Raw genomic sequence first — 70,122 nt, 5'->3', positions numbered from 1 at the left:
GAGGCACATGGGCTACTAACAGCTTACTACACAACATACACTTAGTATTACTTTCTTAGCTACAGTATACATATCTCCCTGGCATATTACATCATTTATGCAGCAGCATACAATAAATTTTTGGACTCACCTTGTTGTGGTGTGCTCACTTGAAAAGGAAGGTGGCACGGCGGTCCTTCGTGGGCAAATCTTGTCATCAAACTTTGTCATCAAAGCCTGGCATTCTCTGGATTGATGGTGCTTTCAAAAACAAGGTCGAATCATGATGACGTCAGTGATCTTCAGGTCGTAGCTCTAGAAAGAGGCCCAAGTTCCCGACTTACAATTCGGAGTTGGATGACCATTCAAAACATATTTAGCCAGTCGGAGCTTGTTTTTCCCCGAGTTCCCAGTTGTCGTGACCTCACTGAAGTCAGATTTCCCAGTTCCGAGTTATCAGTTGTTTTGAGCGATGCAGAAGTCATGCTGGATTGAAAGAATGTCCAATGTTGAAAGTTTATCATTTTAAGCTTGTAAAAGAGACCTTTCAACCCAGAATTGGGACCACACACCCACTCGACTGAATAGCAGGCTAGTGATTGCTTTGCAATGCTTGCAGTTAGCCACTGATTCCTTCCAAACCACTCATTGATGAATTTGCGATTTCCAACTTGTTGTGTAATGTTTTATCTATAATTTCTCTTCATTATTTATCTTCATATGACAAGGATTAAAAAGGATTTGCCAGTAGATTGTCGACTTGATTCATGATGATGACTGCTTGCTAAGATTTTGAAAGTATGATGTTGACATGATCAGTCCAATCAAAGCTACTGTAGATATAATGTGATTTGATGTCATTTTATCTGTGGCCAATGACCTTGAGCCTTCTTGGATGGGCACTTCTAATGTAACTCAATGGCAGCACCCAAGGGGCTTGAATTTTTTTGCTCTACCCTTATATTTGAGTGACAGAACACTAAGCCAATCACGGCACAACTAGAGAACATTACCAACCCCTTGCTCTGTATTTTCCGCTGGCTGCCCCACCACCACAGAAAGCACTGAGCTAGGCTTAAACACCTACATTTTGGAGCTGCGTTACTCAAGAAAGCAAAAAAAGAGACCATGTTTGTATGGAGGCTTTATTAACTCAATCATTCTTTTTTTTCACATTGTTTGCAAACTGATATGTGACACGTATTAATGCCAAAGTAACATGCAAAACAGGCAAAAAAAATTACCCTTACCGTGCAAAGCTGTCATCAAGGCAAAGGGTGGCTACTTTGAAGAATCTCAAATATAAAATATATTTTGATTTGTTTAACACTTTTTTGGTTACTACATGATTCCATATGTGTTATTTCATAGTTTTGATGTCTTCACTATTATTCTACAATGTAGACAATAGTAAAAAATAAAGAAAAACCCTGGAATTAGTAGGTGTGTCCAAACTTTTGACTGGTACTGTACATCAAACACATGCTTTCAGGTGTTTGATGCCATTCCATTTGCTTTGTTCCAGCCATTATAATGAGCCATTCTCCCACCCGTAGTCTGCGCTCCAGCAGGTATATCTCACTGGTCATTCCCAAAGCCAACACCTCCTTTGGCCGCCATTCCTTCCAGTTCTCTGCTGCCAATGACTGGAACGAATTACAAAAATCTCTGAAGCTGGAGACTCTTATCTCCCTCAATAACTTTAAGCATCAGTTGTCAGAGCACCTTACCGATCACTGCACCTGTACACAGCCCATCTGAAATTAGCCCACCCAACTACCTCATCCCTATATTGTTATTTATTTTGCTCTTTTGCACCCCAGTATCTCTATTTGCACATAATCTCTTGCACATCTAGCATTCCAGTGTTAATACTATTGTAATTATTCTGCACTATAGCCTATTTATTGCCTTACCTCCATAACTTGCTACATTTGCACACACTGTATATATATTTTCTGTTGTATTTTTGACTTTATGTTTTTTTACCCCATATGTAAATCTGTGTTGTTTTTATTGCACTGCTTTGCTTTATCTTGGCCAGGTCGCAGTTGTAAATGAGAACCTGTTCTCAACTGGTTTACCTGGTTAAATAAAGGTGAAATAAATAAAATAAATACATAAAAAAGCAGCCTCCCTGCCTTAAACCATACTCTTACCCTAACCCTTAACTAACCCATACCTTAACCTTTTTAAATGGGGTGACATCATAGTTGGGACGTCCCAAGGAGACGCTTTTGACTTTCCCATAAAAAATTAGAAGTAGGTGTAGAGGTAGGTGTGTTTTCTAGTAAATGACCCGGGGCATGGGGATATTGGCAAAGGCATTACAGTATGAAGATATGCAGAAACTGCGAAATCCCCGATCACGCTTGTAGGCGATGACATTGCGACGTTGGCTAATGCCGCGTTCAAAACAACTGGGAACTCGGAAAAGTACGAGGTAAAATCATAACGTCAGCGATCTAAAGGTCGTTAAATCCAGCTCTAGAAAGAGGCCCGAGTTCAAATAGATTTTTCCCAGTCGAAGCTCGTTTTCTTTTCGAGTTCCCAGATGTTTTGAACGCACTGAAGTAGGAGATTTCCGAGTTCCGAGCTCCCAGTTGTTTTGAACGAGGTGGAATTCCGAGTTGGATGACGGTTCAAATAGATTTTCCCAGTCGAAGCTCGTTTTCTTTTCGAGTTCCCAGATGATTTGAACAAACTGAAGTCGGAGATTTCCGAGTTCCGAGCTCCCAGTTGTTTTGAACGCAGTTGGAGTAATAACATGTTCAAATGCTTAAGACATTGACTCGAATCTATGTTGTGCCTTTTAGATTTCGAGAAAATTAACAACTAAGGAATTATTTTTCACTTCTCTCATTGACTTCTCAAATCCCGGCCTGGTCTGCTTCGCAAGCGTTCCCAGAAGTCTCGCGATGTTGGGTCTCTGGGTTTAGAAACTGTGATATTGGTGCTTTCAAGACAACTGGGATCTCGGAAAACACTAGAACAGATCAATACGTCAGTGATCTCAGGTCGGAAAGTTGCAGCTCTAGAAAGATGCCCGAGTTTCCGACTTGGAATTACGAGTCGCATGACCGTTCAAAAACGATATTTCCCAGTCGGAGCTCGGTTTTTTCCGAACTCCCAGTTGTCATGAACGGACTGAAGTCGGATATGTCCGAGTTCCTAGTTGTGTTGAACGCGGCATATTATATAATTAAAAAGAGCAGATGCATCCGGGATCTGTAAACATTGAAAAAGCAGCGTAGATTATATCCTGGTTTTTCCGTTTGCTGTTCCTGCACCAGGAAAAAGTGGACAAGGGGTAAATTGTCACAAATGTTGGCTAAATTAATGTTGATTAGGCGATTTATGTTAACAGCTGTAGGCATATTAAATGTAGTCATTTGCAAGCTTCCATAGAGTTATAGTTTTGAATTTCCATTGAAATACAGAACACAGATTTACAAGTACAACTCAAATGTGGCGTGAAAAGTGTTATAATATACTGTAATCATTGACTGTTGTCAATATTGTATTGATTTATTTAAAATGTGTCAATATTGTATTGATTTATAAAAAATGTCAGTGATGCTAGTGTCAAAGTTGCGTCAATTCAAATCTGGTATTAGGAACAAAAGAGGTCAACACGACTTCTAAAATATACTAGTTATTTTAATTAATGCAAAAACCTTCAATGGTGAATATGATGTTTCGTATATACGGGCTCTTTGAAATACCTCGCAGGGCACTTCAGAGAACTAAATCCATTGTTTCAGATTGTTCTTCAAATACTCTTACAGAGAGAGTTTCCCACCTCTCTGCTGGCCAATCAGAGTAGAGACTTGAGCGTGGTTTAGACTTACTCAGCCTATCCGTTGGCGCACTGGCTGTTCCCCGCCTCTTCTGTTACCAGGCATACGTTTATCATAACAACCTGTCATAGTGAGAAGAGCCAGCTCCCCTAGACACCATTCCTACGTCCAAGGATGGTTCACAGATCACAAAGAACCAGTATAGTCTAGCATTTGGAGACACAAATCCTTATCTCATTTTACCCCCTAAAACAGCTCTTCACATCCATCACAGCTTGCCAGGTGACACAACCTACATTAGCCCAGGCAAGAATGCATTCTTTCTAAGTTAGTCATCCCATCAATTATAAAAATAATAAATCTCTCACACTAGTCTCCTTTGCGAGACCTAAGAAAATACCATTCTGTGATAGGTCCCGCTGTTTTTGATCATTTGAAATACACCTACATTTTACTCTTCAAAACTCAATTTTGTTCTTCAAAAGTTTAAAATAGCCTAATGTTGAAATGTTATTTCTAAACCAAGGTCAACCTAGAGAATGCGTAGGCTATCTGTAATGCCATAATAAACACTGACAAAATATCTGCAGCTGTATTAAAGTATCAAGCTTTCAGTGTGTAGTATGTTTTCTTCTCAGGTGTTTGTTGTCGTCAACCACCCAAATAAGGATCATAAACCATGGCCTCCTCTATCACCACTGCAAATGGAGTTGTGATCGTGACACAGGTGTTCCCCTTGGGGGAGACTGGCAAGGCTTCAGTGCCACTTCTGAATGTCACTCCCCAAATCCAGAGTGCGCCCCCTGCTATGCCACTGCCGACCACTAAAGTGTCAGAGATGACAAGGGTGTTCCTGCAGGTTCAGCCACAATCTCTCGGGGTGAGAACAGAATATTACTGTCCTTTGACTTTAGTGCTCATTCCATCCATTTGCCATTTGATTCAATCATCGGCTGTGATATTGTAGAGATCTATATTTAACGTCCTTTGAGGGCAATTTGATTTAGAAGAAAACATGTAGGCTAAACTGTGAACCTCTATTAGTTACCATTTCCCCTATTTTTACTCAATGTTCCCCGAATTACTGTTGTGTCTCAGATTGTGCAGATCATCCTTGGATTGGTGTGCATGGTGGTGAGCCTGTCTGCTCTTCTGTCCCCTACCCTGTATGACCAGGCCCCTCTCTTCATGGGAGTTGCTGTAAGTTCTGGGGCCCAAGGGGGCAAGTAATATCCTACACACTTAATGCTACACTGACACCTGCAAGTTTAGAGATGTTTCCTCAGAGTGAATCTGGCGTCATCTATGTTACACTAGTCCTATTGTAACCTAGAAAAGTAGGTGAACAAGCAGGAGAACGGACTTCAGATCAGCACTCATGATCAAAGAGCATCCCACACCCACAGGAGACAGCAGAACTTGTTTATTTATGAAGTGTAGGCCTCTACAGTAGGTGACATTGGATATGGCAGTTTATTGGACAGCACCACCTTAGCTTCATATGTCAATAGTCCAAAGTGTCTTTCTCTCCTGTGTTGTTGCTCACTCTCCAGTTTGTCCTCTCTGGATCTCTCACTGTGGCTGCCCGGAAAGGAACAGGTTTGAGTCTGGTAAGTCATTCACTACGACTGTGGTAAATAGCAGTGTGCACTTCAAGTTTGCTTCATTAGATTGATTTTGCGATTTATATCAGAAATTGCAATTGCTATTAGGAAGTAAATCAGGAGATAATTTTCTAGACCAAAACTCACAAACCAAAAATCTAACCAATTAGAACAGTTAAGAGATTTCCTATGTCCATACATTTTAAACAAAACAAACTAACATTGTCATGCAATGGTCAGATTAAAGGGACTCTGGCTGTGAATATTTTCAGTGTTCTTGTGGCCCTGGCTGGGGTTGCATATATTTGCATGCTGCTGACTGTAAAACATGAAGATGGTTTCTGCACCCCAACTGATGGAAACTATACTTCAGATTCCAACCAGAACAGGATACGGGAATGCACAACAATGGTTAGGACAATAGATGTAAGTATTTATTGAAGTGACCTGGTTCATGTAATTTTTCTGTATTTATTTGTTATACTAACTTCAGAACTCAGTAACCTTCCAAACACGAGGTTGGTGGCACCTTAATTTGGGAGAACGGGCTCGCGGTAATGGCTGGAGCAGAATAAGTGGAATGGTATCAAATACATCACACACGGTTTCTATGTGTTTTATGCCATTCCATTTGCTCCGTTCTGGCAATTATTATGAGCCGTTCTCCCCTCAGCAGCCTCCTGTGCTTCCAAACAGTTTGTTTATTAAAGGTTGCAAGGAGCTAGAGAAATACATCTTTGCAGGCTTATTTACATTTTAATATAATTACGAGATACCGTTGATATTGTTTTATCAAGATGAGAAACCTGAACAAAACTTGTAAATCCTTCTAAAGTTACAATGCAAATCATTAGCCCAACCGTTGATACATATTCCTCTTGTTTTACCTCTGTGCATCAGAAAGTCTTGAATGGGGTAAAGGGCCTACTGCTGGTCCTGACGGTGATGGAGCTCTGTGTGGCTCTCACTGTCTGCGTCTTCTCTGGGAAAGCCATTCACCTCCGTGGGCACTACAGCCTGAGCAATGGCCGTGGCCGGGGGATGGTAAGATTGAGAACGCTGCATTCATTGCTTACATCAACAGGTTAACAGTATGTGTAACAGGCAGAGAGTGCAGCAGCTGTACATTAAAAAAGTACAGTATTACAGTAACTCAAACATGTAATGCTGTGGGGCATGAACCATTTTGCCTCTTTAACAGAACATTGCTACAATCCCAAACTTTCCCCGAACACTTGTTGCTTCTTGACTCCCCCTCTTGTAAACTCCTAGGTACCAGCAATAACTGAATAGCTCCACCTAGTCCTCTGGTAGGCTAGGTGGAGTTTACACCATATTGCGTAGTCACACCAATCCTTTAAAATATCCAGAATCGTGAAGGGTATATGGGTCATGTTGAATGGTCAGTTTGAGATTATGCCAGTCTGTGCTAGTTCCTCACTTCATCCTCCTTCTCCTGCACCTTGTCATTGCATCTAGGTGGTGGTAGAGACTGGTACTGACCCCGTCAGAGCCAGCCAGGCCTCCCTGAGCGACAGTGATGTGGCTTTACTGGGCAGTGCTGAAAACTCTGACAACCCGGCTCCACTGTACTCTCCTTGAGGCAGAACCATGCCATACACCTCACCCTACTTCTTACAACACGTATTGCATTGTAGTATACCCTATGTACTCATGTGTGGCTCTTATTTGAATTCGTTATTTCACAATTGCTTACCTAAACTGTGCATGAAGATTATCATTAGAAAGTGTGACGCCATTGCGAATGTGTCAGATGTTTTGTCATCAATGTGAACAGTCATGTGTCATGATGGGTTTTGTCTTGATGAATGCATTAATCTGTAGTGCTTCCTAATTTATCTAGTAGTACTATTATTCTTCATTTCTTTGCTATTTCATATTACTGGAGAGTTGATTATCTTGATTTCTGACAGTGTATCATTCTTCTTTCATTCAATAAATTGAATATTTCCTCTTCAAGTGTTATTGTGTCTATATTGGTAGAAGTTTACACAGATCACTGTAACCTTAAAGCTATTTCCATCTGGTTCCAACTGTTTAATGCTTTTCTGGAGGTGAAATGCCAACCTGACATCGCATGCACTCAAATCACCCATTAATCTTTTGCGTTATTAATTGAAGTGCAACTGATGAGATAATGCATGTTGTTGAGTGGCGCTCTACTAAAAGCTGGGGCTCTGTAGGCAAAATATTAATGAATGACATGAGGGCAATTTCATCCATCCATCTCTGACTTAATAGCCTCACCCTCGACAGATCAGTAGGAGGAGTCGACTAGTGGTCTTGCATTGGGCGAGTTTGTTTTGCATGGCCCGGTGCCCCGGTGGGTGGAGATTTGTCTTTGGGACCAATGGAATGGTCAAAAATGAGCAAACCCCGCTCACCTGGGGGACCGGGCCATGCAAAACAAATTTGCCCATTGTTTCTCCAGTGATGTGCAGTCAGGACAGGCAGTGCATTCTACAAACCACTACCCTTTGCTGGGTGTGTTACTGGAAAAATAAAGCTGCCTATCCCATTCATTTTAACAGAAGGCAAAGGTAATTCATCTGAAATTGTATCATTATTATAAAATGTTGCTTGAGAGTAGATCAATATAGCAGCACATTACTCAAATACAGATGAAAGATTAGAGATGATTGTTGTCCAGGCTCTGTCGTAGCCGGCCGCGACAGGGAGACCCATGGGGCGGCGCACAATTGGCCCAGCGTCGTCCAGGGTAGGGGAGGGAATGGCCGGCAGGGATGTAGCTCAGTTGGTAGAGCATGTCGTTTGCAAAGGCAGGGTTGTGGGTTCGATTCCCATGGTGGGCCAGTATGAAAAAAATTATTTACAAAAAATAATGTATGCACTCACTAACTAACTAACTGTAAGTCGCTCTGGATAAGAGCGTCTGCTAAATGACTAAAATGTAAATGTTGTTGTTTTCCTTATGAGTAGCTAATAGGGCTCGCGGTTCTGCAGGAACACGTTGGGGGGGCTTTTTAAAGATGCATCCACCTGTACGCAGCTGGTCAGAGAGAGAAAATAGACAGTAGATCAGTAAAGGGGTTTATGCTTTGGACCTTTGTTTAGCTTCTTGTGATAGATCATGTAATAGTTTAGTTTATTAGGATCACCATTAACTATTGCACATGCAGCAGCTACTCTTCCTGGGGTCCACATAAAACGTACAAATGCATGACAAAATATAGAACAGTAATAGACAAATACATGACAAAATACAGAACAGTAATAGACAAGAACAACATAAGATATTACATTACATTTAAATTTAAATCAGAGTTATAACATATATAATTATAGTTATGATAAATATGAGACTAACGAACTGATCTGATTTAAATGTAGGTGTTCAGTAGAGTGTTCAGTGATGAGTGACTGAGTGAGCGTGTGTGTGTCAGTAAGGGTCCACTGAAGAAGACAGAGGAAGAGAGGCTTGCCCACCTTGCAGTTGTCACAACAGGTGCCATCGGAGGAACACTGGGCCCCAGGAACTTTCCGAATGCACTGTATGTCCAAGCATACACCATACAAACAGGACAAATACCCCTGCAAAGAGGATCACCACTTCTCCAATTACTACGGAGACACTGTGGTAGGTATTTTCTTCAATACCCCTGAATTCAAGCAAAGACCAGATGTAGATTGGCTCTGTGTTGCTGCATCTGTTAACATGACCATGACGCTGGTGTGGTGTGTAAATGTCTCCTCTGTTGTGTGTCTCTGCATGGCTTCCTTCCTGTGAAGCTCCTGATCAACTGTATGCTGGGCATTCTGATTGGTTTCTTGGTGCTGGAGATGCTGATCAGTGTGGTGGTTATTCCGTGCACCATTGGTGCCGACAGCCCAGAGGTAAGAACCATCTCCTCACAACCTACTTTTGGCCTGCGTTTACACAGGCTGCCCAATTTTGATCTTTTTTATCACTAATTGGTCTTTTGACCAATCAGATCTGAAAAAGATCTGATGTGATTGGTCAAAAGACCAATTAGTGGAACAAATATCAGAATTGGGCTGCCTGTCTAAAGGCAGCCTTGATGTCACTTTCTGATTTGGCGACTAGATTCACTCAGACTAGATATGTCCCTCTCCTCCCTGCTCAGGTCCCTCAGGAAGAGACTGAGTCCCCTCTGTGTGTTCCCAGTAGCACTGGGAACACACATTGTGCCCCCCTGGCCCTCATGGTGATGTCAGCGGAAAGTCGTATTTGTGCCGTGGGTAGGCTATCATGCGACATTAGATCTTACATAGATACACCTTACATTATTGGTATCAGTAGATTTGAACTGTTTAGTTGTGTTTTTCCTAATTGTTATTTTAGGCGGTGTTTTATTTTACTGAAGCATCTTCAAAATAGTATTGGTCTTTGGTGCCACCTACTGGATCAATAATACATCGAAAGGGGCGGCACATGGGTGCAACCACAATCAGAGAGGAAGAGGCGAAGCTTGAGGTTTCACTCTCGCCAAAATCTGTCCAAAATAAGGCCAATGCGTTTCTATGGGTTTATTTTGGACACAAGCGTGTCGCCTGCCTTCCCGTCTTTGGGACAACGACTCCCATTGTTAGGGCGGAGACATGAGCATCTCGTCATTATATACAGATCTCTGCCACAGTGCCACGTGTTTGGTGGATGGGGAGCTCTTATGTCAGAAAGTTATGAGGTAGATAATGGTACCCCCCAGGGAAATGTGATTAGTCCTTTGTTGTTCTCCATTATAATTGATTATGTATTCTCTCAGGGGAGAACAGATTTTGGGAGGTCTTTGTTTGCGGATGACTGGGCAATGTGGAAGAGAGGGAGAAATATTCCCCATACAGTCGGGAGAGTTCAAGAAGCGATCAGAGAAGTTGAACAGTGGTCCTCAGGTGGGGCTTCAAGTTCTCAGTTGAGAAAACACAGACTGTGTTTTTTACTAGAAGGGAGGTTGGGGAGGAAATATGCCTGAAGCTGTACGGGAGGAATCTGGAGAGGGTGGGAGTGTTTAGGTTCCTGGGATCTGGTCTGACACTCGAATGACATGGGCGGAACATATTAACAGACTAGTTATGTGATGCGTTGCCTGTCAGGAATGGCATGGGGGGGCAGATAGAATGGCATTGAAAACGTTATATATAGCGCTATTAAGGTCATCATTAGACTATGGCAGTGTAGTATATGGATCAGCAGCTCCGACATCTTTAAAAAAGCTCGATGTAATCCAGGCTCAAGCTCTAATATGTTGTGGAGCAGTTGGGACCTCCCCGGTGGCAGCACTGTAGGTAGAGTTGGAAGACATGCCTTAAAGTTAAGACAACAGCTAGCCATGACATATTGGGTAAATCTTCAAGGACATAAGGTTACACATCCTACAAAAAAATGTGATCCTAGAGTACTGGGAGCATGAACAAGATATGAATGCAAGTTTTGGGTGGATAGGTCATGGTATGGCGAGAGAGATGGGACTGTTTGGGAAGGAGTTCAGCCCCTCTGTGGTCCTTCCTGCTATCCCACCTTGGTTGCTCCCTCAGACAATGATAGACATATGGTTGCTTGAGAGGGTAAGAGCTGGTGAGGAAGGAGTAGATCCAGTAAATATTGTAAGTTAACATTTAAGAAGTCAGTACTCAGTGTCTTGAATATATTCACTGGTGGATCTAAGGACTCGAAAACAGGGAGGACAGGTGCAGCTTTTATTGTTCTTGAGTTCAGGGTGGCAGTGACAAAAAGAGCAATGGATAATTTATCTGTATACACAATGGAGTTGCTGGCCATGCTCATGGCTGCAGAGTGGGTGGAGGAGGTGAGGCCAGATAGAGCAGATGACTAACCTGACTCATGTGCTGCACTGATGAGCTTAAATTCATTTGTGTCACGGAGCAGACAAGATGTATTGTATAAGATTTTGCAGTGCCTGTTTAGGGTGAGACAGATGGGGGTAGTTGTGAGGTTCTTCTGGGTACCAACTCCTGTGAGAGTAGAGGGGAATGAGGAAGTGGATGTTCTTGCCAAGCAGTCTCTCAAACATCCTAGTATTGAAATGGAATTGTCAATCAGTAAAGCACAAACCAATGGGTTAATAAGAACAGTGGTCAAAAACAAATGGCAGGAGTTGTGGGAAAGGGAAGACTCCTGTATAAGATACAGGAAAATGTGTCGGCAGGGAGGTCCTCAGGTCGAGAGAGAAGGGAGGGAAGTGTAATCACAAGGCTGAGACTGGGACACACAAAGCTCAACAGTACATTAAAATTTGTCGGAAAACATCTGACTGGGAGGTGTGATCACTGTCAGGAGGAGATGGAGACAGTGGAAAATGGGTTATTTCAGTGCCAGCAATATGGGAGGGATTGTTATCAGATTTAAGGATAAAAATATAATATATGCTATTTAGCAGATACTTTTATCCAAAGTGACTTTGTCATGCGTGCATACATTTGACGTATGAGTGGTCCAGGGAATCAAACAAACTACTCAGGCGTTACAAGCGCAATGCTCTACCAACTGAGCTACAATGGTGTTGAAGGGCCAAGCTTAAATTAATTGCTGAGAAAATCTTCTGGGGATGTAGTATTTAATTATGTATTTAGTTTCCTTAAAGGAAAACTCCACCCAAAAACTATCATTTGGTATATGTTTCATTATTCCATTGTTGATATAGTCCCAAAATGTTTACATTGACAGCATTCTTACAGAAATACAGGCCGTTTGATGCATTTTGCATAATATGATGATGCTGCCATTTCCATCATATGATTCATAAAGCATCATACCAGCTGTATTTCTGTAATGTGAAGTTAAACTGTATATCTTGAAAACTTTATTGCTGACATGCAACACATATTGAGTCTATATCAACAATGGACTAATGAAAAAATACCAAAAGATAGTTTTTGGGTGGAATTTTCAGGAGACGAGAATAATGGGTAGGAAGAATAATGGGTAGGATATAGTTTTTAGACCTTCCTTTTCTCTGGTCCACACTCCAGTACAGTTTGTTGCGGTAAAGCACATTAAAGTTGGTTGCCAACCGCCATAAATAAACCGAAGAAGAAGAAGAGCAACATGTGATTTCAATGTAGCCAATGAATGTAGGTAGGTAGGTAGCTATATGTACATTTGTGTTTGTATTCCTTGGACTTGACAGCTAGCCATACAAGCTAAGAAAATAGGTGGGCAGTAAACGATTTTGTTGCAAGAACCATCGACCTAGCGAACAAGGCAGGAGCCCACACTGGATAGATAGATGGATAGCTAGTTAGTAGAAAATGCAGCTTGGAAATTAATCATAATGACAGTAAGCTATATAGCTAGCTTAGTTATCAAAATACTTAAGTGAACTGCAGTGGGATGTCAATTGCGCTACTCATTTGAACAAATGTGTAATGTGGTAATATTAGCCAGCTAGCTAACGTGCATTGCCATTCTTATATTGCTATCAGAATTCTGATTTGGTATCGCTCGCTGGATTCTCTTACAAATTTTGTAAATCAGGCTAGCTAACGTTGCTAGCTATTTGTCAGGTGCATTAAACTACTGTATCTATCAATAAGGAGAATAATTGACAACCATGGAAAAAGTCACGAAAATACTGGTTCATCTGTCGAAGAATAATGTCGCACCGCAATGTGCCCGTTTTGTGCAGGTCAGTTGTGCATGTGCTATGTTTTTGTTAGTTGTCACTTCAACACTAGCCAAATGCCAATGTCAAGTGGAATTTATGAAAACGAGGTGCGCGTGGGTGCTTTGGCAGTGTTTGTTTTTACTGTAGGACCATTTTAAAGGGGTAGTTCACCCAAATTACAATAATACTGTACATATACACTACATGACCATAAGTATGTGGACAACTGCTCGTCGAACATCTCATTCCAAAATCATGGGCATTAATATGGAGTTGGACCCCCCTTTGCTGCTATAACAGCCTCCATTCTTCTGGGAAGGCTTTCAACTAGCTGTTGGAACATTGCTGTGGGGACTTGCTTCCATTCAGCCACAAGAGCATTACTGAGGTCGGGCACTGATATTGGGCGATTAGGCCTGGCTCGCAGTCGGCGTTCCAATTCATCCCAAAGGTGTTCGATGGGGTTGAGGTCAGGGCTCTGTGCTGGCCGTCAAGTTCTTCCACACCAATCTCTACAAACCGTTTCTGTATGGACCTCGCTTTGTGCACAGGGCATTGTCATGCTGAAAGAGGAAAGGGCCTTCCCCAAACTGTTTCGTTTAGAATGTCATTGTATACTGTAGTGTTAAGATTTCCCTTTACTGGGACTAAGGGGCCTAGCCCGAACCATGAAAAACATCCCCAGACCATTATCCCTCCTCTACCAAATTTTACAGTTGGCACTATGCATTGGGGCAGGTAGCGTTCTGGCATCCGCCAAACCCAGATTCGTCCTTCGGACTGCCAGATGGTGAAGCGTGATTCATCACTCCAGAGAATGCATTTCCACTGCTCCTGAGTCAAATGGCGGCAAACTTTACAGCACTCGAGCCGATGCTTGGCATTGCGCATGGTGATCTTAGGCTTATGTGCGGCTGCTCGGTCATGGAAACCCATTTCATGAAGCTCCCGACTAACAGTTCTTCTGACGTTTGGAACTCGATAGTGAGTGTTGCAACTGAGGACAAGCAATTTTTAAGCACTTCAGCACTCGGCGGTCCCGTTCTGTGACCTTGTGTGGCCTACCACTTCTCGGCTGAGCCGTTGTTGCTCCTAGACGTTTCCACTTCACAATACAGCACTTATAGTTGACCAGGGCAGCTCTAGCAGGACAGAAATGTGACAAACTGACTTGTTGGAAAGTGACATCCTATGACGGTGTCACATTTAAAGTCACTGAGCTCTTCAGTAAGGCCATTCTACTGCCAATGTTTGTCTATAGAGATTGCATGGCTGTGTGCTCGATTTTATACACCTGTCAGCAATGGGTGCGGCTGAAATAGCCGAATCCACTAATTTGAAGGGGTGTCCACATACTTTTGTATATATAGTGTATATTTCCTTAATCTATGGGCCAGAGATTGCCATCCATAATTTGAATTTGTATATTGATAACCAAAAAACAATGACTGAATGGACCCATAGCAGGCCTAGTACTTTCCCCTCCAAAATACATTGAAATCAAGTAATTTAGCTAAGTGGTTAGCCTTTATTCTTCTAGTTGCTGACACTTCAAAGGTTGTTATGAGGTGAATTATGCAACAGTTAAAAAACTTCTTTTTTTTACCACTTAATTTTCTGTTAGAGCATAACAGGTCATTTTACAGAGACTCTTGATGATGAGGTGGAGGTGAAGTGTTCTTTGGAGAACAATCGCTTTATACTGTGCGACTGCGAGAAGGGGAGAGGAATTCCCCTAAAGGTAATGGCTCAATGAAACACATTCAATTTAATAAACTGATAGGTTTAATTGTTTTATCAATTGTGGTCACATTTCCATACCTCAGACAGTTGTTGTTTTGTGTATCCCATAGAAATAATTGTTGGTTGACTGAAAAAGTGTAATGGAAAATGTTTGAGTTTATTTGGTTGATATGTTTTTTTCTCAGAGGGCATCCTTTTGCCCCTTCAAGTATCTGTCTGTCGCAGAGGCAGCTGCAATCCCATTGGACGTTCAGAGCCGCGGAGTGGACGTGGGGGTTGCTATTCTTCTGCAGTCAGCCAATCAGAAGGTGTTGTTAACTCGACGGTCGTCCAGTCTTCGCATTTTCCCAAATGTGTGGGTTCCACCAGGTATGGCATCATTCTGCGGAAGTAACCTTTCAAAATGAAATGGCATTCCATAGGAAGACATATTGGGTAACCCAATTGACCTTACTGATGTTTCCTGATATTGAAACCTTTTTTATTTCAGGTGGCCATGTGGAACTGGATGAGAGGGTAACGTTTCTAGATGCTATAGCTATTAAACAGTGGAAGATAAATTAGATTATTCCCCATAAGTGTCTTTGCCTGTGGTTTCAACCCCCTCATGGTCTCTGGGGTCAATTCCCTTTTAGCTCAATCAAGCTTGGTGTGTGTGTTTGCCTCATATCTCTCTTGTTTGTCAGCTCCTGGATGCGGGGCTGAGGGAGCTGAGGGAGGAGACAGGACTGAAGCTGGACCCTGGAGACGTCTCAGCTCAGCTGCTGGGGCTCTGGGAGGTGTGGAAACCACTGTCACTACACATCACATTTCTAGCCCCAGGGAATAGTTTGTTAAATAATAATAATATGTAAATGCATTAGAAAAAACCTACTGGCCACAATTCCATACACATTTGATAAATTCTGATTTGTCTGACAGTCCTGTTTGCTCATGTTGGCTCAAATGTTTGTTCATTTTGTCTCTTCACAGTCAGTTTTCCCGCCCATGCTGAGCAGAGGGATGCCACAGAGGCACCATGTGGTCACCTACATGCTCCTAAACACCTCCCTCACACACCAGCAGCTCCAGGTGTCTGCCTGCCTGTCTGCCTGCCTGTCTGCCTGCCTGTCTGTCTGTCTGTCTGTCTGCCTGCCTGTCTGGTGTTATCATTAAAGGAACACAAATCAAAGAGAATGCCTCTGACTCACTAAAGACTATCTTTGTTCCAGGCCTCTCTGCACCCCGAACCCGCTGAGGTCAGTGGTTGTCTGTGGGTGGATGCCTCGCTGGTCAAGGCCATCGTGTCCGCCGTGGACGGAGAGGAGGGTTCTGGAACACCGCAGGAGGGCCTAGCTTCAACCATAAGGTACATCACATCCACAAAGTAATGTACTCAAAACATAAACAGACAGAAAAAATAGATTATATACTGTACCATTGACAAGTATTTCCTCTGACATTAATTATTTAATTGGTTTCCTCGTAACAATGTTGGCATTTTGTTTCTGTGGTGTTGGTTCTCCAGTGTATCGGAGGTCTCTCCGGAAGGTGGGCTCAGTGAGTCAGTTCTGCCATTATCTGTTTTGTGTAACCGGGCCACGGCTAGCGGAGAGGATGTGGAGCGGGTCAGCACTGGTACCAAATACGCCCTGGAGCTCTGGCTTAAGAACTTGGAGGGACAGGGGACCCGGTGTTAACTGTCTTCACTAAACCCGGACGTCTAGCCCTGTGATGAAGTGACTTCCTGGAGGATGACATCGCTTCCTGGAGTTTGCCTTAACCGGTGAAGGTCACCTAAAGTGAACTATCATCTTTTTAAAAAATCTTGTACGGATTAACCAATAATGAACTTTGGGTGAACTATCCCTTTAATATCAACAGCAACACCTACAAGTCTTATCTGGCTGTTTGAGGGCTTTGCATGAGCTATCAATTGTGTTGTGTGTAAAAACAGTTTTTATTGCAAGGATGTTGTTAGTGATGAAATGTGATGGAACAAAGTGGATTTACACTGCAGATGCTTTTATGATCATTATATTCCATTTGCGCCTTCAAGCCACAAGATGGCAATGCATAGCCTACACAGTGATTTCACATATGGAAACGAGCGCGAAACAATCAGAATTCTGATTTAAGTTTACATAATTATCTTGACTTGTAAATAAGAATGTGTTCTTAACTGACTCTCCTGGTTAAATAAAGGTAAAATAAAAAATACATTCTAAATGTACTTTTTTTTTTGTACTATACTCAGACAGAAGTTAGGTGTCAAGTTAGTTAGGTCTTCATTGTAAAGTTGAACACATAAATATTGTGTTGTACTTTCAACTGAAGATATTCAATATTTGTTTGCAGTGATTCAGTAATTAACATTTAAAGACTACTATTTTATATGTCATAAGTGGAACGTGTGTGTGTGGGTGGGTGTGTGTGTGTGTCATATAACGAAACCAATTTTCTCACCCACACCCAGATTAATATATGTACATTATGGCAACCTCACCCATGGATAAGATAATGGCAATTTTTTTATCTGCCATTTTCAATTAGAAATCTTGAACGTTAAATGGGGGAGGGTAATAATGGTTTTCTACAGTAACTAAGTGACTACAACATCAACTAGTCAGAATCTGCCATAAAATTATTGGAAGGGATTGATTTCTCTAATTCATCATAAGTCATTACATTTTAATGTCACTGGGAATAACAACAAGAGTTGGAGCACAATCTTCAGATCCTGAACTATCCCATTTTTCCCGAACTGTCCTGGCTTTTACCATGCAGAGGTAATCAATGGGACCTGTTGTTAGTATTAGGAGCACCACACCCTCTGTGCCAATAGTAGTGGGCACTGGGCATTCTAGTGGGCAAGTATGTGGCAGGGCATTCAAGGTATAATCAAGTCTTGATGCCACATTTCCTTGCCAGCATATTGTCTGTATTGGTGATGTCATGATATTACTGTATAGGTTATATTTTCTAGATTTGTCTTATCGTCATAGTGTGTCACTTGTCGGATTTGTTTATAAGTTACATGAGTGACTCAATGACTTATTCATTACCACTAATGTATTTGTGTCTGCAGACCTTCATATGTGGATTTTACCTTTTGCCATAGACAATTGACAGACAACATTTGTCATATTGGCCCAAATGCAAAGACATTGACTTATCCTCTTGATGGTATTATTAGAATAGGTTGTTTCCGTTGGCGAAAGAAGCCTTGCACGGATGCAAGGGTGTATGGTTCTATCAGTATGTACATATACATGCTTGAATAATGTTTGGTTACACTGTTAGCAAAGGACTTAAGATTGCATTCTGTCTTCGCCCTTTTGGTCTTTTTGGTTGATTGCTTTTCAAGCCCAGCCAACCGATAAATCATATAATCTCTGAGGTCATAATCAAACAATTACCTCAATGTGTCAAAAACAATAAGAACTGATCTTATTTGTTTTGGTTGAAAGTTTCTCTCTGATTGATTATCTTCCTGCTTAACAGTATTAGTAACAGCAACCACTGTGATGTTTTCCTGGAAAAATACACAATGCATCTGTAGAAAGACATACCTAATACAGACTACATAGGTAGGGGATATTGAGACGAAGGGACATACAGTGCATTCGGAAAGTATAGAAATGTATGCACATTTATTAAAAATAAAAAACAGAAATACATTATTTACATAAGTATTCAGACCCTTTGCTGTGAGACTCGAAACTGAGCTCAGGTGCATCTTGTTTCCATTGATCATCCTTGAGATGTTTCTACAACTTGATTGGAGTCGACCTGGGGTAAATTCAATTGATTGGACATGATTTGGAAAGGCACACACCTGTCTATATAAGTTCCCACAGTTGACAGTGCATGTCAGAGCAAAAACCAAGCCATGAGGTCGAAGGAATTGTCTGTAGAGCTCTGAGACAGGATTGTGTAGAGGCACAGATCTGGGGAAGGGTACCAAAACATTTCTGCAGCATTGAAGGTCCCCAAGAACACAGTGGCCTCCATCATTCTTAAATGGAAGAAGTTTGGAACCACCAAGACTCTTCCTAGAGCTGGCCGCCCGGCCGAACTAAGTAATCAGGGGAGAAGGGCCTTGGTCAGGGAGGTGATCAAGAACCCGATGTTCACTCTGACAGAGCTCCAGAGTTCCTCTGTTGGGATGGGAGAACCTTCCAGAAGGTCAACCATCTCTGCAGCACTCCACCAATCAGGCCTTTATGGTAGAGTGGCCAGATGGAAGCCACACCTCAGTAAAAGGCACATGACAGCCCGCTTGGAGTTTGCCAAAAGGCATCTAAAGGACTCAGACCATGAGAAACAAGATTCTCTGGTCTGAAGAAACCAAGATTGAACTCTTTGGCCTGAATGCCAAAAGTCACATCTGGAGGAAACCTGGCACCATCCCTACGGTGAAGCATGGTGGTGGCAGAATCATGCTGTGGGGATGTTTTTCAGTGGCAGGGACTGGGAGACTAGTCATGATCGAGGGAAAGATGAAATTACAGAGAGCTCCTTGATGAAAACCTGCTCCAGAGCGCTCAGGACCTCAGACTGGGGCGAAGGTTCCCCTTCCAACAGGACAACGACCCTAAGCACACAGCCAAGACAACGCAGGAGTGGCTTCGGTACAAGTCTCTGAATGTCCTTGAGTGGCCAAGCCAGAGCACGGACTTGAACCCAATCAAACATCTCTAGAGAGACCTGAAAATAGCTGTGCAGCGACGCTCCCCATCCAACCTGTCAGAGATTGAGAAGATCTGCAGAGAACAATGGGTGAAAGTCCCCAAATACAGGTGTGCCAAGCTTGTAGCATCATACCCAAGAAGATTCGAGGCTGTAATCACTGCCAAAGGTGCTTCAACAAAGTAAAGGGTCTGAATACTTATGCAAATGTAATATTTCAGTTTATTTTTATACATTTGCAAAAATGTCTAAACCTGTTTTTGCTTTGTCATTTTGGGGTATTGTGTGTACAATTTAATCCATTTTAGAATAAGGCTGTAACGTAACAATATGGAGAAAGTCAAGGGGTCTGAATACACTCCGAATGCACTGTATATTTTGGATAAGAATGCTGTTTGTACTGCACACCTTGAAAAATTATAAGTCTTCAATTCTCAATGTCACTTGGTAGCTGGTTATCATGAAAGTTATGTATCTGTAACCAGGACATCCATACATATACTGTATGTCAACTTTTTATGTTAAACCCAGGCCATTGGCCCAAATATCAGAAAAAGGTGTTGCCTTTTTAATGCACACTGACTCGCATATAACATGGACAAAGTTCGAGTAATTCTTAATTTTATGGAGTCTGACTCATTTCTTAATTGAATACAATACCTTATTCTTTATCAGACCGTCACACCCGGCCTAACTGTAAAGCACGTTATCTAGATATCTATTTACTTGTTCCTTTCACACAAAGAATAAAAGAAGGAAAAGCCAGGGGATGAGGGCATGCTTAGATACAAACAGAGGCATGTCTGTTCTGCCCTAGCTTCAGTTCTCCTGATGAACAGAATCATCCAACTCTTTTACAAAGCAAACCAATACTGCCCATAAAAATGTAACTGAAACTTTATGTATTATTTACAAATATTTATTCCAAAAAGTATTTAATTTTTTAAAATGAAAATCTTAAAGTTACAATGCATGGTCACTTCAAATGTTTACAGATAGTTGAATCTCACAGATTTGATTAATAATTGTGGATTTATTTAATCAGATTGTCAAATATACATAACATTGGTGTTTTACTCATTGGGTTGGGTTTGTGGAATAGTTTACTTTTTGGCATGCTAGCATCCTATCTCTAAAATGTTTTATCCAGCGGTAGAATGAGGGAATTAGATTCAGATCTCTCAGCCCAAGTCAAAAGGTTTGATTTACTGTCTTTGAAAACAATTAACTTCTTGTTAACTGTACCTGATTGGGTATTGTCCTTAGGTGCACCCCTACTCATTCTTCTTAAATGTTAATTGCAGGATACATATGTTGACCCCATTTACTGATCTCGGATCAGCTTTCTTTTGTACAAAGGTTAAGCTTGCCTTTAGCAAAGACTGAAAAATACAACTAAACCCATTACCGCAATGAAGACAAAATGGCCAGCCTGGCCTCAGAGCCATTCGAAACATACTTTATGTACTTCTGGCACCTCAAGACACATGATACTTACCAATGGCTTAGTTACTTTAGACAGAAACGAAAGTAGGGCGGTTGGTCGGGGAGGAGTAACATTTCATACTTAAGGAAAGGGTGCAATTTTACGTACAGAATAATAAGAAATTATCTGAGACCAGGTTGGGGAGGATAGGTGGGCGTAATCTGCAACCGTCTAGCAATCCAAAAATTGGGTGTTGTAGTTCCGTCGGGAACAGCTGTAGAGTTTTAGAAAACCCTTCCCCTAACCCTTATTCTAAATGTAATTCAATTCACCTAACCTTTGTCGTTTTAGTTCTAATCTTTTAGGTAAATTATCCTAACCTTTGTCGTTAGTTCCTCTAAACCAGGGTTCTTCAATTCCGGTCCTGGAGGGCCGAAACACTTCTGTTTTTTATTTCTACCTGGTAGTTAATTGCACTCACCTGGTGTCCCAGGTCTGAATTAGCCCCTGATTAGAAGGAGAGGATGAAAAACAGAGGTGTTTCGGCCCTCCAGGACCGGAATTGAAGAACCCTGCTCTAAACCAATGTAAATTCTCCGTAACTCTCCGTTACAGCACAACATGCAACCTGGTCTCAAATAAAGTCGTATAATACTATACGTCCTTCAATTCGTAAACCGTTTCCTACCAGCTAAAATGTATTATACTATACAACCTATAATTCATATGATATGGTATGACCGCTATTCCATTCATAATGTAACCTAACATAATGTAATATATCATACTAAATAAGGTGTCACAGATGTACATTCATAATAATACGAATTGACCTGAGACCACATTGCAGCGACTGACTAACATTGACCCAAAATTAATAGTCCCAAAGCCTAGATGCTGCTTGTAGATCAAGCTGTCTAGCAGGCTAGTTGGAGTTTCCACCATATTGCACCAAGGGTTAGAGCTACTTTACAGAGTATATAAAACCATATGAAGATGTGTACTGTAAAAACCAGCGGTGGCTGCTGAGGGGAGGATGGCTCATAATAATTGGAAACCATGTGTTTGATACCATTCCATTGACTCCATTCCAGCCATTATTATGAGCCGTCCTCCCATTAGCAGCCTCCACTGGTAAAAACATTAGGAATAAAATAACATTAGGACAAAATAAATGCAGGTTGAAATTACAATCAGTGAGCCAACACCATGATCTTCATTCAGATACTTCAGAGATAATTGGACCATTTGTACAGAATTGTCATTGCTCCCATTACTTCTAAAAGCCATTTCAGATGGTCTTCTTACCCAATTGACTGGAGCTTCTGGAGGAAAGAGAAGTAGGGAAGGGAATATTTTTTTTTCTTCATAAAAATAGCTAATTACTTCAACAATGAAAGATACACAGTATCTTCAACATTTCATGAGTGATGTGTTTTCTTAGAAAGTTACTTCAATGTTTTTGGTCAATATGTATGTTAACACATCTCTACACACCTATATCTACAATAATCAGTAGTCTACCTATTCAAATCTCACATTGAACCCCATCCCCCTGATGTATGGAATGAAAGAAAGCATTCAGGGGAGATTGTCTCCTGGAATTGAAAACATGAAAATACACTTCCTCTTTTGTCTACTTGACAGTACCACTGAAGTACATAAACATACAAAAGAGTGTGTCACCTACTGTACCTGTGTGTCAGAACCTCTTAGTTGTTAGCTCACTTGTTCACCACATACATCCCTGTTTGGTTTTTCAATGGTTCATCCATTTCGTCCTGTATCAGAGAAAATATCAGCTCATCAAAGGTGTAAAACTGTCTGTAAAGACGATACAGCACACAATATAATTTATCAGGCAAAACTTAATTTTGCATTCTGTTTTTGACCTGTTGTATAGAACTGCAATGTTTCCCTATCTTGCAGATGTTCATCTGTTCTAAAGCCTTAGTTAACTAAGCCTGAAAGACATCCACTCTGCTTAACTGCAACAATAAATCAAACCGGTGATTAATACATTAAAAGTGCTTTGGGAGGAGAAGGTTATGTAAAGAGAACAGAGTGGTTGTGGATTACAATGTGTCTGTTTGCTGCTCTGTTGCCATAGAGACAGGTGACAGAGGGGCACTCTTTTCATTATGTTATAGTCAGTCTCTGAGCAAATGTTGGCAGACTAGTATGGAACGACCATGCTCAATAAATTGATCAAGGAGAGTTGGAGGCTCTGAACAAATAGTCCTCCAATGTCTTCCACTGTTCCCTTTACAAAACAACATAACAAACATGCTCAAAGCACTGCTAGCAGCAACACAGAATTAAAAAAGATATCTATGTAAATGTAACACAATTATATGAAGTGCATAAACACAAATACACAACAATATCCTTATTCAGTAGATTGAATATAGCAATATAAGCTAACTCAAACTGTACATTTCCAAAGCTAAACAAATATCTATGACGTTACATATCAACGCTAGAAAAAACCTGAATAGTCTCATTAGTACAGTCAATGGTCTCTTTGTTTGGTGTTAAGGGAGAGATCTCTCTCTCTGTCGTTGGTAGATCCCATGGCATTTGTACTTAGCATCCCTTTCATAGCTCAATCAAATTTTTTATGTCCACAATATACACTGCCTTTTTTCAAACAAATAAAGGCGTGGCCAGTCATTCAAAGTGACATTGATGAGTAAAATGCCCTATACAGGAAGGTCCTTGGATGATAACTCTGGTGTCATCCCTCATATGTACCCAAGGCAGGATTAAAGCTATACATTTACAGCTCACAGATGATTGCGTTTAATTGGTTGTCTGGTCAACCAAGAACATCTGCTTATGTGGGGGTTTGATTTCGGAGATAAGCAACTTGGTGCATCAATTAATATATGTGGCTTGGGGGGAGGAGTATGGCTTGGGACCCTTCTCTCGAAGCTACAGGGGTAGTTAGGCTAAGAGGGTAGAGGGGAAGGCTAGTGTTTCCCACGCCTCAGGTTTCCCTGGTCAAAGCCAGAAGGGCACAAAGAGACGTTTATCTAACACTGAGGCAGAGCGGCCAGTCTTAGTAACCATAGCCAACCTGCTGGATACAGAATCTGTGCCTGTGTGTGTGTCTATCTGGCCTCTCTACTAAGACATAGGACTTACATTAGGCTTGCCGTTGGGCACGTCGAAGCGGCTGTGTGTGGAGTACATTTGGATGTTTGCCCCGTGGTTGATCTGGTCATATGGGCTGAAGCTTCCGTATCTCTGCCTACAGCACAACCACACTAGCTGAAGGTCAAGAAAATACAAGAATCATAGTACTTCTAAAATGGCCTCCTTAGCATGATGATATGATACTGTAACTGTTATAGCAGGGTTGTGACTGTTTCTGAGAAAATTGAGGTCTACAATGCATTTAGGGAGAAACAGTGTGCATGCGTGTGTCCGTGTGTGTTTGTACTCACCAGCAGTATTAGGAGAATAAGGAGGATTAACAAGATCAGGGCAGCCAGTACCAATAGAGCGATCCCCCATCCTGGGACCCCATCCCCGCCCCCAGCAACTACAGCTGCAGCATTCTCGGTGGTCTTATGACTGGTCGTTTGTCCCGTGGCAGCCTGATGCGTGCTTGTTGCTCTCTCAGTAGGGGCAACTTGGGGGTTAGATTGGCCCGAGGTAGTTGTTGATAGAGAGGCTTTACGAAAGACAGTTGTGCTACTGGCCTGGGGAGGATTTTTAGGCGTAATAGGGGTGGTTGTATTGCTAATTGTATTGTTATGGTCTCCAGGAATAGGGGTGGTTATATGGCTAATTGTTATGTTATGGTCCCCAGGATTATGGGTGGTTACGTTGCTAATTGTAATGTTGTGGTCTTCAGCACCAGGGGTGGTTTTGTTGCTAATTGTAATGTTATGGTCTTCAGGATTAGGGGTGGTTACGTTGCTAATTGTAATGTTGTGGTCTTCAGGACCAGGGGTGGTTATGTTGCTAATTGTAATGTTATGGTCTTCAGGAATAGGGGTGGTTATGTTGCTAATTGTTATGTTATGGTCCCCAGGATTAGGGGTGGTTACGTTGCTAATTGTAATGTTGTGGTCTTCAGGACCAGGGGTGGTTTTGTTGCTAATTGTAATGTTATGGTCTTCAGGATTAGGGGTGGTTACGTTGATAATTGTAATGTTGTGGTCTTCAGGACCAGGGGTGGTTATGTTGCTAATTGTAATGTTATGGTCTTCAGGAATAGGGGTGGTTATGTTGCTAATTGTTATGTTATGGTCCCCAGGATTAGGGGTGGTTACGTTGCTAATTGTAATGTTGTGGTCTTCAGGACCAGGGGTGGTTTTGTTGCTAATTGTAATGTTATGGTCTTCAGGATTAGGGGTGGTTACGTTGATAATTGTAATGTTGTGGTCTTCAGGACCAGGGGTGGTTATGTTGCTAATTGTAATGTTATGGTCTTCGGGAATAGGGGTGGTTATGTTGCTAATTGTTATGTTATGGTCCCCAGGATTAGGGGTGTTTATGTTGCTAATTATAATGTTATGGTCTTCAGGAATAGGGGTGGTTATGTTGCTAATTGTAATGTTATGGTCTTCAGGAATAGGGGTGGTTATGTTGCTAATTGTAATGTTATGGTCTTCAGGAATAGGGGTGCTTATGTTGCTCATTGTAATGTTATGGTCAGGACTAGTGGTGGTGGTTGTAAGGGTATGACTACTTGTGATACTAACTGTTGCAAGACTGGTGATGATGCCAGAAGAAGTCATTGCTGTAGATGTAGTTGCATCCCCGACCCTTCCTGAACGGCTAGCCGTACTAACTAAGGCAGCTGTAGTAGTCGTCGCTGCAGATGGTGGTGAGGAAGTTACGGTTGCTGTGGTACGTGCTACATGAGGTAGTATGGCTTTTATTGGAAGTTGATCTGAGGGATAAAGAACATATTTGTGATTCCTGCTTTATTTTACTAATAACAGTTTCTTAAGCTATTTACAATACAGGTTATTTGTAACATACAAATGAATCAGGTTGCTACACAACAGAAGTAGAGAAGGTTGCCATCTTCTTTACCTTCAGTATAGGCGAGGTCCAGGTCAAGGGTTTTGGATTTATTTGATCGGATATGAGTGGAAAATAGATCTTTAACCAAACTTGCATTGATCATTAATGTAGTCCCAAACATTAATGTTGAGTTTGCAATGACAGATCCATTACTGCAAGAGTGGGAGCAGTAGTCAAAAATAATGCTAATGTATAATTGTCAATATCCTTAAGAATGCTATTTTTTAAAATGGCTGCATTTTAAATTCAACATTAGAGCTCACCTGAAGATTATATCAAATACACCCATATATTTGTCAGGGTCTGGCAAAGTGCTGTAGACGTCATCCATCTGAAAAAGAAAGACACAGCAATCAGAGGAGCACTTTAATATTATCCTACAGGCCTACAAAGCATGGCTTCACACCTTTACTTGTTTGAATATTGAGGATATTGTAACAGGTTGTAAGGGAGGTGTCTATAGTATCCTTGTCTATGGTGTAGTGGAGTGGGACAACTGGAGTGTGAGCTAGTAGTGATGGCTCGGTTTTGTTGTTTACTGTTAAAATAGTTCTCACTTCTAGGTGTTGGAGAGCTGATGATGTTGGTGACATAGAAATAGAATGAATAGAACATGCTTGGGAACATCTAACCCTGGCAATTTGACTGGTAAACTCATACGTACACTCGCAATGGTTGCCTGGTATAGATGCGGTAAAGAGGTCAATAGAACTTGACCAAAACAATGGAAATGACATGGAAATGTGTTGGGGAAAGATGCTGTGGTGGAAAGATCCTGAAGCTCACCAGCAAAAATGTGCCTACATATAGGCTATTGTTTATGTGTGTATTATGCTTGTATAGATGTCAACCCCAATACATTTTCATGTCATCATCACCAATCAACTGCATTACATTACTTTGACTACCACCACCGATTGTATGCTAGCTATGCTACCGGTTTATACGAACGGGAGTTAGCACTTACTGTAGCAGTCACTTCTTCTAAGCCTGAATGTGACTACTTCTAAATGTTATGCAGCGAAAACAGCCAAATGTATCAAAATCAGACTTTAGTAACCACATTGTGGGCCTGTTACAATACATCAATCATGCCGTATTTGACGAATATCCACTTTGTTAGATCATATTTGTTGAATGTGCGCCCGTTCTATTAATTATTTTATATGGTGGGTGACTTGTCTTAGCAAGCATGATGTATCTCCAGGGCAAATAGTTATTTTGGGAGTATAGACTGAGTGATGAGTTGAAGATCTATGGACTGACTTGAGCAGTAAAAACCCACAGACTCTTACCATCTGCTCCACCTGTTTCCTCAGCTGTTTGTACTCCTTAGAGTTTTGATTATTGAGTGACTCAGTGTAATTCCGGTTGGTGATTCTGACGCATAAGTAGTAGGCGGACAGCGGAGCTGGGGTGGTCTTATCACTGCTGCTGGGTGTTGCCCTCCGTAAATGGGTAACAGGCACAACATCAGCAAAGAAAAGGAGTGCTGTACAGGAGAAGGGGAAACAAGCCAAAATTCGGAAATGAGCAGAAATACTGATACACACCCATCTAATGAATTACTGCCATTACCCTTAGAGACTGACTGATTGAAGTGCCAATTACAGCCAATAAAGGTATCCTTGTACTGTGGAAATGATTATCTGTAGACAGACACTTTGAGTTGAAAGGGGGGTCACCATCTGTGATCTCTGTAGTACCCAGACAAAACAATAATCTTCAATCACTACAATAATGCATTATTTAGACTAATTTCTTCCAAAACAAAGTTTTCGAATGTGTTTTCTCAGTGCGGGAAATAAGTTGTTTTGTCTAATATTTGATTGAGTGGGGTCGATTGTAAATCCATAATACTATTCTGCTACTGCACTACATAACGCTGAATACATTTTTATACATTATGACACACTATGACATATTATGACAAATTATGATAGATGTTTTGCTATCTTGAGCAAAACGCCAGATTTAAAAATCTTCTCAATGGGGGTTTTAACTCCAGTATATTGGCATCACTTGAGTCACCTGAGGAAGCAACTTAAAGTATAATAGGCCAAAATGTCCTCAAGAAGGCTCCAGAGCAGCCGGGGACAAGAGAATCATGAAAAAGTGGTATTCTGGTTGTGTGCTGATAAGGTTTGACTCTCTGTAAACCACAAAGTATGATTTACTTAGATACAGGTAACTGACAAAATAAAGGAAACCCCAACATAAAGTGTCTTACAGTTTTTCTCAGTCGCTTTGGTGCATTTCTTAGATCAAAAGTGCAATTCTTGATACTACTTGTACAAATTCCAAATCATCTAGTCACTTGTGCACATCATTAAAGCAATTTCTTATTCCTTTGAACAAATTGCAATTGCTTTTGTACATATTGCAATTGATAATGTACAAGTGTCAGCTTTTTTCCACATTTTCAATTGCTCATGTCATGTTGATCAAAATATAGTAGATGGTTCTCTGTTGAATAGTCTTACCCCTCAAAACATCTAGGCATTAGTTCCTTGCATAAGCCATTACATGCAAAATTGTTGAACTATTTGTCATAAACTGTCAAGCATAGTTTTACACATTTCTATTAGACCTTTTGTACAAAAACGTAAATTGCTGAATCGTGCAGGTGAAATTAACCCTCACTCATGGAATGAGGAATGTAAAGTGTAAAGTGTTAGTTCAACCAACAATCAACCAGTTGTCTAAATTGCTCAAAGGTGCATCTCGTGAACAATCAATTGGCAAGCATATATAGACAGACCACAACACAGAGTTGCAATTTTCCAATAATGGATGGACCAGGAAACGAACAGGGTCAACAGCCAAGAGGAGGAAGAAGAGGAGCAAGGATGCGTGGTGGAAGGCAAAACAGAGGAAGAGGCAGAAGAGGACATAGGCGCATATCTGATGACATAAGGGCCACTATTGTAGACCATGTTGTCAATCATGGCCTTACAATGGCTGAGGCGGGTCGAAGGGTGCAGCCGAATATTGGGAGATCAACCGTGTCCTCAATAGTACAAACGTTTCGAAGAGAGAACAGGTATGTCCACCAATGTACAGTGCACTGTTACTGTATATAAGCAGTATACTGTATACTTCCTACAATGCTTCATATTACAGTAGTCCACTTGTATTTCACAGCATACAGAAATATACTCTATACAGATACATACTGCACCTTACATGCACCCACCTGTATGTTTTACAGTAAAATGTGTGTTCGCATAGTTTTTGTCTATGTGAAAGTGTGCGATGCATCACTGCATTTTTCCACACATAGGACTGCAAGATTACCTCAAACCGGTGGCAGAGGACGCCTTTTCACACCTCAACAGGAGGAGGCTATTTGCACCATGGTCCGAGCAAACAATGCCATGAGACTCAGGGAAATACAAAGGACCATTATAGAAGACAACGATGTCTTTGAAAACATCCATACGGTTAGCATCTCAACCATCGACAGGGTGCTGCATAGAAACCAGATGAGTATGAAACAGCTGTACCGTGTACCATTCCAAAGGAATGAGGACAGAGTTAAGGAGCTACGGTACCAGTATGTACAGGTAAAACATATATCTATGTAACTACTTTACAGCAACATTTTATAGTGTTACATAGTACAGTAAGCATAAACTGCACACATTTCCATTGCTGTGGAAGGAACATGCAATATATGTACATTTTATGTCACTCTTCCTTACCAAAACAAATTCAACTGTGTGTTCTGGGATATAGCGTATAATGGAGTTGGAATCAAGTGAACCCTCTCACAACTTTGTATACGTGGATGAGGCTGGCTTCAACCTGACCAAATGCAGAAGGCGGGGTCGGAATATCATCGGTCACAGAGCTACTGTGGATTTGCCAGGCCAACGGGAGGAAATATCACCATGTGTGCTGCTATTTCGGAGCATGGTGTCCTAACCCATATCCCCCTTTTAGGGCCATACAACACCCAGCATCTACTCAACTTTTTAGAGACTCTCTACAGGGCTCTCATCCCTGATGATGAGAGGGGTCTGTTTAGAGATGATTTGCCAAAGTATGTGGTCATTTGTGATAATGTGAGTTTCCATCGATCAAACATCATAAGGCAATGGTTTGTGACCCACCCGAGGATGCTCATAGAATTCCCTCCCACCTTATTCACCATTCCCTTAACCCAATTGAGGAGTTATTTTCAGCATGGAGGTGGAAGGTGTACGATCGTCAGCCACACACACAGATGACCCTGCTGGCTGCAATGGATGCAGCATGTGAGGACACCACAGTAGACGCCTGCAGAGGATGGATAAGGCATTCCAAAAGATTCTTTCCACGTTGCATTGGAAGGAAAATATCCGGTGTGATGTGGATGAGAATATGTGGGCTGACAGACAGGAACGTCTGGATGTGTAGAGACAGCACTAGAACAGTGCTGTGGGCAAAGTTGTGCCTTAGGGGTGGTTTCCTGTGTTTCTTTCTAATTTAGTTTTTTTTCCTTTGTGCCCCTTTGGGTTGTCCAGTCTCTTTCAATCAATAACCCACATACAGTAATATGTAAATAGTACTGTTGAAATTGATATATGCCATAGAAGTGCAGCCTTGTGCATTTTCAATACAGTAACTGTCATCCAAACTGTAGCCTAAGTTTACATCAGGTAATACTGTCAAAGTACACAGTTCCATTGACAACATGCCTAAACATTTTGACAACCTTGTTCGTGAACAATGACTCAATGACTTATCATTCTGATGACACTGACATGATCATTGGCATGAATATTTACTTTTGAGAGATGTACTAAGGATTTTTAGTGACTGACTAGCTTTAGAAACATATCTATTGTATATTGCAGTTTGTACAAATTGTTCTGAGAAATGCACTTATTATTTTGCACATGTTAGGGATGATGTGAAAAATGCACCAAAGCGACTGAGAAAAACTGTAATAGGGTGTTGGGCCACCACGAGCCAGAACAGCTTCAATGCACCTTGGCATAGATTCTACAAGTGTCTATAACTCTAATGGAGGGATGCGACACCATTCTCAGTTTACAATCATAGCCTGAATAAAAGCAGGCTTCGGGTAATGCATGAGAAGCCATCATTTTTCAGACCTGTTTACCATATGTTTAGGGGTCCTGTTGATCGTCACATTAACAATTGAATCCCCATCTGACCCCCACATCTAAGAAGTGTAGGTTACAGTACAACACAGTCCAATGCATCCCATACAACAGTGGTTCCAAACCTTTTTCGGTTACTGTATCATCAACAGAATTTTGCTCTGCCCGGAGTACCCCTGAAGTACCCCCTCATGTGCATTTTACCAGTAGGCATATGGTCTCATGAGTCTTCTCAAGTACCCCCTGTGGATAGGCTGAGCACCTCCAGGGGTCCTAGTACCCCTGGTTGGGAATCACTGCCCTACAACAGAAGTCTCCAAAGAAATGTAATGTGTAAATGTGTTATAGGCTATATATTTTAATATAATAATAATAATAATAATATGCCATTTAGCAGACGCTTTTATCCAAAGCGACTTACAGTCATGCGTGCATACATTTTTTGTGTATGGGTGATCCTGGGGATCGAACCCACTACCTTGGCGTTACAAGCGCCGTGCTCTACCAGCTGAGCTACAGAGGACTACAATATTCAATAAATGATCAATAATCAATAAATGAAGATGCATGGAAGAGTGGATAGATAGATAGATAAGATTAGATAGATAGATAGATAGATAGATAGATAGATAGATAGATAGATAGATAGATAGATAGATAGATAGATAGATAGATAGATAGATAGATAGATAGATAGATAGATAGATAGATAGATAGATAGATAGATAGATAGATAGATAGATAGATAGATAGATAGATAGATGTTTTCTGTCATACCTGAAACAGCCAAAGTAAGAATAATCCCAAATTTGATTGGTATTTTCTCCATGATGTATCAAACAGGTACACTAACGTTTTTAAAAGAAAAGCCAAATACACACAGTGGAAGTTAGCCTGGTTGCTTACTTCATGATAAACTATTTCTGTCTGAAAGAAAAAGTTATTTTATCACCCAGATAACTGTGCAGGTAGGACAGGTGTATGGCGGGGGGCGGACCCTGGATTATATGGGTGTGCGTGCTGGAAGAGAACGCAAAGATAGACATTCGTGGTGTATGACGCCACCTCGTGGCCAGAAGGATTTGCTGTCGGAGTATCAGTATCACCTTGGAGTTGTAAATCTTTGAGAAGCAAGGCACAAAAAAGGCATGAGGCAAAATCAACAGCCTGACCCAGCCACTGTTTAGTAAACTGAGGGAAACTACTCTCAAATTCATAGATGGAGCAATGGCAAGGACTGACAGCCAATGAGGTCGACAAAATGTTTACAAATACTAAAATAACAACAAAAACATAAACCAACCTTTGATTTTGATATACGATAGGATTAGTCTTGAGACAGTTGTATTAAAATAATTTATATCTTTCCAGAATAAATGGGTGTGTATCATTCATTGAAATGGCTAGTGAGCAACAGGAAACCCTTACAAAAAAAGATTGCCATTTTGAAACTGCAGTAAAAGTGCAGTAACTGCAGTCGACTGTGGTATTTGGATGCAGTAATTGCAGAATAACTGCAGTGTACTCAGTGGTGGAAAAAGTACCCAAACGTCATACATGAATAAAAGTAAAGATACCTTAATAGGAAATGACTCAAGTAAAAGTGAAAGTCACCAAGTACTATTTGAGTAAAAGTCTAAAAGTATTTGGTTTTAAATATACTTAAGCATCAAAAGTAAATGTAAATGCAAATTCCTTATATTAAGCAAACCAGATGGCACAATTGTTCATGTTTTTATTTATTTATGGATAGCCAGGGGCACACTCCAACACTCAGACATCATTCAGAAACAAAGCATTTGTGTTTAGTGAGTCGCCAGATCAGAGGAAGTAGAGACGACCAAGGATGTTCCCTTGATAAGTGCGTGTATTGGACCATTACTGCCCTGCTAAGCATTCAAAATGTAACGAGTACTTTTGGGTGTCAGGGAAAATGTATGGAGTAAAAAAATACATAATTTTCTTTAGGAATGTAATGAAGTAAAAGTAAAAGTTGTCAAAAATATAAATGGTAAAGTAAAGTACAGATACCACAAAAAACTACTTAAGTAGTACTTTAAAGTATTTTTACTTAAGTACTTTACACCACTGCAAAATTACTGCAGTAAAAAAAACGGTGTTATTTTGGACCCAGTATTTGCAGCATACTACAGTTATAATGCACTCTAACAGCAGTTATACTGCAGTGTACTGCAGTTATACTGCACTCTGACAGCAATCTTTTTTCAGAAGGAAATATTAGATTGTGCACGTCATTCACAACTTCCCTCATCAGCATGTGTGGGACCCTTGTCATCTGCTCGGAAAACGGATGACTTTGCGGTATCTGAATTAAGGACATGCAGTGGTTAGCCTACTTACAATTTTATTTTTCCAGAAACACAAGCGAGAATGCATTTGAAGCAACTACGCCAAGTAAACTACCTAGTTAGGCTTGCCTACAAGTGCATGATTGTTAGATAGCAGCAATTATACTTTTTCTCCCTGACAACAGTACACAAAGACACATTGTGACACACCTCTCTTTCTCCCCATCCCCCTCAATTCCACCCCATCCCCAAACTCGCTCTCTCTCTTGCACACACTCTCTCTCTCCTATAGCTGAGACAGATATAAAGACCAGGAAACAAGATGTGATGGAGTTGGTGACGTATAGTTTGGTGTACTGAGAGGTCAGGGTATCGTAAAATTGAGGACAGGGAGGTGAATTGTAATACAAACACTGCCAAGTGGATTAACCTTCTTTGTACTTCTTGGCACATTTGCCACTCATGCTGTTCCGCCACCCTATTTCACAACAACATTGATGTAAGTGTAATGCCGCTGCAATGCTGTGAGGCTTTGAAAGTGAACATGGATTGTTAAGTGTTTTCACTTGTGTGAATGAAATTCCAATGATTTCAAAAAAAGAAAAGTGTGTGTGTTTTTAAGATACTCCAGGCTGCAGAACAACAACATTGTTCATGCATCACTTTGAAGCACATTCTAAGCCATGTGATGACTTGAGTCAGTGCTGCTCTCGTTGTCTGTAATGATGGAGGAGTGGTGTGAGTTGGTGACCTATTTCGGTGCATAGATTTCCGCACTGTTTGGCAATCTCAGCAGTTTGACTCTTGATGTGTGCACTACAACTCCACCATCATTACTGAGTGACAACACCTCAGCCTAAAGATGTCTTCAAGTTGGATGCAGGTGACATTTCTCCTTGCACACTTGATTGTTGGTAAGATTTTTGAAACTGACAACATCTAATGTTGTTGTATATGACTGTACATTAAATATCAAGTTGCAGATGATTTAGTCTCTATAGTCAGACGTTTTACTATGTGTATGCTCTCCCACAGCAGGAGCGGTGGTGTACCAGTACCCAGGGTCACTAACAGTGGCAGAGGGTACCAATGTGACATTTCACTGTGACATCAGTGAAATGGGAGGGGAATGCTCTTATATCGTATGGGTGCAAGTGGGACCTATGAGAAAGCTCACACTCTGGCCTCGAAAAACCTACAGTGTCCACACCAACACAGCCTGCCTCCTGGACATCATCAACGCCAACAGGACAAGTGTGGGCACCTTCTACTGTGCCCTGCTTAACGGTGCCATGCTGAACATGGGCAATGGGAGTGTGCTGGAAGTCTCTGGTAAGATCAGACGCTTTTTATGGTTTATATTAGCGTTAATCTTTTCTAGTCCTGGGAGGTATACATTAATAAAAAACAGAAAGGAAAACAGCGCACACTGCTGCTCATGCTCCCAGGTGATATTTATTTATAACAATGTTTAGACCCTTAGGTTTTCATCAGGCAACCTAAGGGTCGCAACGTTGTTCTAAATAAATATTACCTGGGAGCATAAGCAGCTGTGTGCAGAGTTTTCCTTTCTGTTTTCATGAATTTGCCTACAACTCCAGCACCTGCAGAAAGTACCTGGATGTGCCTATGTTCTTCAGCTTAGGTATACATTGGTAGTCATGCCATGTCATGTCCTCTGTCCTCTCTCTTCCAGACCCTGTCACCTCTGACGCTGCTCTGGAGGTCCTGGTGCCCGTGGACTGGCAGGAGGCCCCCTCATCCCCAGTCCCACTCATGTGCCTGGTGTCTGGGCTGGATCCCAGTCAGGCCAGGGTGTACTGGGAGGTGGGGGGGAAGGTTCAGTCCTCAGAGCGTTTACCTGAGGTTCTGTCAGAGAAACCAGCCAGTGTCAGAGTCCAGCTCTCTGTACCTGGCCATACCTGGGCTGAAGGTGAAGAGATCACCTGTGTTATGGAGAGCACCAGTGGGGTGAAGATGAACAAGACAGTCAGCAGGATGGGTAAGAGAGATCACCCCAGGGTTCTGGGTTACATTTGTTTAGAAGGTCTGTCTGCACAAGTTTAGAACAATGTAAAACTCTTATGTGCCAAAACAAATTGTGTCTTCTTAGGAATGGAGAGGTCCAGACAGGGAATGTTTCTGGCCATCTCTTTGGGCGGCATGTGTATCCTTCTTTCTATTGTGGTGATTATCATCACCTTGTATGTCTGCAGACTGAGACACAACCCTCGTAAGTACTGTTTGTATTTGATTAGTTATTCATGATTGATAACTTTACTGCATCTATAGCAGCAGTATATTATATAGGCTATCAATAGTATCTTTAACATATTGTATCATAATTTTTCCAAAGGAAATAAAATATTTCAACCCTGTGAGCACAACCAGGATGGTGCACAGGTAAAATAACTTTTGATAAATGTTTGTGTATTATACTATTATAAGTATTATTTTTGTGTGATTATACTATTACTACGTTTTCTACTATTACTATTTGTAATAATGATGATGATGGTGTTTTCTTGTCATTCAGGGTCTGACTGAGGTGCAGTATGCCAGTTTGAAGTTTGGAGCTGGTCGTGGGAGACCCTTACCTAGAGCCACAGCTAAAAACAGACAATATAAGTAGGCTAAAGCTGCCCTTGTAACACCTTACATGTGAATTCACTTTTCTACAAAACCATAAAAGAAGTGCTTATTCAGTCAGGGTCATCGGTTTGTCAAAATGCTTCTGTGCTTGCTTGCTTATGTTTTCTGACCTACTTATTTGAGTCAATGATTTAAGGATTTTTGCTTTTAGAATAAGGAACTTATGTTGTCAGATTGTGTAGTCATTTTACAAGCTTTGTGATTAAAAACAATTCAATCTTGTTGAAATAATAGCCAAATGTAAATTACATTAAAGATAAATACAAGTTTCATTTATGGAGTAAACTAGTTTCTCTGGTTGTATGCTGATGAGATTTTTGTGATAATAGTCAGCTATAAAAATGAGTCACAGATGGAATCTGTTTTGTCTTCAGCATAAATAGTACATCCTGTTTGTTTCACATAATGCTCAGCACATAGAACAGCACAGGTCCATTTGATGGTAAGCATTTTTGTCCAAATGCTCTGCCTCCTAGTATTTCAAAATGTCTCACAAGTTAGGTGCGTTCTATAACTTAAATGATTAAGCATCTTTCATCTCTGTAATGTTGCAACTCAAACCCACAGATTTACATCATTTTAGCAGATGCTCATATCCAAACACAGATGGTGTTTGACCTTAAGGTATTTGAAAGTGGAAATAATTTATGTATTACCTATACCGTATTTATATTCTGTATTATTAGTTTATGGTTCCCATTCACACTGGCTGTAAATCAATACTTGTATTGTAGGCTGTGCCAGTTTCCTTCACTTGACACTTCATCATGTTGCAGTCACTGTCCACAAGAGGGTAGTAAAGAGGTGTAACTTAGTTTCTGTTTAAATTTTCCCTGAGTAAGCAGAGGCCAACCCTCCAGGTGCCCTAGCAGCCCATAAACCAGACACCTGGAGATATTGATTACCATTGTAAAACAGTGGAGTTTTAGAGTTTTAGAAACTGACTGTTATATAGCCTGCTCTAAAATACTTTATCTAAGTCCCCCTTTTCTCTTCAAAAGGTCAACCAGCTGCTTTCACTTTAGACTTTCTTAAAGTAAATCATGTCAGATTGAGGGGTATGCAGTTGTGCTGTCTACAAAAAAAGTGTTGACACTGAGCATATAATGAGACTGTTTGATAATCAGTGTATAGGATCAGGGGAGGAACATTTTGGGGAAATGTGGAGGGGGGTTGACATTTCTCAATGTGTGCAGGGACTAGATGTGGAACCATTGTAAGGAAGGAAGGAAGGAGTGGTGGTCTTTTGGCTCCTGTCCCCCTGTCCAGAAAGGAATGAGTGAACTCCTTTTCTCCTGCTTGGCTTGATGATGTCATGGCTTGTGCATGTCTGTCTGGCACGGGCTCTGCCAGCTGCTGAGCTGAGTTTGTTGCAAAACAGACACAGCATTATTTCCATGTTTAAGAGCTCCGTCGGGTGGGTTAAAACATTGCCTTTAGGTGGATCATTCTACCCTATCTTCTCCTTCTATCAATGCTTACATTGCAGGTAGACCTGTTGTCGTTAATCTTTAGTGAGTGAAAGAAAGTAAAACAGAAGCATTTGATATAGATTATACAGTAGTTTCATTCATATTTTATATTCTGCCTATGGATGGACAGGTTGAGTTAAAAGTTATTGTTACAGTACCATTCTTAAGAGCAAATAGAGGTATGAATTATCCCTTGTGTGAGCACCTTTTTTTTCTGTCATTTTCCACAGATGTGAAAAGTACAAAAGCCTCTTTAACGGTGAAAGTGAAATATACCAGCATTAATCTTCATCAAACACATTAAAAAGCCATGTATTGGTTTAGAAGAAAAAGTACACTATCCTTATTCAGAACATCTGCTAAATCTATTCTGACAAAGACACTGGAAACATTTTCCAGGTCAATGTCCTGCTCCAAATGTTTGGAAAAGACAGTTTGGTGAGTTGACCACAGTTTGTTGGACCAATTTGACCACTGTTTTTAGAATTTTTACAACATTCTTGCACCACAAAAACATAGGGGAAGCACATACATTGAATTCTATTTCTAATGGCAAATGTTGTTCAAAGTTCCATTGTAATAGACCGAATGTTGTTAATCATACATTATTTAGATATCAAAGGACTCTATCAATGGACCGAGGTGGCTAGCTTCAAAAACCTCTAGACAGAACGATCTTGAAGTCTGAACAAGAAACGTAGACGTTGTCAGTGGCAACGAGAGGTATCACTTCCGAGTGAAAAGGTCGTTCAATTCATTAAAGATGGCTGCCTCCACGCAGATGGCTACCTCTGAGCTGTACTGCTGGGAAGGCGATTGGGGTTTACCTTCTGTCGACACAGAGTGTTTAATTGTATTGGTAAGATATCAATTATGATTTAATTCCAGCAATAACAACATTTCAAGATAGCACAGCTTGGCTGCCTTCATATTCAGTTGCAAGCTAATGTCAATGCTGATGGCGTTGGCTTGGACATCACATCCCTCACTGACATGGCTATCTATTAGTTGTCTAACGTTAGCTATTTGCATTGAACATTTCACCGTAACTACCGGTAGTGTATTTACATGATAGTTAACGTTACATGGGCTGGTACCATGTAATTACAGTGCAAGGTGAACATTGTTACATTAGTATCTACAGCTAGCTAGCTGGCTAACTTATACCCCTTTCAGACACTTTTTGAAAGGTTATCAATTGTCTCTATCGACCCGTAACTGTAGTGGCGTCCTATGTAAGAAAATGGCATTAGCTAACTTAGCTAGCTAACGGAAGCTAACTAGTAACAACAGCAGCATGCACTGGCAATTTGCAAATAAATCTCACAAGAATGTAGATAATTTAATGTACCTAGCTAGCTAAATCAATGCACACTGCAAACAAGCAGGTCTAGGTTAACAGCTGTAACTACAGTAAACTTTCACTCTACCTGCCTGTGTGCGTCTCAGTGAAGGCTCCTCAGAGGAGGAAGAGGAAGACCATCCTACTCAGTGAATTTCAAAAAAATACAATTAGTGAAACATTAAAGTTAATTTTTTTATATAAAACTATACTAAATATATTCATATGTCACCAAATAACTGATTAAAACAGTGTTTTGCAATGAAGTTCTACAGTAGCTTTAACAGCACACTCTAGGATAGCACCATGGTGTATCAGGAGGACAGCTATTTTCCATCCTCCTCTGGGTACATTGACTTCAATACAAAACCTAGGAGGCTCATGGTTCTCACCCCCTTTCATAGACTTACACAGTAATTATGATGACTTCCGGAGGACGTTCTCCAACCTATCAGACCTCTTGCAGCATGAACTGACATGTTGTCCATCCAATCAAAGGATCAGAGAATTCATCTAGTACTGAAAGCATGAGCTACAGCTAGCTAGCACTGCAGTGTATAAAGTTTGGTGAGTAGTTGACTCAGAAAGACAATAGTTGAACCGTTTTGAACAAATTAATTTCTTCAAAAATGAAGGAGAAGCAGCAGAGTTAGCGAGAAAGAGGGAGCTAGCTATATTTCATTTTAGTTAGTTTACCTTTCACTTACTTAGCTAGCTAGCTAATGCAGCTAATTTAGCCTACTCAACAACCTGACTCAAACAGAGAGGAATGCTATTTTTATGTTAGCTAGCTAGCTAAGGCTATCCAACACTCCAACTCTTCCAAGTCAAGGTAAGCTTTCGGTTTTATTAATTTAGTGCCACCGGGGCCCGCCGGTGTAACTGCTAAACTGCTTGCTGTTCATTGTACTGTGTGATTGTACACATGGATTGGATTGTGGGTTTACTAACACATTAGTTCTAGTAGCAATGTTGACTATGACGTTAACTAATATGTTGACAACGATGTAGGCTGTGTAGGGGTTAGCGTTAGCGATTATGGTATGACAGTTTGGCTTGGAGAGTTTTTTTTTGCCTGGTCACAGACAGCTATGGTGTTGTGCACTTGAGTCCACAAGTGAAGGGAAAAGGAGAGCGGAGGAGACCACGTAGATGCGAGAAGGAATTATTCAACGAGCAAAGTGATGATGCTGTATGGGGCTGCTATGAAAGTGAACTGTGTTTGCGGGTGATCAGGGGTGTATTCATTCTGCCGATTTCTGTTGCAAAATGTTTCTTAAACGGAAGCAAACAGAACGAAACGGGGATGAACCTACCTGAATTTATCCAATAGAAACTGTTTGGACTAATGATTACACCCCAGATCAGCTAGATACAGGCAAGAGTGTGCCAGACAGTATTGAATGTGTCACTGTCTCTCACCTTGAGTACTCCAATTTGTCTCTCGGCCTGTGCACCTACGTTATAAACTCTCATTTGTAGTCTAGGTTGTAGCGGCGGCAGGTAGCTTAGTGGTTAAGAGCGTTGTGCCAGTAACCGAAAGGTCGCTGGTTCTAATCCCCGAGCCGACTAGGTGAAAAAATCTGTCGGTGCCCTTGAGCAAGGCACTTAACCCTAATTGCGCCTGTGAGTCGCTCTGGATAAGAGCGTCTGCTAAATGACTAAAATGTAAAATGTAGCAACGATGGGTATAGGGCACATTTTTGTATCATGTAGTAGCCTAAACCTATCGATGTTACATTGAGCTGGGTGAATGGAGTAGGAATGAGACATCCAATACACTGTAATAGAAATGGCCATGCTCATAAAAATACAAAAAGTCCTCCCTAATCCTAAACTGCACCGACCACCACTGGTGTGAGTGTGTGTGTTTTTGGTTTTACTATCCTTGTGGGGACCAGAAGTCCTCACAAGGATAGTAAAACAAGGAAAATTCGGACAAGTGGGGACATTTCGCCGGTCACCACAAGGAAAAAGGCTATTTTAGTCTTAGGGGCTAGGTTTAGGGTTAGTGTTACAATTAGGGTTTGGGGTTAGGATTAGGTTAAGGGAAAATAGGATTTTGAATGGGAATCAATTGTTTGGTCCCCACAAGGATAGTAGAACAAATGTGTGTGTGTTGCCATACAATATTCTGCAACACAGCTATAATAGGCCTAGATTCAGAAACAATGGCATTAAAGCAGCTAGCTGCATGTTGTGACACCCAAAGAATCCTAATAATTATTAGCATCTGGACTGGAGAGTTTATGACCTGTCATCTTGTAGGCTATCCTTAACTACTGGTGCCAAATGTTTGAACGTATGTTTACCTGTCAATCGCTGCACTGCATCAGAGGCAACTGTAAATGGCTTTAGCTCCCCCCTCAGTTTCTTTCAGGAAATTCCTGGTATGTCCATCATGGTACAGTTCTCATGGTACCCATGTATACATACCCCAAAGATTGTGTTGTACGTATCTGACTGGAAGCAGTGTTTTTGATTTAGCATACCTCTAATGTTCCATTTGGTTGTCTCTGAATACATGGCCACCCAAAACGTCTAATGTATTACTGTAAACCACAATATTTCCATTGTGCATGTTCAGTTAAATGACAGATTTGTTCACAAGCCACATATGACAGCTTATATTACCTTGCAGCCTTGAGTAATCCAGACTTGAGTATCATAAGCTACCTTTTCCTCCCTGGAAAATTTTCAGACATGAAACCATTTTTAAACATGTATATCTTGGACCCACACCTTACTGGAGGGAACAAGATGTAAAATGTGGGACTGGAAAGTGACTTTCCTCCCCTGCTACTTTTTTGGTGGTTGGAAAATGCACATCTTGCTTGCTTTTAATTTGTGTCTCAGTGTGGTCTCTAAAACCACAAATTGACTACTGAACTGGAGGCATGTTACTGACACATCATACTCTTGGACAAAATCTTGTCTGGAAATGAGCAATTTCATTCAGAGTTTTCCAGGATGCCCCCCTGGGTTTTCACTGCAATCGGGTAGATTTATGTGTGTGATGATGTCACATTCACAGACCTCATTCTTTCCATTCAGTGAACTGGCACCATGTCACTGCATTTAGGCTAGACGTCTGTACATTCCACCTATTAGGTCATTGCAAAAGTGAATTAGAGAACCCTCCAGAATTTTCTTAAAAAATATATATATTTGATTTATTAAAAAATATATGCATTAGCATATCTACTTAATGGTTACTGCTGGATTAGCCTATGTTTAAAGCATACGTTATTGCCAATGTCTAGTCTAATTATCATAGTAAGCCTAGTTAATTAGAACATCATGTAAGAGATTGATGTTTAGTCAGTAACAGACTGAAGCTGAGACTCAGACTTTTCACTTTAAAATGAATGTCAAACAAAAACCAATGATTTCAAAGTTAAACAAACCATACAACTCTATGCACAAGGACTACTTTTAACAATTTACATAGACAATTTTACAAAAACACATTTACTTGAAGAACAGTGCCGATGCAAAGTTTGGTATACATTTTAAAGTGAATAATCAGCATCAATCTTTTACTGTGGAATTGCCCGTAGCCTAACCCTAGTCTAGTCTAGTGATACCCTAGTGATGCTAAGATACCCTTCCACTGGTAGTCTGTTATTTATTTTAAAAAATCAGTAGTAGCCTACCATTTGTCTTTCTACTACAGGCAAGTGGCATTCATACATATCCAGAAGAGGAGTGTCTGTCTTTACATTCCTCAGATGAGAAGTGTGTTGCCCTGTTTTATTAAGCAATGCTGGAAAAAATGATCTTGGCAGTGCAATATAGGCTAGCACTCAAATACGAGCACCTGTTTGTAGTCTCTCATGCAGAAGAGAGGACGGTGTGAATTTTGAAGCCTGGTTTATAGTTTAATTTGGTGTTTTTCATATAGCCATTTTACCTAGGCCTAAAGTATAGTGTATATACAGTACCTGTCAAAAGTTTGGACACACCTACTCATTCCAGGGTCTTTCTTTATTTTTACTATTTCTACATTGTAGAATAATAGTGAAGATATCTAAACTATGAAATAACACAAATGGAATCATGTAGTAACCAAAAAAGTGTTAAAAAATCCAAATATATTTTATATTTGAGATTCTTCAAAGTAGCCACCCTTTTTGCCTTTGACAGCTTTGCACACTCTTGGCATTCTCTCAACCAGCTTCATGAGGTAGTCACCTTGAATGCATTTCAATTAACAGGTGTGCCTTTTTAAAAGTTAATTTGTGGAATTTCTTTCCTTCTTAATGCGTTTGAGCCAATCAGTTGTGTTGTGAGAAGGTAGGGTTGGTATACAGAAGATAGCCCTATTTGGTAAAAGACCATGTGCATATTATGGCAAGAACAGCTCAAATAAGCAAAGAGAAACGACAGTCCATCATTACTTTAAGACATGAAGGTCAGTCAATACGGAAAATGTCAAGAACTTTGAAAGTTTCTTCATGTGCAGTCGCAAAAAACATCAAACGCTATGATGAAACTGGCTCTCATGAGGACCGCCACAGGAAAGGAAGACCCAGAGTTACCTCTGCTGCAGAGGATAAGTTCATTAGAGTTAACAGCCTCAGAAATTGCAGCCCAAATAAATGTTTCACAGAGTTCAAGTAACAGACACATCTCAACATCAACTGTTCAGAGGAGAATGTGTGAATCAGGCCTTCATGGTCGAATTTCTGCAAAGAAACCACTACCAAGAAACACAAGCAATGGACATTAGACTGGTGGAAATCTGTCCTTTGGTCTGATGAGTCCAAATTTGAGATTTTTGGTTCCAACCGCCGTGTCTTTGTGAGACGCAGAGTAGGTGAACGGATGATCTCCGCATGTGTGGTTCCCACTGTGAAGCATGACGGAGGAGATGCGATGGTGTGGGGGTGCTTTGCTGGTGACACTGTCTGTGATTTTATTTAGAATTCAAGGCACACTTAAACAGCATGGCTACCACAGCATTCTGTAGTGATACGCCATCCCATCTGGTTTGGGCTTAGTGGGACTATCATTTGTTTTTCAACAGGAGAATGACCCCACACACTTCCAGGCTGTGTAAGGGCTATTTGACCAAGAAGGAGAGTGATGGAGTGCTGCATCAGATGACCTGGCCTCCACAATCACCTGACCTCAACCCAATTGAGATGGTTTGGGATGAGTTGGACCGCAGAGTGAAGGAGAAGCAGCCAACAAGTGCTCAGCATATATGGGAACTATTTCAAGACTGTTGGAAAAGCATTCCAGGTGAAGCTGGTTGAGAGAATGCCAAGAGTGTGCAAAGCTGTCATCAAGGCAAAGGGTGGCTACTTTGAAGAATCTAACATATATTTTGATTTGTTTAACACTTTTTGGGTTACTACATGATTCCATATGTGTTATTTCATAGTTTTGATGACTTCACTATTATTCTACAATGTAGAAAATAGTAAAAATAAAGATAAACCCTTGAATGAGTAAGTGTGTCCAAACTTTTGACTGGTACTGTATGTGTGTGATTCTGTACTCACATATCCAAAGTCCTGTGCCCCTCTCTGTGCTTCCCACAGTTGTGTCAAGTTGGCTGGATGTCCTTTGGGTTGTGGACCATTCTTGATACACATTGGAAACTGTTGAGCGTTAAAACCCATCAGCGTTGCAGTTCTTGACACATTCAAACTGCACCTACTACCATACCCTGTTCAAAGGCACTTAAATATTTTGTCTTGCCCATTCTCCCCCTGAATGGCACACATACACAATCCATGTCTCAAGGCTTAAAAATCGTTCTTTAACTCATCTACACTGATTGAATTGGATTTAACAGTTGACATCAATAACGGATTATAGCTTTCACCTGGTCAGTCTGTTATGGAAAGAGCAGGTGTTCTGTGTGTTTGTTATGTTATGCAGGATGCACAGTAATTCATTCTATCTAGGCCTACACCAATGCTACGTATCTGTATAGGCCTACTGTTATATTAAGTATGTATTTTTAGACCTGTAGGGTAGGTATGAATATATGAATGATTTATTTTCAGTCTAGCTAGTCTTCGGTTTACAACCAAAGATACAAAATTGAGGAGGAAATTCCTAATAAAGCCATGATGTCAGCCTTTGATTTGTTTAATGAAATTTTTTCCAACTGGTTGGTTGACTTTGGCTAACAGTGAAGAAAACCTCAGCTTTTCTCCATTCCTCCCTCCTAACTTTCACTGGCTATTCCATTATTGAAGATCTAGTTCTGCCTTCTTGAATTAGTTTTTCTTTCAATCTGAAGTGAGATTTGTCATTCACAGTGGAGCACCATGCCCAATGTTGATACTATTGCTGTACATTGTACACCCTAAATAAGCTACGGTTGTGTACTGTACTTGACTTAATACAAATGTCTGCTTGTGATTGTGATATGATCAGTTTGTCATTGTTGTGGGCAGACCCTAAATTACATGATTATCTTTCTTCTCTGAGGTAAAAGGTATTGAATGACTATCTAAATTCTTGTGTTATCGGTTTTGATGATTGTAGGATACGTTAAAGCAATAAGGCCATTCTTAATGTCCTGGGGCCAGCTGAAAGTGGGGTTTGTGAGTACTTGCGGACAATGTGGAAGGAATTTCCTCTTCTTTTCCATGACATAACATCCCGTTACGCCTGTCTGCAAGCACAGTCAGGTTGATCTGTTCAACTTTGCCAAACCACATTTATTGGAATGTCATTTTATGTATGTCTATCAATCAGCCAGACACAATCATAAATGCTGCTGTCCACATTTGCCTAGTCAATATACAGTGCAATGTGTCTTTAGGCTACTTTGTATCAAGTCTGCTGCAATACTACAATTGCTTTGAGATCCAGTGAAAGGCATATTAATGCAGTCGATTACTGTTTGCTTATTTCATTAAGCGATATGATTTCCCTTGTGAGTGCAGGACACAGTAAGCGGAAATGCAGGACCATACGTTCCATGAATAGTGACCAGGGCCTAGATTCACAAAACCTTCTTAAGAAGACATTTCTTCTTAACTGCCATTTTTTTCCTTAACTATAGACTTATGAAGAAGGTTAAGCAAAGTTGCTATTCCTCAAAAAGGTTATTGGAAATGTTATTGAGCTATTTCTTTTGTTTCTCTTTAAGCAAAAAGTTCAGAAGAAATGTGATTCTTGAAAATAAAGTTATTGGATTTGTTCTTAATTCCAAGATAGCTAAACCCTTGTCCTAAACTCTGGGCAGTGCGAGAATAAGCTCATGAAAGCAATTGAACATGTTTAATTCACTCACAAACTTCATCTGAAAGTTTCAGTATTGATTATTTTAAACCCAAGAACATGTTTTAGAACAGTAATTCCAGTACGAAGTATGCTAACATGATTGCCATTGCTAGCTAGATAGCTAGCTAAATTGGTTGCCTAGCAACACACATCTTAAGAAGATTCATAAGATATTTGAGAAGTTCGTAAAAAAAAATCATTAAATCTTAAGATATTGTTGAGGAATTGTTCTTATGAACGATCTTATGAACTTATTTATTTTCTTACAAATTTTCTTACGTTTTTGTATAAGAAGTGTTTTGTGAATCTGGGCCCTGGTCTTAGTTTGCAAATGTAGGCTAGTTTAGACAGCTATTCCGTTTCTATTAGGCCTATTGAAGTTTCTCCTTCGCAAGCCTTTTTACTCTGGTCTTTTACTGCTTTCCTTCTACTTTGCCCCTCCCCTTATAGGCTACTTATCTCTTCAGGAACAGTTTGTTCCATCACAACTGGCACTGCTACCCACGACTCCCCTTCCCTTTCCCTCATGGTACTCACACTGCATGCTCCAGGATTCTTTCTCTGCCTGCCAGCTGACAGGGCAGGCTCCACATCCTTTCTTCCATAACCACCATCCGAACAGTCTGACGCAAGAAATGCCCCTCTCCCATTGATAAAAATAAGTATTGTGTAGTCTACATGGTTACATCTACAGGTATTTATGTCCGTCCACATTGATTAGGGCCAGGTTTTTACAAATAATTAATTTTCTATTTTGCACCTGCGCAAAGTTTTTTCCCCCCATCCTTTTCAGAAGTCTCAATGTCTCATTCGTAGTGTCAACCTTTAATTCCATCCTTTTTGTTGTTCCGGGTGTTTTATCCCCTCAGGGAAAAAACAGGTGCAGACATTGCTGTGGTGCTAAAGGTTATGGAGTATAGCCTGGTGTCTGCAGTGTCGAGAGTTAGGCAGCCTATCCCACAGTCATGTTGTTTATATGCTTGCTGTTTGTTTTTACACCCTGTGTATTAGGTCATTAGAGTCTGCCTTAATTGAGGTGTTCATGCCTCCCTCCCGCTCCCTTTATGTTATTTTGGGCCCAGCTCAGATGCTTCCTGGGGGATTTGGCCTGTTTCTTATCGAAGGCTGTGGAAACTAAGGTATGTCTGGCTCAAAAAAAATGTCCTCAGCGTTAACCTGTTAATTATCTCTGTTTACTCCAGGCTTATGCAAAGTTTGCAGGCGCACCCCTCAAACTTCACAAGATCGGCAACCCCTGGAGAAGTCCCACTGGTAAGATGTCTTGTCTTTCCTTTTTAGGTCCTTTTGTATTTTTTTGTCTCAACTTGAGAAACATGGCTGCATTCATTTACTTCAGAACTAGGCATATTCTCCTATAATCAAAGGGAACACAGGGAGACATGGATTGGAAGGAAAATGTGCTCTCTATAAAATGGGCAGAAAATAGCTGTAGTTATATAACATCCCTTTCTTTTCACTTTGTTCTTGTTTTTATTCCTCTCTTTGACTATATTATTTCTCCATCTGTATAGTATGCTTTTCTTGATTCTTACTTTCCAGACTTAATGTCTTCCTTCTCTTCACCAATGGCTCTCACCTCTGTCTTCTCTCTCTATCCCACTCTCCTGTTCTCTCTCCATCGGTCTGTAATGGTCAAATTAACAGTGGCTGTTAATGAGTGGTGTTGTGAGATGCCTGTCTTTATGATGCGTTTTCCCTTTGCTAGGCTCCCTGCCTGCCCTGAAGACCAGCGAGAATGGGAACCTCTCTCGGCCCAGTGACATCATCATCCACCTCAGGAAACAGGTGACAGAGAGACCGCCTGCTCATGTACAGCACAGTCCTTTGCTTGGTCTGAAAGAGCTGCTCCATGCTCTGTTCCACACTTGCTTAAAGTGAATTATGGCCCCTGAACTCAACTACTGGTGGATTCTCTTGTCACAACAGTTTCTATGACCCAATTTCCCATTGAGAAAAGCAATGTTTCCTATGATATTTCCTCCCATCCCCCAAGCTCAATTAAATGCACACTTCAGCTTATGCCCAGATGGAACCCATTAGCCAAGATACTAACTGCCCCCTGACTGTGGTAGGTGGGTTGTGAGCTACTGCAGTAGGGATGTTAGAAACCACAATGCAAAGCAGATTGATAAGTGCTGTGGTGGTGGCAATGTGAGCGACCAGGGGGGAAAGCCTGGTGAGATCATCCCAAAGGACTAGACAGTAAAGGGGTAAGGATGGTGGGGTTTCCAGACAACCCTCCCAAAGTCAGTCCAAAACTGCTTATTTTACTCTCCGGAGGGAGGGAGGGAGGGAGAGAGGGAGAGAGAACCTCTCTTAGATTTCCAGTCATGTTGAGTTCTTCTTGACCCTAGCATGCACCATTTCAGACTGACTGCCCTGCAGTCATGAGGTTAGATGGCAAGCACTTGACCCAGAACACCTAGACTGCCAGGAGTCCCATAAAGGCCTCCACTTAGAGGTAGCTTTTCCGTTTTTTGAATGGGTTTCTGGAGAACATGGAAAGTGCTAATGGTGTAATCGGGCCAAGGCTGCTCATGGTATTGTTCCAGAAGGGCTTTAAAAACTACTTAGAATACCTAACGACAGCGAGACTGGTTTAAAATATTGTGGTAAAATAGTGAGTTGTGATATGATCCTATCTTTCAGAAATACAATGCTGACTTCGACCTGTCTGCCAAAGAGGGAGCAGACACTCTGGCCTTCATCTCACTCCTGGAGGAAAAACTGATGCCAGCTCTGGTGAGGATCACTCAATTACTCAGAGAGAACAAGACAGACAGGGAGGGGGCTGAAGGGAGGGAGAGAGAGAGTGTGTGTGTGGAGAGAATGAGTGAGGAGGTTGTAGAAGACATTTCTGCAAGAATGAGATGACGTGGAAGATGTCACTAGTTGTGCACTAGTGACTGGGTGGTGCCACATCACTCTGATTATCGCAAAATGTTATTCTAATTTGCTTAATTTATTTTATTTTGTCACATAACCGCTTACTGCGTTTTTGTCCTACTTAATCTCGCTTCTCTCTGTCTCACTAGAAAGATTGTAGTTAATTATACCTGGTGCCATTGTGTCCTATAAAGAAATACCTCAAACATTGTTTCCTGTGCCAGCAGGACAGTGTCAACATGGAACAACATGTGGCTTCCTGCAGCACTTTGAAGTGGGATAAACAGCCACTGTGCGCTCAAGCATTGTACATCAATGCCAAAATGTGTTGCTCAACTGCTGTATTTTGTGTCTGTTTGAAATCATCTGAATATCCTAAGGATTCTAATTCATAGTAAATACTATGTCATTACCTCCAGCTTGTAGAAGTCCTTTTGCATCTCTTTCACACTTTGGTGCTTCTCTCTCTTTCTGGTCTAGGTCTATACTCGGTGGATTGACCCTAAGAACTATGTGGAGGTGACTCGGCGCTGGCACGCGGAGCATGCCCCATTCCCCCTGAACTTCTTCCTGCCAGGCAGCATGCAGCGCCAGCAGCTGGGGAGGCTGAGGCTGGTCAGGGGAGACGAAGAGTTGACAGCAGGGGAGGAGGTGGAGAAGGAGGTGAGTGAAGGGGGAGAAGGAGGAGGTAGGGTAGGTACACCCAAAGGCAACTATTGTTTTAATAGTCTTTCTAATCTTTCCAAATAACATTTTATTATGGGGCCCTTTGCAACCAGTCTAGTGGGGGAGGGGATACTGTATTGGTACCATATAATTTATATTGTTTATAGCTAAACTTCGTAACGCTTTGATGATTTAAAAAAATTGGTATGAAGGAAAATCTTATAATTGGATTTAATTAACTGGAAATGCCTACATATATTGTTGAGAAAGCATTTTTGTTTACGTTGACTGAGGACCAGAGACCACTGTTTTTTTGTGTGTATTTTTTATCACTCCGCAAAAATACCAAAATATGTGGTTGGCGCTCATGCAGTCATGCACTGAGGAAGGAATCCATGCTGAAACTCCTGTGCACAGTAAAAACCAATAAACAATTTTCTAAATGAGTGCCAACCGCATGTTTTGGTTTGGAGTTCTTGTCCAGTTCGGTCTTGTACAACATGCATTTAAATATACCACCGCCGTTAGCAAGTTAGACTACTACTTTTCATTAAAAACACCTAGAAATGGCCATAGAATTCCAGGTGTGTGAATTGGGATAGGTTATATAAAATAAAATAAATTGTGAATAGTGCCATTGGGGGTTTTACGCTGTGAGGAAACCATGTGTTGAGAGAGGTGTGAACATTGGACATGCCTCCATAGCTGAGCTGACGCATGCTTCAGTCATTGTTGCTCCCTGTGATGATGTAATTGTTTATAGGGTTGCCATGGGAACTCAACTTGTTTCCCAAAGGTTGGTCCTGGGCAGAGCCATATCTAAATCCACGGCTCTGGTCTAGGGTACCTTTTTTCAGTCTTCAGTCTGTAATGGTTAAAGACCTGAATATGGATGGGGAAAGCTGACTCTAGACCAGTGTTTTGGAATAGCCTCTTGCAGAAATTCATTAAGGAATATATCATAACTCGAAATGGTGGAAATGTGAGAATTTGGCCTGAGGTCAGTTTACAGTCTGTCAACACCTTTCTCTCTCCAGCTGTACCGCGATGCTATGGAGTGTATGGACCTTCTCTCTCAGAGGCTGGGCTCAAACAAGTTCTTCTTTGGAGACTCGTAAGTCCACACAGAGAGGTTCTACCTCAAGACATTCAACTGGGAATTCAGCACCTCAACTTAATTCACTTGCATGGCATCCATATGTATCTCTAACTACATGACGCTGTTCCCTCCAGACCTTCATCTCTGGACGCCTTTGTCTTTGGCTACTTGGTGCCCATCCTGAAGATGAAACTGCCCAATGGAAGACTCCAGCAGCACCTCAAGTCACTGGACAACCTGAGCCACTTCTGCTCCAACATCCTGGGGCTCTACTTCCCCAGCGAGGGACGAGGTGTGGGAACACATAACATACTGTACATGCAGTATGATAATATCTCAAATCTATTAAATAACTTGCTAATGTTGTTAACTTTTTAATTCCATGTCTCACACTTTCTCTTGTTTATCTTTTGTGTAGATGGTTTCAGTCGTAAGGTGTCCTCCCAGCCTGAAGGGGGTGACGCTGACAACGAGCCTGGTAAGAGGCGCAAGCAACTGCTGTCGGTCCTGGTGGCCCTGGGCGCCATGTTGAGCTACGCCCTCCTCACCGGCATTGTGGCTATTCAACACGTCCAGCAGGAGACGCTAGACCACCGTCCCCCAGGCCTCAGGTCACTCTCCTCCCACGAGGAAGAGGAGGAGGATGAGGGCTGAGGATGGGGAGGAGGAGACGGCCGCAATTCAAAACTGATCTTCTGCCTCTATTCCTAATTCTTCGTTGACACTCCCTCAGAAGTCTGGAATGACTGGATAGGTGTTAACCAATATGGCAGAAACTCCAGTTAGCCTTATAGGCTAGGTGGAACGTTTACTCTACTGCTGATGCCTCAACAATCCCTTCAGATCCTGGAGGAGGAGTCAACACGAAGAAGGGGCAAGGGGTTGGTGTTTGATTGGGCCAAAGCCATAGAGTACGATGAAGAGGAGGAGGAGCATTGTGGAAATATACATTAAGATGCTTCAACGATGCACCAAGAGTGCGCCGATGTCTTACTTGGAGAAGAATGTTTGGACGTTTTCTCTGCTTTGATCCAAATCATGCCATTGCTTTTCTCAAATTTCTGTTGCTTTATCTTATTCAAATGATTATACTTTAGTATGTAAGTTGTATTATTGAGGGAACAAATCCCAGATAGCATTTGTGAAATTGGAATTGTTACTGGATTGTTAGTAGCATTAGCACATTCTTTCTGAACACTTGCCAAAATAACCACCATCTACACCACAGTAGACAGTGTGTGAGGTCTCTAGATGTTTAGAAATAATAATAATTTCAACAGAGCACTTGAACATAAGGCTGAGAACTGTTTTATAATTTTTCACCTACCATGAATTTGAGGGCCAGGCCTGCAATTTGGGGCATTTAAATGTTTCAGGACCGCTTCAAAATATTGTGGAAATTGCCCTCCCCAGGGAAGTTCAATAAATCACTTTAATGTTCCAATACATCTGCTCGCTGTGTAAAGGCTTCCCCTGCTTTAGGATGATAGTTGATCTCTTCAGCCATACGGGGTTACATTATTGTCTAATTCAGAGTTGCAAGAAGCTCATTGACTTTGTATTTTTCAATTTCTTAAAGGTAGCCTGTTGGAGAGTAAAATAATTTATGGTATGTACATTTGTAATGCAATTGTTAGTGGAGTTAAACTTATTCAATCTTGTTTTGAGGGCAGAACTAATGTTACACACAGGTTGCCATACACCTTAACCCTAAACTTAATCCAACCCCTGAACCTGCCTAACCTTAACCAATTGGGATTACTTGCCTAAATTTAACCAAACACATTTGTTTCTGCCCTCGAGGCAAAGCTGCCCTCAGAACCAGATACAATAAATATATGCCAAAATGAGGATGTGGGCTATAAAGATGAGGATGGTCCCATATTGAGGGGGGAACACCTGTAGCGTGAATAAATAGCATACATTTTTTATAGTGTGAATAGGAGTTGAAAAAGCAAACTGTAAATATATTAATGTAGGCTTCATTTTCATGGTTGAATAAATGGATCACATAAATACTTTAAAATTGTGTGGAGGAGATATGTTATTTTGTGTAGTAACTATTGTAATACACTGAACTTTGGATAGGCCTATCTGGGACAGGGGTACTTGTGCTTGGAAAGATGAAAGAGCATGCTGCAACACATGGATACATATTTCAGCCTGGTCTCATAGACTAAATGTAACAGAAAATCCAGGACACCCAAGTTACACTGAACCAAAATATAAACACAACATTCAAAAATGTTACTGAGATACAGTTCATATAAGGAAATCAGTCCGTTGAAATCAATTCAGTAGGCCCTAATCAATGGATTTCACATGAGTGGGAATACAGATATGCATCTGTTGATCACAGATACCTTAAAGAAAAGGTAGGGGCATGGATCAGAAAACCAGTCAGTATCTGGTGTGACCACCATTTGCCTCATGCAGCGCAACACATCTCCTTCGCATAGAGTTCATCAGGCTGTTGATTGTGGCCTTTGGAATGTTGTCCCACTCCTCTTCAATGGCTGAGCGAAGTTACTGGATATTGGCGGGAACTGGAACACGCTGTCGTACACGTCGATCCAGAGCATCCCAAACATGCTCAATGGGTGACGTCTGCTGAGTATGCAGGCCACGGAAGAACTGGGACATTTTCAGCTGCAAGGAATGGTGCACAGATCATTGCGACATTTATTGCCATCGATAAAATGCAGGTGAAGAAGCCGGATATGGAGGTCCTGGGCTGGCCTGGTTACACGTGGTCTGTGGTTGTGAGGCCGGTTGGATGTACTGCCAAATTCTCTAAAATTAAATTGGAGGCGGCTTATGGTAGAGAAATTAACATTAAATTCTCTGGCAACAATTCTGGTGGACATTCCTGCAGTCAGCATGCTAATTGCACGCTCCCTTAACTTTTAGCATTTTAGCAACTTTTCAACTACTTACAACTTTTTAGCTACTTTGTTAGCTAAGCCTTCCCCTAACCTGAACCCTATTAGCTAACCCTAACCCTTTAACCTTAATCCTAACCCCTAGGCTAGCTAGCGTTAGCCAGCTAACTAGCATTAGCCACCTACCTAATGTTAGCCACAACAAATTGGAATTCATAACATATCATACATTTTGCTAATTCTTAACATAATGTACATTTTGCAAATTCGTAGCATATTGTACGTTTTCTAAATCGTAACATATCATACGAATTGTAGTTCATAACATATCATACAAAATGGATGATGGACATCCACAAATTAATACATACCATAGGAAATGTAACATATCATACTAAATGAGTTTCTCAGATTTACATACAGAATAATACGAAATGCTCTGAGACCAGGTTGCATATTTGGATATTACTGTAGTTTAGTCAGAAGATTATTAAGAAATAGACACGGCAAATGACCGATAAGGATGGATAAACATTTCCATATTTTTTCTTGAAGGAGATACAGTGACTGGAACTGGGCACCTGGCCTTGTAGTTCCTGGCATCCACCCTCCTTGTTGCCCCAATAACTTGTTTCATTCGAACCTGGTCCCCGCAGACCAACATCTGCGCATGACGCCATCGGCAAGGAATCCCGCATTGGCTCCTGTTGACGCAGGGTTTTTGTTTTGTTTAGCGTGTGCGTGCGTGGCGTGGCAAGCGCGTCTCTTTCCGAATTGGAATTTTTGAGATCCACCAGTTTCTTTCCCCTTATGCGCTTTGGAGCAATCACCGAGCTGCACCCCGATTAAAATAAACTCCCTCTGCTTTCAATGGAATCTCTAGGGGCTGAGTTTAATGACCTTGAAAAATGATCTGGGAAAGAATTCCTGTTTTAAGAGTAGGGAAAAAAACGCTTGTACATGATCACCCTCATTTTCCATGAATCAGAAAAAAACGCAACACTGCATTTGCGCAATCTGCAGCAATGAACAGAGGTCAGAAATTCGGCTGAATTTAGTTTGGTAAAATAGTGCTAAAACGGTGAGTCAAAACATATTCAACTCGACCAGGATAAGACGCAATACATTCACTCATATTTTCCTCTCAGGAAAACCAATATGAAAAACCGGACACTGGAATCCAAAACCATACATACTACAGGCTTGTTGGAAAGGTAGCAATCCAGAAATGTGGCAACAATGAGTGGGTCTATATTTTGCATAGGCCTATCCAGTTGTCATCATGGTCCAATAAAGAAAATGTATGAGAAATATATTTTCTCCATCACATGCTGTTAAACCCAAGTTGCCCCGACAACTCAAAAGTAATCAAACAAAAACATTTCACAAGCTGAGGGATAGGAAAATAAGGGGGAGGGCTGGAGACTTGAGGAGAGAAGTTTTATGCATGTGGAAGTTTTACTCATATAGCCTTTTTATCCGAAAGCGAAATGGCCATCTTACAAAGATTCAAAATATTTATTGAATGTAGTCATTTCTGTAGCCTTATTCTGTTAACACTGATATTAAAAATAGATCTGTGTGCTTTGTACACATCCAGTAATACACTTGGTAATGGCATGCTCTCCAGTGCACATTTAAACTGAAAAAATATATAAACGCAAAATGCAACAATTTCAAAGATTTTACTGAGTTACAGTTCATATAAGGAAATACGTCAATTTAAATAAATTCATTAGGCCCTGATCTATGGATTTCACATGACTGGGAATACAGATATGCATCTGTTGGTCACAGATACCTTTACAAAAAGGTAGGAGTGTGGATCAGAAAACCAGTCAGTATCTGGTGTGACCACCATTTGCCTCATGCAGCGCGACACATCTCCTTCACATTGATCAGGCTGTTGATTGTGGCCTGTGGAATGTTGTCCCACTTGCTGGATATTGGCGGGAACTTGAACACGCTGTTGTACACATCGATTCAGAGCATCCCAAACATGCTCAGTGGGTGACATGTCTGGTGAGTATGCAGACCATGGAAAAACTGGGACATTTTCAGCTTCCAGGAATTGTGTACAGATCCTTGCGACATGGGGCCGTGCATTATCATGCTAAAACGTGAAGTGATGGCGGAGGATGAAGGGTACGACAATGGGCCTCAGGTATCTATGTGCCTTCAAATTGCCATTGATAAAATGCAATTGTGTTCATTGTCTGTAGCTTATGCCTGCTTATACCATAACCCCAACAACATCATGGGGCACTCTGTTCACAACGTTGACTCTGTTCACAACGTCAGCAAACCGCTTGCCCACACGACGCCATACACGTAGTCTGCGGTTGTGTGGCCGCTTGGATGTACTGCCAAATTCTGTAAAACCCGCTTATGTTAGAGAAATTAACATTCAGTTCTCTGGCAATAGGTCTGGTGGATATTTCTGCAGTCATCATGCCAATTGCACGCTCCCTCAAAACTTGAGACATCTGTGGCATTGTGTTGTGAGACAAAACTGCACCTTTTATTGTTCCCAGCACAAGGTGCACCTGTGTAATGATCCTGCTGTTTAATCAGCTTCTTGATATGCCACACCTGTCAGGTGGATGGATTATCTTGGCAAAGAAGAAATGCTCACTAACAGGGATGTAAAGAAATTTGTGCACCAAAAATGTGAGAGAAATACACTTTTTGTGTGAATGTAAAATTTTGGGGATCTTTTAATTCAGCTCAGGAAACCATTATTTTGAAGTAAACTTGGAGTCACGCTTTGATATGGTGTGTGGTCCTCCCACTAGGATTTGCGAAACTGTGCAGTTTAACAATTAGTCATTTAGCAGACACTCTTATCCAGAGCGATTTACAGGAGCAATTAGGGTTCAGTGCCTTCCTCAAGGGCACATCGACAGATTTTTCACCTAGTCGGCTCGGGGATTAGAACCAGCGACCTTTCGGTTACTGGCACAACGCTCTTAACCACTAAGCTACCTGCCGCCGCCCATTTATTAGGTAGGCTACAGATGAAATAAATTATGATGAACTTCACAGGGTGGTGAAAGTGTGTGGTGATCTTGATGCTCCTTTTCAATAAATGTAAAGTGTATTATTCTGTTGACATGATGATCGAAGCTTGACTGCCATTAGTGAAATAAATATATTCTCGCTCTTATCCATAATAATCTCATCATGTATTTGTATTTATATTGGATCCCTATTAGATTATACACCTACACACCTACACACCTACACACCTCAGGTTGCCTCTGCTCCCTGCCAGTAGCCATCCCCAGACACACACACTCTGACAAGTTGACGTCTCGTCACTAAATTAATCCAGACCTCAATTTGCTGCTGCAGCGTAAACCTGTTTATAAATTATAAATTTTTCTTTCAGTCCCCACAAAAAACGCAACCAAGTGCCAATGCAAGGCCCTCACTCTGTCACTCAGAAACGTATTCCAGTTTCTGCCTGCCAGCTGAAAATCTTTACCAGTGTGTGTGTGTGTGTGTGTAGGCTACCTGAAAATCTTTACCAGTGTGTGTGTGTGTGGGCTACCTGCCCATCCCCCTCTGAAGCATAGGCTACTGTAGCCTACTGACGTTACAAGTGTGATTCAGAAATTAGGGAGAGATTTTTAATTACAGAAGAATGGATTAATTTTTTCAATGCAAGTTAAGGATACTCTAGTTATCACGTTCCACATTGGATTTATTAACTACCAAATTTTTTTTTCTTTATTCTGGTGCCCCTCTGCACACACAATTCTGTTAGCCACCTGGCTAGCTCTGGTTCAACGTTAAGCCAACTCTCGGAAGAACAAAGACATTCAAAGTTCCTTCATAGAAGCCGCTCCTCCGTAGGTATAATTCTACGGGCCTAATTCAGATAATTCATGACATAACAAAATGACCAGCGCTTCAATCCAAGCCTCCTCCTCGGCTCCTCCACCCTCTCTCGCTCTCTCCCCATTTGCAAAATGTCAATTGCATCTCCCGCCCTACACTTGTCTGTCCATCGCGCATGTAAACAACCAAAGATTGCCCTGATTGCACTGATTGGTGAAGTAATTTAATGTCGAGCTAAATGAAAAAATTAAGGATTTCAGAGGTTTGTGTTGTATTTTGGGGGGTATTTAATAGGGATCCCCATTAGCTGCTGCCAATGCAGCAGCTACTCTTCCTGGGGTCCAGCAAAATTAAGGCAGTTATACAATTTAAAAAACATTACTATATATTTCACAACAGATTTCACAACACATTAAGTGTGTGCCCTCAGACCACTACTCTACTACCACATATCTACAACACAAAATCCATGTGTACGTGTGTGTATAGTGTGTATGTTATCGTGTGTGTATGCATGTTTGTGTTGCTTCACAGTCCCCGCTGTTCCATAAGGTGTATTTTTATTTGTTTTTTAAATCTAATTCTACTTGATGTGGAATAGAGTTCCATGTAGTCATGGCTCTATGTAGTACTGTGCGCCTCCATAGTTTGTTCTGGACTTTGGGACTGTGAAGAGACCTCTTGTGGCACCTCTTGAGTCCCCTGTAGCTCAGTTGGTAGAGCATGGCGCTTGCAACGCCAGGGTTGTGGGTTCGTTTCCCACGGGGAGACAGTATGAAAACGTATGCACTCACTAACTGTAAGTTGCTCTGGAGCGTCTGCTAAATTACTTAAATGTAATGTCGTGTGCATGGGCACACACTTAATGTGTTGTGGAGTGTGCATGGGTGTCCAAGCTGTGCACCAGTAGTTCAAACAGACAGCTTGGTGCATTCAACATGTCAATACCTCTCACAAGTAGTGATGAAATCAATCTCTCCTCCACTTTGAGCCAGGAGAGATTGACATGCATATTATTAATGTTAGCTCTCTGTGTACATCCAAGGGCCAGACGTGCTGCCCTGTTCTGAGCCAATTGCAATTTTCCTAAGTCCCTTTTTGTGGCACCTGACCACACGACTGAACAGTAGTCCAGGTGCGACAAAACTAGGGCCTGTAGGACCTGCCTTGTTGATAGTGCTGTTAAGAAGGCAGAGCAGTGCTTTGTTATGGACAGACTTCTCCCCATCTTAGCTACTGTTGTATCAATATGTTTTGACCATGACAGTTTATAATCCAGGGTTACTCCAAGCAGTTTAGTCACATCAACTTGCTCAATATCCACACTATTTATTACAAGATTAAGTTGAGGTTTAGGGTTTACTGAATGATTTGTCCCAAATACAATGCTTTTAGTTTTAGAAATATTTAGGACTAACTTATTCCTTGCCACCCACTCTGAAACTAACTGCAGCTCTTTGTTAAGTGTTGCAGTCATTTCAGTCGCTGTAGTAGCTGACGTGTATAGTGTTGAGTCATCCGCATACATAGACACACTGGCTTTACCCAAAGCATGTCGTTAGTAAAGATTGAAAAAAGTAAGGGGCCTAGACAGCTGCCCTGGGGAATTCCTGATTCTACCTGGATTATGTTGGAGAGGCTTCCATTAAAGAACATCCTCTGTGTTGTGTTAGACAGGTAACTCTTTATCCATAATATAGCAAGGGGTGTAAAGCCATAACTCATACGTTTTTCCAGCAGCAGACTATGATCGATAATGTAAAAAGCCGCACTGAAGTCTAACAAAACAGCCCCCACAATCTATTTATCATCAACTTCTCTCAGCCAATCATCAGTAATTTGTGTAAGTGCTGTGCTTGTTGAATGTCCTTCCCTATAAGCATGCTGAATGTCTGTTGTCAATTTGTTTACTGTAAAATAGCATTGTATCTGGTCAAACACAATTTTTTTAAAAATTGGTCAGCTATTTGAGCCAGTAAAGGGGGCTTTACTATTCTTAGGTAGCGGAATAACTTTTGCTTCCCTCCAGGCCTGGGGGCACACACTTTCTAGTAGGCTTAAATTGAAAATATGGCAAATAGGAGTGGCAATATTGTCCGCTATTATCCTCAGTAATTTTCTATCCAAGTTGTCAGAACCCGGTGGCTTGTCATTGTTGATAAACCCCCCCAAAAAAATCACCTCTTCCACACTCACTTTACGGATTTCAAAATTACAACACTTGTCTTTCATAATTTGGTCAGATATACTTGGATGTGTAGTGTCAGCATTTGTTGCTGGCATGTCACGCCTAAATTTGCTAATCATGCCAATGAAAAAAATTATTAAAGTAGTTGGCAATATCAGTCGGTTTTGTGATGAATGAGCCATCTGATTCAATGAATGATGGAGCTGAGTTTGCCTTTTTCCCCAAAATGTCATTTAAGGTGCTCCAAAGCTATCCAGACCTCAATACTATCATTCTTTATGTCATTTATCTTTGTTTCATAGTGTAGTTTCTTCTTCTTTTTATTCAGTTTAGTCACATGATTTCTCAATTTGCAATATGTTTGCCAATCGGTTGTGCAGCCAGACTTATTTGCCATTCCTTTTGCCTCATCCCTCTCAACCATATATGTTTTCAATTCCTCATCAATCCACTGGGATTTAACAGTTTTTACAGTCATTTTCTTAATGGGTGCATGCTTATTAGTAACTGTAATAAGCAATTTCACAAATGTGTCAAGTGCAGCATCTGTTTGCGGACCAACAAATATTTTTTACATCAACAACATAGGAATCACCAGAAAACTTATTGTATGACCTCTTATACACTATATTAGGCCCAGCCTTTGGAACTTTGGTTTTCCTTGATATGGCTACTATATTGTGATTACTACATCCGATGGATCTGGATACTGCTTTCAAGCACATATCTGCAGCATTAGTAAAGATGTGATCAATACATGTTGATGATTTCATTCCTGTGCTGTTTGTAACTACCCTGGTTGGTTGACTGATAACCTGAACCAGGTTGCAGGCACTGGTTACAGTTTGAAGCTTTTTCTTGAATGGGCAGCTTGATGAAAGCCAGTTAATATTTAAATCACCCAGAAAATATACCTCTCTGTTGATATCACATATATTATCAAGCATTTCACACATGTTATCCAGATACTGACTGTTAGCACTTGGTGGTCTATAGCAGCTTCCCACAAGAATGGGCTTTAGGTGTGGCAGATGAACCTGTAGCCATATTACTTCAACAGTATTTAACATGAGATCCTCTCTAAGCTTTACAGGAATGGGGTTCTGATTATAAACAGCAACACCTCCACCATTGGCATTTCTGTATTTTCTGTAAATGTTATAACCTTGTATTGCTACCACTGTATCATCAAAGGTATTATCTGAGTTTCAGAGATAGTCAGAATATGAACGTCATCTGTTACTAGCAAATTATTGATTTCATGAACCTTGTTTCTTAAGCTACATATGTTAACGTGGGCTATTTTGAGCACTTTTCTGGGATGCTTACTTTTTTTCATTGCTTTACTGGGAAGCTTAGCAGAAGTAGATATGCTCATGTTATTTATGTTAGTGCAGAGTGAGCTGTGCAGAGTGAGCTGGACACAGTGGACTTCCTACTTATCAACAAAAGTGACACCCATTGAGCTGCAATAATCACGTAGCCAGTTGTGAAGAGAAATAATCCTGCTAAAGCGTTCAATGCCACGGTTCAGAGAGGGCACAGGGCCAGATATGATGTGTATTTTATTAGTGTCTAGCAGAGAGTCAATCAGCTCTTTAAAATCCAGTTTCAACTGTTCAGAGCTGGCCTTCATAATGTAATTAAAACCCACATGGACTACGATAGAATCGATTTCCATGTCCTGACGTAGTACATTCGGGATCACCTTAGTAATGTCATTTACTCGAGCTCCGGCATAGGACATTGTAGACTCAGGCTTTGCAGAGCCTACCCCCATCACTGTATCTGCGAGCTGTTGGCTAGAGCGCACTGTGGGAAGACCAGAGTAGGCTATACACATTTGCTATTTAATGCAAAAGTTTTTGTGACAAACTATTGGTAGAGTTGAAAATGTGATGGAAACACATTGAACTTTAGATTTGGCCTAGAATCGAATATAACCACTCTATGGAAAGATTAAGGAGGTAGTTAAGGAGTGTCCAAAAAAACAAAAATATTTCCTGAGCTTTCGTATATCTCCTAGATATAGGACAGACACTTCAAAACCTTATTCCTTATGATTTATTTTTTGACAATATTTTTTGCCATTTATGAATGTGTTATTGAATGCTTTTCTATGGGCTATAGTAGTAAAGGCCAAATTAAATTTTATCAACAAAAAATATATATGTATATTTTTGATAGGCTACCTAAAGGGGTCCTAAAATGTAAAATCAAATAGCTAAATGACCATCTTAAAACAATTCTAGATGTTAGCTTAGTAGAACTTAGCCTACAAGCATGGAAACACATGTGTCACGGTTAACTAAGCCAGAACCCAGAAGCAGACCAGGACAAGGTACGTTGAGACAAAGGTGAGTGTTTATTAATAGATTCCGAGTGAGGCTGAATAATCCAGGGAACAGAGCGGGTGGCGTGGATGGGTTGTTGAGGGTGCAGTGGTTGGTCCGGTACTGGCTCGGCAGCCGCCGACCATCAGGCAGAGGTTGGGTGAAGGTTCCGGGTGAGAGACTGCAGACAGAACAAAACGGAGGTCAGTACACAGCAAGTCAAAAAGGTGCAAAACAACAAAACTAACACTAATGGCTCAGAGACTGATACGCTGACAAACATACTGTTCATGGCTAACGATCCGGCAGGAACTGGATGTTGGGCCAGAGCCTAAGAAGGGTGATGATCAGGACCAGGTGTGCAGATTGCTGATGGGATGCAGGTGCGGAAAACAAGAGCGCTCCCCGGAGCGTTCCCGAACCCTCGGGAAACTGGAGATTACGAACAGGAACACTAGTCACCAGACAGGACCCGACTCAGACAGCCGGGATCGTCACAGTACCCCCTCCGACGAACGCCACCGGGCGGACTCCCGGAGCGCCAGGATGGAGGCGGTAGAAGTCACTGATGAGGTCCGCATCTAGGACCTGTCGCCGCGGAATCCAACTCCTCTCTTCAGGGCCATACCCCTCCCAGTCCACGAGATACTGGAAACCCCGGCCCCGCCGTCTGGAATCCATGATGCGACGCACCGTGTAGGCAGGACCACCTCCGATCATCCGAGGAGGAGGAGGAGGAGGCGGAGGAGGCAACAGAGGACTGAGGAAGACAGGCTTGAGGCAGGAGACATGAAAGGTGGGATGGACTCTGAGCGTCCTCGGTAGTTTGAGTCGAACTGCCACTGGATTGATCACCTTCTCCACCACAAACGGACCAATGAACTTCGGTAACAACTTCCTAGACTCAGTCCGTAACGGAAGATCCCGTGTGGCCAACCAAACCCTATCTCCGATGGTATAGGTGGGAGCGGGGATCCGGCGACGATTCGCCTGGAGCTGATACCGGTCCGAAACTCTAAGGAGTGCCTTTCTGGCCCGATGCCAGGTCCGGTGGCAACGACTGAATATGGGCCTGAACAGAAGGCACTGAGAGCTCCTTCTCCTGAGAAGGAAACAGGGGAGGTTGGTAGCCATACAGGCACTGGAAGGGAGACATCCCAGTGGCAGATGTAGGAAGAGTATTGTGGGCATACTCAACCCAAGGCAACTGAGAGACCCAGGAGGTGGGGTTGGAAGAGACCAGACAGCGTAGCGTTGATTCCATCTTCTGGTTGGCTCTCTCCGCCTGACCATTGGATTGGGGGTGAAAACCAGATGTGAGACTGACAGTAGCTCCAATGGCCAAACAGAAGGACTTCCAGACAGCAGAGGTAAACTGAGGGCCACGGTCGGAAACGATATCACTGGGCAAACCGTGGACCCTGAAAACCTCCCTAACCAGGATCTCGGACGTCTCCGAGGCAGAGGGAAGCTTGGCAATTGGCACAAAGTGGGCGAACTTGCTGAATCTGTCCACGATAGTCAGAACGACCGTGTTCCCCTCAGAAGCGGGCAACCCCGTGACGAAGTCCAGGGCCAGATGCGACCATGGTCGCCGGGGAATAGGAAGGGGGGTGAAGTAGTCCAGAGCTGGGCCGATTGGTACTCTTATTCTGCGCACACACTGGACAGGCAGCAACAAAACCCCGAGTATCCTCGGCCATGGCAGGCCACCAAAACGTCTGCGAAGAAACGCCATTGTCCGAGCCACGCCAGGGTGACAAGCCATCTTGCTGGCGTGGGACCATTTGAGGACAGCAGGACGAACCGACTCAGGCACAAACAACCGACCGGGTGGACCGTTACCGGGACCGGGCTGAGTCCGAAGGGCCGCCAGCACCTCCTCCTCAATCTTCCACATAACTGCTCCCACGACGCAGTTCCGGGGGAGAATTGTCTCGGTCTTGGACCCACTCTCCTCCGTCTTGGAGAACATCCGGGACAAGGCGTCCGCCTTGCCGTTCTTAGATCCAGGTCGGAACGTCAGGAAAAACTTGAATCGTCCGAAAAACAACGCCCACCTGGCCTGACGGGAGTTGAGACGTTTAGCCGATTGCACGTAAGCAAGATTCTTGTGGTCAGTCCAGACAATAAACGGTTGCTCCGCCCCCTCCAACCAGTGGCGCCACTCCTCCAAGGCAAGTTTCACCGCGAGAAGCTCCCGGTTACCCACATCGTAATTCCTCTCCGCAGGCGAAAGGCGACGAGAGTAGTAGGCGCAGGGATGGAGTTTACTGTCCGTGGAGCATCGCTGCGACAGGATGGCGCCAACTCCCACATCAGACGCGTCCACTTCAACGACGAACTGACGGGCCGTGTCCGGTTGAGAGAGAATCGGTGCGTTGGTGAATCGCCTCTTCAAATCCAGAAACGCACGATCCGCCTCCGGATTCCACTTGAAGGTCCTGATACTGGAAGTCAAGGCAGTTAATGGAGCGGCCACACGGCTGTAATCCCGGATGAATCTGCGGTAGAAATTCGCAAACCCCAAAAATCTCTGGAGCTGCAATCTCGTACCGGGCTGGGCCCATTCCAGAACCGCTCTAACCTTCTCCTGGTCCATCCTAATCTCTCCCCTGGAGATGATGTACCCGAGAAAGGATGTCGTGTGGGCGTGAAACTCGCACTTCTCGGCCTTCACGAACAGGCGATTCTCCAACAATCGCTGCAGAACCTGCCGGACATGCTGGACGTGGTCGGAAGGTTCCTTCGAGAAGATCAGAATGTCATCCAGGTAAACAAACACAAAGAGACCGATCATATCTCTCAGGACGTCGTTCACCATACTCTGGAATACCGCTGGAGCATTGGTCAGTCCAAACGGCATCACCTGATACTCGAAGTGACCCATCGGTGTATTGAAACCCGTCAACCACTCGTCCCCCTCTCTGATCCGGACCAGGTGATACGCATTGCGTAGGTCTAGCTTGGTGAACACCGTAGCACCCTGTAAGGAGTCGAAGGCAGCACTCATCAAGGGCAGGGGATACTTGTTCTTGACCGTGATGTCATTCAACCCCCGATAATCAATACACGGTCGAAGAGAGCCATCCTTCTTACCCACAAAGAAGAATCCAGCCCCCAGGGGGTGATGACGAGGGACGAACGAGACCAGCAGCTAGGGACTCCTTGATGTAGGTCTCCAACGCCTCACGTTCAGGTCGGGAGATACTGTATAACCTTCCCTTGGGGTAGACAGCTCCAGGAACCAGGTTGATGGCACAATCATATGGTCGGTGGGGAGGGAGTGACAGAGCCTTCTGCTTACTGAAAACTTCCCCCAAATCGTGATATGTCTCGGGAACCAGGGACAAATCTAGGGGTTTAGCCTCAATCACCTGACTGGGAACCGAATGGGGGCAGGCAGTCTTGAGACAGTTAGCATGACAATCAAGGCTCCAACTCGTTACCTTGCCCGTCACCCAATCGAACGTGGGATTGTGTTCCTTCAGCCAGGGGTATCCAAGGACCAGAGGAACATGGGAAGACGGCAGAATGAAGAATGAAATCATCTCAGAATGATTCCCCGACAACCGCATCTTAACCGGTTCAGTCCTCATCGTGATACGTGCCAGACTACTGCCGTTCAGAGTGGTCGCTTCAATGGCTTCCGGCAATTGCTCCTTGGAAAGCCCCAGCTGTTCCACCAACTCGGCATCAAGAAAGCTTCCATCGGCACCTGAATCGATAAAAGCGTTAAGCGCTAAGCTCTGATTCCTGTTCACAAGGGTAGCCGGGAAACGGGGTCTGACAGAGGTACTGAGAGGTTGAAACTGGCTCGCTAAAAGTCCTCCCAACTTTAGCGAGCCGGGCAGTTTGACGACCGCCGGGAACAAGTGGAGATGTAATGTCCCGAGCTACCACAGTAGAGGCAGCAGTTGGTCTTACGTCTATGTTGACGCTCCTCCTTGGTTAACCCGTGCCGCCCCACTTGCATGGGTTCAGAATCGGGAGAGAGGACCTCTCCACTAATCCATTGTGGTGGAGAATGATCGACGTGTTCTGGTCCACCACCCGACCCGACTGGGAACTGAGAAGCTGATCGATTGGACGGACCCCATTGCTTCTCCCTCCTTCGCTCTCGGACTCGATTATCCACCCGAATAGACAAAGCTACCAAGCTGTCCAGGTCACTAGGCTCCGGATAGGAGATCAACTCATCCTTGAGCTGCTCCGACAGACCCTGGTAAAAGGCCGCTTGCAGAGACTCCTCGTTCCACCCACTCTCCACAGCCAACGTCTTGAACTCGATCACGAAGTCGGCCACGCTGCGAGTTCCTTGGCGAAGCGAAAACAGGCGCCTAGCTGCGTCCCTCCCTCGGACGGAATGGTCGAAGAGCTTCCTCATCTCGGCCGTGAACCCCTGGTATGAAGCCATGCAGGGATCCTGTCGTTCCCAAACGGCTGAAGCCCACTCCAGCGCTCGACCACGCAGCAACTCAATCACAAAGGCTATCCTAGCCTTGTCTGTGGCATAAGAGTAGGGCTGTAGATCGAACACTAGTCCACACTGCATAAGGAAGGAACGGCATCTTCCCAGCTCCCCCTCATACTTATCCGGCGTCGGAACCTTGGGCTCACGGATGGACACAGCTTCAGAAGCGGCAGGCGAGATGGGTGAAACCGGTAGTGGATCCTCCACCGGACACTTGCGTTGGTTCTGGACCTCCGTCAGACCGGTAGAAAGGTTCCGAACTGACAACGCGATCTCCTGTAGTACCGTGCTATGATGGCCCAACATCTTCTCCTGCTGGGTAATAGCATGGCGAACAGAGTCCAGGTCCGCTGGGTTCATTACTGGCCGGATCGTTCTGTCACGGTTAACTAAGCCAGAACCCAGAAGCAGACCAGGACAAGGTACGTTGAGACAAAGGTGAGTGTTTATTAATAGATTCCGAGTGAGGCTGAATAATCCAGGGAACAGAGCGGGTGGCGTGGATGGGTTGTTGAGGGTGCAGTGGTTGGTCCGGTACTGGCTCGGCAGCCGCCGACCATCAGGCAGAGGTTGGGTGAAGGTTCCGGGTGAGAGACTGCAGACAGAACAAAACGGAGGTCAGTACACAGCAAGTCAAAAAGGTGCAAAACAACAAAACTAACACTAATGGCTCAGAGACTGATACGCTGACAAACATACTGTTCATGGCTAACGATCCGGCAGGAACTGGATGTTGGGCCAGAGCCTAAGAAGGGTGATGATCAGGACCAGGTGTGCAGATTGCTGATGGGATGCAGGTGCGGAAAACAAGAGCGCTCCCCGGAGCGTTCCCGAACCCTCGGGAAACTGGAGATTACGAACAGGAACACTAGTCACCAGACAGGACCCGACTCAGACAGCCGGGATCGTCACAACATGTGAACCATTTTATGACATCTTGTTTGTTTTTCTGTTTTGTTCTTCTGTCCTTCCCCTCTTTTATCTTAATGCCCAGGAGAATATAGTCTGATATGTTTGAAGTACATAGCCTACTTAAGGCTATACGCCCCCCAAGCTCAACTCTGGACCTCGAAGCCAGTTCTACCTGCGTTATTTCATTGTTCCCTTCTAATCAGGCACTGATTTAGACCTGGGACACCAGGTGGGTGCAATTAATTATCAGGTAGAACAGAAAACCATTAGGCTCCGGATCTCATAGGGTAAGAGTTGAATACCCCGGCTATACCTTAAACAAAGGAAATAACTTTATATCAGATGAATGACTGTATAGACTACCGGCACAGCCTAGATTATGGCTGTATAACATGAGAATTGAGAAAGTTGGACACCACGCACGCCTCAGGTTATAGCAGGCGAATGAACTCCCTCGCTGACTGTCACATCCACTCTGAGCGAACGAGGTACTTGGCTGGAGCTCGCCCGTAAGAAGCCAGTCGACATTTGTAACGGCTCTTGAACCTACATTCTGCGGTCAACTCACCCTGCAGACTTATTTTTTTTCATTTTGAAATAAAGCTCCATTCATCAACATCAAACTGGACTCTCGGCGGATAGTTATTTACTCCTGTTGATTTTCTTGTCAACTTTCACGCACCGTTTCTTGGGACATGGGTGCGAGGCGCGAGTTGGCAACTTTTCTGGCTCTATCCACATTTCTATTCGTTGCAACATGTGAGCCAATGGATAAGCAAGATATGCAAGGTAAAATGAATAATACTAACTCACTCATGGTAATGTGTATTTTGTGAATCATCGAATGAAATTAGGGGGAAGTGTGTTTTCGAAATTAATTGATGCAGACAGTTATTTCAAACAAGCGCGCATTTTTGGTCTGGACTGCCATTGACACACATAAACTCGAGATGGTTATTATAATCCTGAAAATATTAGTTAAAACTGTAATATTATTTAAAATGAACTGTGTGCGCGCCCTATAACCATTTCCAACGCGAGCATAAAACACTCCACACACAGGGTGCAACGTTTTTCTCTCACCTTTATGGCTTGAAATGTGCTGTTTTATCTCTATAGGCTACTTTCTATCATCTGTTTTCTCATTCATCTTGGTTATGTTGGTCTTGTTTCACTGCTGGTTAATTAGGCTATTTATTTTCATTTCATACACAAATAATATTCCTCTCTCTTTTCATTCTTTTTTGAGATGACCAGTTTTTTCCTTCCACTTGTCATAACTGATCATGTCTCCTCCACTTGTATTCTTTCTGACATATACAGGAACAGAGAAAGTGCTAAGCCAACTATTTCCCGACTTCCTTGGCTGACTTTCCCCATATTCCCCTCTTTCCCCATTGAGTGCTCACAGCCTGCTTGTGGCAGAAATCCTGACCATTGCCAAACCAGTGTGTGAACGGGTGAGGAGGTGTCAGAAATAATAGCAAGAGAGAGGGAGGCAGCGTGATAAGGAGGAAAGGGAAAGCCTTCTTATCAAGAGCCAGAAAGCAGCCAGGAGTCCTGCTCCTTTTACTCCTCTCCTTTGTTCCCCCTGGGTTTTAATATCCAGCAATGTGTCAGCATGGGCTTTGACTTTTGTCACTATGAAGTTCTCTCTGATAAAGTTCAGGAATGCCACTACTAAAATTGATGGAAGTAAATTAATTCTGTATTAGTGCACAATCTAGGAAAGACAATAAAGACAGAGGGAAATTCAAAGTCAAATGAAGAGAAGGGAAATAGAAAAATATGTGTAAGAAAATAGTTGATATGTACTATGTATTTGTAACCTACAATGTCTATTGAACTAAAATTTAAACTGTAGATTGGGACTATTATAACTTGTAAAACGTGTTTCTTAAGAAGTCTTCATAAGGGATGTGGTTGTAATAAGAGTCAGATTTGCTATTGTTAAGTGAGATTTTGCTTCAGAGATGTCAACTAGTCACCCAACAGGTGTCCTCATATACCTGGGCAAGGGTCAAAGGTGAGGCGTTATCATGGGACTGGATGAGAGCCTTTGATCAGGGAAAATGGTAGATAGATACCCTCTCTCTTCTCCATTATCTATCTGTCATTCTCTCCTTCATTCTCTCTCTCCCCACCCCCTCTCTCTCCCCACCCCCTCTCTCTCCCCACCCCCTCTCCAGTCATTGACATGCTAACCCTGGACTCCAAGACCAGTGTGTCTGCGGTGGAGAAGGTAACAGGTGCCATGAGTGTGCTCAGTGACCTCTACATCGTGTCTACATTCCGCCTGCCTCCCAAGATGGGAGGGGTGCTGCTGGGCCTCTACAGCAAAGAGGAGAACAAGAAGTACCTGGAGCTGGCCATCATGGGAAAGATCAACAAAGGTACTTAGATACTGTCACTCTCACCCACTGACTAAACCAGAATGAACTATTTCCCAGTTTCTCGGTGACGGAGCATACAACTAACTCAGTCTCAAACCACCTTTAGGATTTAAAAGTGTTCACATGAATATCAATCAAGTTTCCCTTTTTCCATCCCCCTTTTTTGTATCCGTTTTACTTTTCACTCCTTGTTCTTCTTTTGCAGTTATTAGTGACCTGTCCATGTTCAGTAAATCCCTACATTTAAGTTTTTCTCCCCCTTTTACCCTCTCTCAAAGCTCTGGTGCGTTACGTGAGGGAGGATGGCAAAATTCACACAGTGAACCTCCAGAGCGCAAACCTGGCTGATGGTCGCACACACTCCATTATTCTCCGGGTCGGAGGCCTGCGCAGAGAC

General features: G+C 42.2%; 5 protein-coding genes and 1 long non-coding RNA gene across 12 annotated transcripts in view; 5 read left to right on the top strand and 1 right to left on the bottom strand.

Annotated features, from left to right (window-relative positions):
* Positions 1–3,189: 3,189 nt before the first annotated feature.
* On the top strand, positions 3,190–7,363 carry si:dkey-7j14.6 (uncharacterized protein LOC556585 homolog). Of its 2 annotated transcripts, XM_041882150.2 has the most exons (7): positions 3,190–3,289; positions 4,418–4,659; positions 4,878–4,979; positions 5,333–5,389; positions 5,624–5,809; positions 6,284–6,427; positions 6,863–7,363. In XM_041882150.2, exons 2-7 carry the CDS (start codon positions 4,459–4,461, stop codon positions 6,983–6,985), a joined length of 813 nt encoding a protein of 270 aa, XP_041738084.2. In that variant the 5' UTR covers positions 3,190–3,289; positions 4,418–4,458; the 3' UTR covers positions 6,986–7,363. The 2 variants fall into 2 exon arrangements, with proteins under 2 accessions (XP_041738084.2, XP_045072852.1); XM_045216917.1 differs by lacking the exon at positions 3,190–3,289 and having other exon boundaries at positions 4,077–4,659.
* Positions 7,364–12,460: 5,097 nt separating this feature from the next.
* LOC121570674 (nucleoside diphosphate-linked moiety X motif 17-like) lies at positions 12,461–16,950 on the top strand. Of its 3 annotated transcripts, none has more exons than XM_041882148.2 (9): positions 12,461–12,556; positions 12,938–13,029; positions 14,633–14,749; positions 14,937–15,120; positions 15,242–15,267; positions 15,438–15,530; positions 15,724–15,822; positions 15,963–16,099; positions 16,259–16,950. In XM_041882148.2, exons 2-9 carry the CDS (start codon positions 12,955–12,957, stop codon positions 16,428–16,430), a joined length of 903 nt encoding a protein of 300 aa, XP_041738082.1. In that variant the 5' UTR covers positions 12,461–12,556; positions 12,938–12,954; the 3' UTR covers positions 16,431–16,950. The 3 variants fall into 3 exon arrangements, with proteins under 3 accessions (XP_041738082.1, XP_041738081.1, XP_041738080.1); XM_041882147.2 differs by having other exon boundaries at positions 12,491–12,681; XM_041882146.2 differs by having other exon boundaries at positions 12,491–13,029.
* Positions 16,951–21,364: 4,414 nt separating this feature from the next.
* LOC121570673 lies at positions 21,365–24,431 on the bottom strand. The gene is made up of 4 exons (XR_006001501.1): positions 24,298–24,431; positions 23,996–24,121; positions 22,544–22,629; positions 21,365–22,173 (listed from the first exon to the last, which is right to left on the bottom strand). It is a non-coding gene; the product is annotated as an uncharacterized LOC121570673 (long non-coding RNA).
* A 9,139-nt stretch (positions 24,432–33,570) lies between these two features.
* On the top strand, positions 33,571–36,213 carry LOC121570670. 4 transcript variants are annotated; one of them, XM_041882143.1, is made up of 7 exons: positions 33,571–33,810; positions 34,079–34,225; positions 34,347–34,643; positions 35,008–35,313; positions 35,425–35,544; positions 35,668–35,714; positions 35,848–36,213. In XM_041882143.1, exons 2-7 carry the CDS (start codon positions 34,174–34,176, stop codon positions 35,941–35,943), a joined length of 918 nt encoding a protein of 305 aa, XP_041738077.1. In that variant the 5' UTR covers positions 33,571–33,810; positions 34,079–34,173; the 3' UTR covers positions 35,944–36,213. The 4 variants fall into 4 exon arrangements, with proteins under 4 accessions (XP_041738077.1, XP_041738079.1, XP_041738078.1 ...); XM_041882145.1 differs by lacking the exon at positions 34,079–34,225 and having other exon boundaries at positions 34,350–34,643; XM_041882144.1 differs by lacking the exon at positions 34,079–34,225.
* Positions 36,214–38,130: 1,917 nt separating this feature from the next.
* Positions 38,131–52,726, top strand: LOC121570084 (metaxin-1-like). Its single transcript, XM_041881559.2, has 8 exons — positions 38,131–38,294; positions 47,231–47,300; positions 47,755–47,834; positions 48,699–48,791; positions 49,416–49,598; positions 50,639–50,715; positions 50,835–50,992; positions 51,119–52,726. Exons 1-8 carry the CDS (start codon positions 38,199–38,201, stop codon positions 51,352–51,354), a joined length of 993 nt encoding a protein of 330 aa, XP_041737493.1. The 5' UTR covers positions 38,131–38,198; the 3' UTR covers positions 51,355–52,726.
* Positions 52,727–67,658: 14,932 nt separating this feature from the next.
* thbs3a (thrombospondin 3a) overlaps positions 67,659–70,122 on the top strand; it is a 13,698-nt gene continuing 11,234 nt past the window's right edge. Inside the window, exons 1-3 of the mRNA XM_041881558.2 lie at positions 67,659–68,121; positions 69,522–69,725; positions 70,004–70,122. The exon at positions 70,004–70,122 is cut by the window's right edge and continues 135 nt beyond it. Coding sequence (XP_041737492.1) covers positions 68,028–68,121; positions 69,522–69,725; positions 70,004–70,122 — 417 coding nt within the window. The 5' untranslated portion in view covers positions 67,659–68,027. The remainder of the gene's footprint in view (positions 68,122–69,521; positions 69,726–70,003) is intronic.

This window comes from Coregonus clupeaformis, unplaced genomic scaffold (genome assembly GCF_020615455.1).
Source record: "Coregonus clupeaformis isolate EN_2021a unplaced genomic scaffold, ASM2061545v1 scaf0853, whole genome shotgun sequence".
In the NCBI taxonomy this organism is placed as follows: Eukaryota; Metazoa; Chordata; class Actinopteri; order Salmoniformes; family Salmonidae; genus Coregonus; species Coregonus clupeaformis.
Note: the sequence above shows the minus strand (reverse complement) of the source record. Positions and strands in the feature narration are given on the sequence as shown.

What these genes read in the sequence shown, in the direction of transcription:
- si:dkey-7j14.6 (XM_041882150.2), top strand. Translation starts at nt 4,459, where the DNA reads ATGGCCTCCTCTATCACCACTGCAAATGGAGTTGTGATCGTGACACAG. An exon ending in TTCAGCCACAATCTCTCGGG is followed by an intron (nt 4,660 to 4,877) that starts GTGAGAACAGAA and finishes GTTGTGTCTCAG; the next exon opens with ATTGTGCAGATCATCCTTGG. An exon ending in CTCTCTTCATGGGAGTTGCT is followed by an intron (nt 4,980 to 5,332) that starts GTAAGTTCTGGG and finishes CTCACTCTCCAG; the next exon opens with TTTGTCCTCTCTGGATCTCT.
- LOC121570674 (XM_041882148.2), top strand. Translation starts at nt 12,955, where the DNA reads ATGGAAAAAGTCACGAAAATACTGGTTCATCTGTCGAAGAATAATGTC. An exon ending in AATGTGCCCGTTTTGTGCAG is followed by an intron (nt 13,030 to 14,632) that starts GTCAGTTGTGCA and finishes ATTTTCTGTTAG; the next exon opens with AGCATAACAGGTCATTTTAC. An exon ending in AGCTGCTGGGGCTCTGGGAG is followed by an intron (nt 15,531 to 15,723) that starts GTGTGGAAACCA and finishes GTCTCTTCACAG; the next exon opens with TCAGTTTTCCCGCCCATGCT.
- LOC121570670 (XM_041882143.1), top strand. Translation starts at nt 34,174, where the DNA reads ATGTCTTCAAGTTGGATGCAGGTGACATTTCTCCTTGCACACTTGATT. An exon ending in CAAGACAGTCAGCAGGATGG is followed by an intron (nt 35,314 to 35,424) that starts GTAAGAGAGATC and finishes GTGTCTTCTTAG; the next exon opens with GAATGGAGAGGTCCAGACAG. An exon ending in CAGACTGAGACACAACCCTC is followed by an intron (nt 35,545 to 35,667) that starts GTAAGTACTGTT and finishes ATTTTTCCAAAG; the next exon opens with GAAATAAAATATTTCAACCC.
- LOC121570084 (XM_041881559.2), top strand. Translation starts at nt 38,199, where the DNA reads ATGGCTGCCTCCACGCAGATGGCTACCTCTGAGCTGTACTGCTGGGAA. An exon ending in CAGAGTGTTTAATTGTATTG is followed by an intron (nt 38,295 to 47,230) that starts GTAAGATATCAA and finishes TGTTTACTCCAG; the next exon opens with GCTTATGCAAAGTTTGCAGG. An exon ending in CTTCCCCAGCGAGGGACGAG is followed by an intron (nt 50,993 to 51,118) that starts GTGTGGGAACAC and finishes TCTTTTGTGTAG; the next exon opens with ATGGTTTCAGTCGTAAGGTG.